Source organism: Suricata suricatta, chromosome 7 (assembly GCF_006229205.1).
Source record: "Suricata suricatta isolate VVHF042 chromosome 7, meerkat_22Aug2017_6uvM2_HiC, whole genome shotgun sequence".
Taxonomy (NCBI): domain Eukaryota; kingdom Metazoa; phylum Chordata; class Mammalia; order Carnivora; family Herpestidae; genus Suricata; species Suricata suricatta.
The window spans coordinates 120,315,041-120,384,412 of NC_043706.1; the positions used below are offsets into that span (position 1 = coordinate 120,315,041).

A 69,372-nucleotide genomic window follows, 5' to 3' on the forward strand; every position below is an offset into this window, starting at 1 on the left:
AGGGATGCTCGTTCGTCATCCAGGAAAGGCAAAATAAAGCTACAAGGAGATAACACTGTACACAACCCAATGGCTGAAGTTGAAATGGCTGGCGATCCCAAAAGGAAGGCAAGGCGGAAGCAGAAGTCTCATGCACTGGTAGTTGAAACAGTCAGTACAATCGTTTCGGAAAATGATTTGGTATTATCTCCTATAGCTGAATGCACCCATGCCATGCAACCCAACAATTTCTCTAAGTTTATACTTAGGAAATGTCACAGCAACATTATTTATAGTAGCCAATAATTGGAAACAATATAAATGTCAGTCCACATTAGAATGGATAAATAAATAATTGTGGTATAGTTATACAATAGATTACTATATGACAGTGAAGATGGACGAACTACTCCTTCAAGCCCTAATGTGGGTGAATCTCACACATACAGTTTGAGCAAAAAGAAAGTAGATACAAAAGCATACTTTAATAAAGTAAACGAAACGAAACACACACACGTGCAAGCTCACACACCACACAGAGGCAAAACGAACCCATGTTGTTATTTATCAGGCAAGCGGTTTTCTCTGGAGAGGAGGGAGGGGAGAGTGATGGACACAGGAAGGGGGGATTTTCTGACATGCTTGGCTGTGTTCTATTTCCTGACCTCGGGGGTGGGTTACAGGAAAGAATTTACATTGTATTAATTCATCATTTTTATAATAAAAAACTTCTAAAGGGAAGTTGAAAAATTAAAGTGAGAAATGAGATTTTAAAAAATGCTTTTAATGTTTATTTATTTTTGAAAGAGAGAGAAAGACAGAGCTCGAGCCGGGGAGGAGCAGAGAGAGAGGGAGATCCAGAATCCCAAGCAGGCTCCAGGCTCTGAGCTGTCAGCACCAGAGCCCCATGCAGGGCTCAAACCCTTGAACCATGAAATCATGACCTGAATCGAAAGTCGAACGTTTAACCCACTCAGCCAGCCAGGTGCCCCAAGAAATGAGATTTTTAAAACACCTTAATATATATTCAGTTATTATAATTTTAATCTCTTCTTTTTGGTGTGCCATACTTCAGCTATTTGTACTTCTCATCTTTGTTGCTTGGAGTCCTTTGGATACAACAACCTGCCTCACATCCTCTTGAACAAAAAAAAGGGAAACTAGTTGATCTGAATAGACCAACCGGATTCAGGGCCCAAACAGGGTTACCTTGATTATATTTCTCCTCATCTCATGACTCTGTTCATTTCCTCTCGACTTTATCCTGCAGACAGGCTATCTCCGCGTGTTCAGCAGAATTCCAGCAGAAGGAACCGATAGATTAGATTCTAGAACTCTTGGTGGTAAATTTAGGCAGGCTGGATTGGAGGGGCTTCAGTGCCCACAGACCCAAAGGTAACATATAAGTAAAAACAGATGGGTTGCCTTTACAAATGCAACTTCCAGACAAGTCAAATAGCCTCCTGCCCCTCTTTCAAGCAGATTATATAGTCCAGAAGCTTCTCAGTGGAAATCCTGGAGCTGCGGCCATCTGAACTAAATACACTTATCAAGTGTTCTGTTGCTTTAGGCCCAGCCCTGAGGCCTGACTGGCTGAGGGCATTCAGACTCTCACTGATGAGCCCTTCCAGACCGCAGGTATCTAGGGCACAGCCCTCCTCCTCTGAGGAAACGAGGTGGGGGGACAAGAGCCCTCTGTCTGTTCTTTGCCATATAATGTTTATTTTTGCACCTTAGAAAAATTTAGTACATACTGCCGAGTTGCCCTTCAAAAGAACTACAAGTGGACAAAAAGAAGACAGGTGACTTAATATTATACCAACAGTTTCTGAGTGTATCTCTTTGTTCTCATCCTTGCTAATATCGGATGTTATGAACATTTAAGTTTTTTGCATTTCTTCTTCTGTGAGCTGCCTATCATTTCTCAGGCCAGTGGTACGCAAATGGGAGACATACAGTGGGAGTAATCATCTCCGGTGGGGCGGACAGCTTCACCACTGGTTTTATTCACGATTGCTGCGCACGGTGGTCGTAAAAAGCAGACTGTCTTGTAGTTGATTTTATTACTGTTTCTAAATTCTGTATTGACAATACCCCTGCGCCTCGTCACCTGCTCCAGGTAGGCTACTCCCCCTGCCTCTCTCACTTTCTTCTGGGTTGTCTTTTCTTATTGCTTTCTGTGATTTCTGTTTGTATCCTGGATATTAATGCTTTGTTGTATTTGTTGGGACTGTTTTCTCCCATTCTGTTCTGGTCTCAAACTTTGTGTATGTTTAGTTGTTTTGTTTCCTTTAACTGCTGAAGATCATTAGTTAACTTGTATGGCAGGCAATTAATTTGTTATAAAAAGCTTTCACTCTCCTTCCTTTGGGTATTGCTTTAAATTACTCCCAGACTGATTTGGAAGACTTCTGGATCCGTTTTCTAATAATGGGCAAGGGAGAAGCCAGATGGTCCAGCTATGACAGCATAGCTACTCAATACTAGATATTTTTGGGAGATGAATTGTATCACCGCAAAAACTCTCCCTGCACAAAGGATGAGTCATGGTCACGACTGATTGTCTGGTAGAATCTGCAGTCTACTCTGGTTTGCTACCGTCTGACTCACCGCTTTAAGCATAAATGGATCGGACACTTTCTCTTTGGTTTTTAATTCAGAGAAACATTCTTAATATTCAGGGGTTTGGTTTCAGCTTGATGATAGTATAGTATATATATACATATATATATATATATACATACGCTATACTATGTTACTATATATAGTATAGTATATATTACTATACTATATATATATATATTGACTATAACTGTGTTTCCAAGGATACCACGTTTGTTAGAAATAGTACTCATGTGAGGAGGTCCTCTCTTGCTTAGAAAGACAAGAATCAAGCTAGCCTGTTTGCTACCACTTCTTGTGTTCTCTGCTCAAGCTGTGACTGGTCTATGTGAAGAAGAGCCCTGAGAATTTCTCAAGACATAGCCATAGCCTTGCCCGAGGATGACAGTCGTGTGTCAGCAGGGGCTGTCACCTTGGGCTTGTAGTGTGTACAGTTATTTCACGAGTAGCTGCCGCTGTACCTGTAGCCTCACCCGCCTGCCTGTTTGCTTAGAGGACAGATCGTCATCCAGAAAAGAACGAGCCCTGTGCACTGTAGGCAAAGAGGATTAGTTGTGCAGACAGTCTACGTCAAGACATGATTCTCTGAAAAACAACCAGCCACGTGACTCAAATCACATCTGTGGTGTTCGGGTGTTGAGTGCCCAGTCTTTTCACACACGTGTCATAAACTCACACACCACTACACACACTTACATAGGCTTGTGTCAATTTATTATGCATGAATACTGTCACATATAATTATAAACACTCACATAGAACTGTATGCATATGACACACTCACATGAAAGTATTTACCAGCACGTAGTACACACGTATGCTCACACATACCCTCACAAGTGTGCACTTATATATATTCACATAAATAATTACACATGTATTTCTCAAAACCCTCCTTAATGGGGCACCTGGGTGGTTCAGTCGGTTGAGAGTCTGACTCTTCGGCTCAGATCGTGATCTTGTGGTTTGTGAGTCTGAGCCCCACATTGGGTTCTGCCCTGGGGATTCTTTTGTCTCTCTCCCTTTCTCTCTGTCCCTCCCCTGCTCTCGAGCTTTCTCTCTCAAAATAAATAAATAAACTTAAAAAAACCAACAACCTCCTTCTCTCCCAGGAACACAACATTTCCATTTGGAGCTCTGGGTACCATTTGTAATGAAAATTCTGCCGGAGTTCACCATCCTGCTTTCTGGTTGCGGAACTCTTGGGGGCAGGGGGAGCCTCGCAGCACCTTCTGCGGCCCCTTCCCTTGGTACTGAGTTCCCAGGAGGCCCAGCCTGCACTCTGGTCCTGAGCAGAGAGTCAAGGTCGGGGTGGTTCTAAGATCCTTCGTTCAGTCTCGTGAGCAGCACCGTCTCAGGTGCTGGCACAGAACCTCACACACAGAAGGTCTTCAGTATTTGAAGAAATCCAAGAACTAGTGACTTCCTTCTTAATACTTCTAATTTTTAAAATTAAAAACAATTTTTTAATTTGGGTAATATCTTGCCTCTTTCCTCTTGCCTGGCTTTTAATAGAAGCGTGCAAGGTGATGTGTAGATCTCTTGGAATAAAACTCTCCCTGGGGAGGGGAAAAGACCTACATAACTTCTTAAGTCTCTGAAGGATTTAATCAGGGATGCCCAAAGCCTCAGACATCATTTAGTGTAAGCCTCCCATTTTTTAGGTGAACTAACTGAGGCCTAGAGATGTCAAGTAATTTCTTATTTACTTAGTCACTCAGTTAGTTGGCAGCAGAACAGAGACTAGGGACTCAATGGTCCCCCACTTTTCACCTTGATGAGACTTGAGTGATTTTATTCCAGGGAATAACTCCTTGATAAGAATGTTAAGAAAACAAGAGCATTGCACATGAATTTCTTTACCCAGAGCATTACAGTAGGGATTATACTGGTTTGGCCAGAGCTTTGCAGTATTCTGAGAAGTCTAGCCTATGCGGTCACATGGGTTTATGCTCCCATCAGACATATTTTTAACCTCATGACTTTGGGCACAACGAAACACATCCTTATTATGCTGTTCCTATAAATGTGAGTACTGACTCTCAAATATTTTTTAGTATATGGGATCTCGGCTGGTTGCATCTGCCTGGCAGGCGGTAGCACAGTCTCGGCTTTGCACTGGTTTTCAACCTTGTCCTACTTAACAGGCACGATGTAGCTGATGTTGGTGACCATCATTTCATTAGAGCAACACAAGCGCTGTCATTCGTTTTGAAGAGTTTAGATTTATTTCAGAACATTGACCTTTATTTGGCCAATGCTCTGATTTATGGAATTATCGTATGTTTCCTGTCACTTCATAAACCAGAGTTTGACCCTTTCTGTTGTTTTCTTAGTTATAGCATTTGTTATCCCCATTGAGCTGGTTATTTATTTATTTATTTATTTATTTATTTATCGAGCTGCCTTAAGTTCACCCTAGGTCCAGGTTTCCTTGGAAACTTGGTATGTATGTGGTGGAACATTTAAGTGCAATGCATGACATAACCTTTCCAAACAACATGTAAGAATGCTGTGTATTTGTATTTGCCTAGTCGTGTTTATTCTACAAAAAGTGTATAAAATTTGAATACATGGTGTAAACGCTCAAATCTGGCAGTTATTAATAGCTATTACTCTCAGTTGAACTACTGTTCCTTTCCCCAGAGACAAACTAACACGTTAAGTGAAAACGATAGATAATATAAGAAATAGATACGGTGAATGGGATAGTGGTTAAGTTAGGGTGGTGGAATTTCTCTTTTCTCTGTTTTCTGCATGTTCCACGATGTAATTTTCTTTTTTTTTTTAAATTGAGAAGAACGCATTTGTTATTTTAAAAGAAAGGCAAACAAGAAGAAAGACAATAAAACAACCGCACTGAGAAACATGTTTGTAAGAACCCCCCAGGCGGAGATTGTAGAGCGAGAGTGTATTAATGTTGTGGTTTTCACCGTCTGTGGGCTCCTCCTTTCACAAAAGGGTCCACCCAGTTGTGTGCCTCTTCCTTTTATTGCTCTTAAGGTTTTATCTCTTTGTTTTTTATTTTTGTAGTAGCTATCAGATCAAAAGTCTCTTTTTCTCCCTTCTTTCCCTCTCTTAACATAACGTCTTCTTTCTTGGCTTCTATTGTGGTTTCATGTTCTTTGACATAAAATGCCACATTGACTGTCAGCACTGAAATAATGAGTTTTATACCCAGGTATGTTTTAATTATGATGAAATAATTGAATGTCATGATATATTGCTTTGTAAAAAATTCATTTTAAAATGGGAATAGACGTTTCTGATCATGGAGGCTCTAAAATCCAGCAGGAGGAAGGACTTGCACTTGGATAGAGCCAACTTGATTGTGTTGTCAGCAATTTATCTTACCTCTGATCTCCTGAAAGAGTGAAACAACTTCAGTGAATAATCCTTGTGTCATGGATCAATGAACCTAGAAGCTTATTTTGCTAGTTAAGTGTTTCTATCAAATATCCTTATTTATACAGGAAATGATTTCTTTTTATAGTTTGTCCTTGTTAGGAAAGATAATAGGAATATTCTTTGAAAATATAGGTGTAAAGGCCCACTGACAGGAACAGCATTAAGTCTAGGACAAATTTTATACATGTGTGTTTATGTGCGTGTGTGCGTGTGTATGTGGGAATATTCACACACATGTACATCAGCAGTTGGGGTTTGTACAACTTCTCTCAGGATAACACACCAAGGAGACTTTGCTTCAAGTATGGAAGGTATGACTTAACAGGATTGAAAAAAACCTTATTATTATCATTTATGAATGCTTCTATTCAAATGGAATGTCCTATGGCTGATCTAATGATAACTTTAAACTTTAGGTTATAAAGTACAGAAATATAAGTGGTTTAAACCTTGTGAGGATTTCCGCATGTACTTTACTTGCATTTTAAATCTTACTTGCCAGTTTATGATGGCAACAAATTTTAGAGACCAGAGTCGTTATTTTTATTTCACATCTTCTTTTAGGAAACTCTTTACATTTTATCTAAGCTCTATCCCCAACATGGTGCTTGAATTCATGACTCTGAGATCAAGAGTTGCATGCTCTGTCGATTGAGCCAGCCAGGTGCCCTAGTTCTTTACATTTTAAACTATTTTTATTTTTCCTGAATACTGGATTTAAGTACTGGTTAGAGGAGAAGGAGCTGAGGATATTTTCCTGAAATGATTTCTCCCCTAGTGATAGCTTAGTCTTATTGGAAAGCAGCTTCAGTTTTGCAACAAACACATAATACTTTATTATCTTAAAAAAAAAGAGTTATTTAAAAAAATGTGTTTCGGGGCGCCTGCATGGCTCATTTGGTTAAGTGTCTGACTTTAGCTCAGGTCACAATCTCCTGGTTCATGAATTCGAGCCCTGTGTCAGGCCCTGTGCTGACAGCTCAGAGCCTGAAGCCTGCTTCGGTTTCTGTGTCTCCCTCTCTCTTTCTGCCCCTCCCTCACTCATGCTTTATCTATCTCATCATAAACTGGCAATTTTTAATAAAAATTTAAAAAATTTTAAATATAAAAAAATGTATCTATACCAGGAAAAAAGGAGCAAAAACAGCCTTAAGGGCAGGGTTTAATCTTTTTTCCATTTTTAGCTAAATAATTCTCTTCTCCAAGCATACTAGGAAATACTTTGTTCAAGAGGCCTCTCCTGGTTCAGAATAGACTGGAAGAGAACAAGTAAAAGGCAGGACACTTGTGTCTCATTGGGTCTTACTAGGGAGATTTCTTGGAGCAGTTAGGAGGACTGGGTAGAGGTAAAATAGGCTGATACCTTCTACATCACCCCACTTACCTCAGAGTATTTCTGAGAACTCACATGGCAGAGGAACCTGTGGAAAGGGTCTCATTGGAGACTGGCACTGAGGAGAGACATTGGCCATGTGATAACTGTCTGCCGGCAGCCGAGGGCTGGGCAAAGGAGCCCGGGTTTTGCTCCCTCATTAGTTCCTGGAAGTCATGTTCTATCTCTGTCCCTTCTTTCCCTCCTCTCTCACCACACACACACACACACACACACACACACACACACACACAAGATATTCAAAGTGTTTGCTATATGTACATTCTATTTAGAAACCAGAAATTTAACTAACAACAGAATAAAACCGTAGTCTTTGTTAGGTATTATTGAAGCATAGAAGTAACAAAAGTAAGCATTTGGGAAGAAAAGAACTTTAATAGATACACAAATTATAGTTATTTAATTTAGAAAGCACAAACAATGCTGGTGTTTCTGGAAAGTAGACTTGGCATCTCTAGAAATAGTTACATGAACTTGATAAAGAACAGAAATTCCTTATTCTTTCAGGTCTTATGAGTTATCGTTATAATTAGTAAGGCCGAATCCTAACGCAAAGGACTATAATAAAACATTCTTTGAATATTAAAATAATCCTTCTAAAGCCTATATTAAGCGTTGCAAATTTTAGGCAAGGTGTTGTATTGAAACTCTGCCCAAGATATACACAGTAGTGAGTAATAGGTTGCTATGAAAGCTTTTTGGATGAAAAAAATGACCTTTGGAGTATTAGAATATTTGATTTGCCGGTTTTGGTTTCTCTTCTGCCCGTTTCTCTTGCTAAACATTCAGACTGAGACTTTACTATGATTATCTAATCTTACTCCTTTCTTGGAAGTTTACCTTCTGTAAATAGTGAGACCTTCCTGGATTGTTATGGTGAGTATTTGGCTCTGAAGTAAATGAATCTCTAAGATTTCCAGTAATGTTGAGTTTGGCTGGATAGTCTGTGGTTATAATATTTCAAACCTTCAAAAATACTTGGAAAAAATAAATAAAAGTACACTGGTTCTCTAATAGTGATATGCTTTTTTTTTCTGATTAGCATTTCGTTATTACCCTCACTGTCTACTTCAAACACATTTTATACAGTTTACAATTCTTGTAGCATATGGTTGCTGCCTACAAGCATTTTGTGTTCCTTGGCAGACAGCCACATTCGACACTGAAGAATGATTTTCTGGATGAATAGTAGGGAATATTGCTTTTATCCATTTTTCTACTTGAATTCAACTTTTAAGGTAGGGCTGGGCTAGATCTTTTTTTTTCTTTTCTTTTCTCCTTCTTCTCCCCCTTCTTCTCTCCTTTCCCCTTCCTTCTCTCCTTTCCTTCCTATTTCTTTGTCCCAGTCTCCCTTTCCCACATTTACGGGATTTACCGGGTTTTGGTAAATCCAGTTGAGAAATTCATGCTATCAGTAGTACGAGAGGTTCTTGTACAGTTATGATAATGTGATACTCACGTAGACAACCCCAGGTGTTGCCAACTTTTGCCATCTGAATCCTCACCAATTTTTCAAGACATTTGTATTTCTGGTTACAAAGAAGTCCTCAAAGCAGAAATATGCTGTTTTGTACACCTGATCACTCATATTGAGACCCTACGTGGACTTCTGTTTTGGAAAAATAATAGCTTTTACTTAGCAGTTATTGAGATGAGGGCTTGGTATAATTTCCTGTAAAGGGTGGGGAGGTTGGAACAAGGTGAAGATGCTTTGAGAATATATTGAGGCAGTGACAGCAAGAAATGCTGGGAAACCCTCTGGAGAGAGCAGAAGATGACAGCGAGGGAACTGAAGACTTGGAAGGGCTCGGTGAACATTTCTTTTCAAGCCTTCTGTAGAACAAGAGCCAAGAGCGTAGCCTCATATCTGTCCCAGGGTGCTCAATCCCTCCACACCCTTGCTCACTCTCCCGCTTCCTACCCTTTCCTTGCAGGTAGCCACGAGTGGTCTGCCCCACCACATGGGGTTGCAAGGCAATGGGCTGAGGTGCGTTGGAGAAGCCACTGGAAGAGATGAGCCGTCTAGGGCTGTGATTGTTCCCCTTCTGAATCTATTGCCTCTTGTGGCACCTTTGTGTCTATTCTGCAGACTTACAGTCTATCCCAACTGCTGTACTATCTTTGGATCAACTGATTGATTTTATTGTCTTACCATTTCATTATTTGTTTTTGCCCAACATTACTGGCCTAAATACTCTTGTTCTGAACCTACTTCTGATTCGTAGAGCATTAATCTACTCTTGTCCCAAGCAAGTAAGAGTTAATTTTTTTGATTACTCTCTAAATACTTTGCATGAGAGAATTCCAAAAAGGGATGAAATGTATGTGTAATATATATGTATTTGTATGTATTATATTTGTGTATATATAATATACACATGCACACATAAGTGCATAAACTCATATATGTATATATTCATACACATGTATATTTTCACACATGAATACATATATACACACATACATCCACATATATTATGTATGATGTTTAAATGGAACCTGGACATCTCTTACTTACTATAGAACATATTAAAATATATAGGGAAATAAATAACACATCACATTTTATGTATTTATATATTGTAGGAGAAATCTTTAAACACCAAATCCTACTGTTGATTAAGAAATTGAAATAAATACCATCTCAGTGGAAAATTCATATGAATTTGCTATTTGTGTGTTTTGTTGCCATTTGGGAAAATTATACTGTCAACCAATGTTAAATAGAAAAGCTCCAAATCAGTTATGAATTGAGAACAAATAGCACAGGCTGAATGTGCTCTGTGTAGCATTTAAAAATGTCTTGATTCTAATGAAGTCTCTTCCCTTAGACATCCCTAGCCCTCCATGCCTCTTTCCAAAGGCAATCTGTCGTGATGAAGATGCGAAGTTGGGAAGAGCAGCCTGAGAAGGCACCACGAGGCTTAGTCTACTCCTTCCAGGTTGGTGTCAGCCACCTGGGGCAGCTGGGGCTCCACCGAGGCCCCTGCTGGTGGCCTCTCTGCTGCTGCTTCTGGTGGGGGTGGCTGCCTACTGGGCCCACAGCCAAGCTCCCTAACTGGAATTAGCTCACCTGCTGTGGGTGGTGGAGCAGGACCATTTGCCTCCCTCACTGGTAGGGAAGTCTCTGCTGGGGGTTGGGGGGCCTGACTGGAAGCTTCTGCCTCTGGCTTTGGGGGCTGTTGATCATCAGCCTGAGCTGCTGTAAGGAGACCCTGGTCTTGGGCCTCTGCTGCCCACCCCGCAGGGGGATTACTGGGCTTAGGGGCTGGCTCTGCTTTATTACCTCCTTCGGCCTCAGCCTGAGGGGTCTGGGGAGACTGGGAAATTTCTGAGAGGCATAAAGGGCCCAGAGGGGATTGTTTGGGCTCCTTGAGGGTCGAGTCACCACCCGCTTGAGGACTGCCGATTTCTGGTTGGATTTCTTTGGACTGGTCGAGAGTCGACTCTGGATGATGGATGACCATGAATGCCGTGGCCAGATTTTTCACAGCATTGTGAATAGCGTTGGCTTCCTCTGCTTCAACCTCCCCACCCACAGAAGCGGCTGACTCCAGCTCTTCGTCGGAGGTGTGCTGACTTTGGTCATCCTTCACAGGCATTTTTGCTTCTCTAATTTTTTTGTAGAGTTCGTTCCTCTCTTCTTGTAAAGCTCGACAGAGGTTCTCCAGCCTCCCAATTTTCATCACGAAGCACTCATATTCTTTAGCTCTCAATGCTTTCTGTGATTTGAAAACACACACACGTAAAACAACAAAGTAAAATTGCTGGATACTCTCCAGAGAGAAGCAAAACCATTTGCCCAGGGATTTATCTGCCAGACTCTGGGGCCTGACCGCAGACTGTGGCTGAATAGACCCCTGGTCATGGGATCACTTCTGTTTTTTGCATTGTGTGTGAGACTGGTAGGATTCTAATCCCTGTATCCTTTTCTTTGGGAAAGAAAGCAAATCGTCTCTCAGCTTCAGTCCAAGGCCTCCAGAATCAGAGTAGATGCATTTTCTGCTTCCAAGACTTACATGTCTTCCAGTGGCAAAATAAATGAGATGGACCAGGACCTGGCTGTCAGCATGTTTTATCCAGTCTATGGATAAACTGCTATATGCTAATCAGCGACTGTTTGACTTATGTCAGTGAATAATAAGCCCATCTCATTGGAATTGGTGGCTATTTGGGATGAATTGTTAGAATAGTAATTATAATGACAGAAACTCCCCTCACACTAATTCATGATGCTGCCTGCTCAAACTGTTCAGTTCTCCAACATTCCTGTAGGAATGTTGGTGTGTTTGTGCATGAAATCGTTCCTAATCATCTTATTCCTTGCCCCCATTTTTGTGCTACTCTGTACCCTTTAAGGCTTTTCCTTTTGCTTGTTGACAAGTCGCAACACTTACAGAGCCTGACATAACATCAGTAGTTAAATGCCTGTTGGAGGAATTAAACAATACATCTCCATATCTGTCTATACAGTAGTGTATACCCTGGGTGCTGGGGTTGGTGGCTTTGCTCAGTATGTGCAGATTAACTCATTAATTTATTCTGCACCTGCTATGTGCCAGGCATTGGGGAAGTTCAAGGACAAGTAAGACACCTGTCTTTCCTTTAAGGAATGCATGTAGGCATGTGACTTAAGGTTCTAAAGCTCTTTGTGAGTCTGGACCCAATTCTGTTTTGCTTTAAAGATTTTTATTACAATTTCATAGATTACATCTCAGAAAAACACCACTCTTTTTCCAAGAAAATAATTTGCACTACTAGGTCATAATTATTTTCAGAATATGAATATTTGGACTAGATGGGAAAATAAGCTAGGAGGTAGCCTTCCTTACCTCTTCGATCATGTCCAACAGAGCTTTGTTACAGTTCTCAAACCGGGCTTTCCACGTGGCTGTGTCCTTCTCTAACTTCTTCATTTTCTTGGTTGTCTACAGATATTAGAGTATTTTAATGTTAATCCTGAAAACTTAATATATCAAAAAATCTATTAGTTCCATATGTGATGCCAAGAAAAGTCCCTTTATCACTAGCTGCTCAAGCAAACAGAAGGAATGAAGACTGAGGGGGAAGAGTCCATATTTATTTCTGAATCATCTAGGTTCGTGGTGAGCAAACTTATTTGCACCAATTTAGGAGAAAGGAGACTACTTAGAGTCACCCTGTTTTGTCATTGCTTGTCCTTTAAAGTAAAAATAGCTTTATTTAGTCCCAAGAATAAGCTTGCAATTTAGATTCTTTACTGAATAGAAACTACAAGTGAGAAAGCTGGTCTGGCCTTTTAGCCATTAAAATGTTGGTACTATCTGGGCACATCTGAGAAGTAGCCACATAGCACTGCAGCTTTCTATTTGCTCAGCCTTTGCATTTTTAAAAACGTTTTAATTTAAATACTAGTTATCATACAATGTAATATTAGTTTCAGGTGTACACTGTAGTGATTCACCACTTCCATACATCACCCAGGGCTCATTACAAGTGTGCTCCTTAGTCCCCATGGTCTGTTTAACCCATATTTAACCCATCTCCCCATTCACCTCCCCTCTGGTAACCATCATTTTGTTCTCTATAGTTGAGTCCGTTCTTGGTTTGCGTCTTTCTCTCTTTTTCCCTTTGCTCATTTGTTTTCTTTCTTAGATTTGACATATGAGTGAAATCATATGGTATTTGTCTTTGACTGACTTATTTCACTTAGCATACAATCCATCCATGTCATCACAAATGGCAAGATTTCATTCTTTTTATGGCTGAGTAATATGGTATTCATTCACACACACACACACACACACACACACACACACACACCACATCTTCTTTCTTCATTCATCAGTCAATGGAAAGTTGGGATGTTTCCATAATTTGGCTGTTGTACATAATGCTGTTATAAACATTGGGATGCATGTATCCCCTTGAATTAGTACTTTTTACTTTTGTATTATTTGGATGAATACCTTGTAGTGAAGTTGCTGGATTATAGGGTACTTCTACTTTTAACTTTTTGAGGAAACTTCATACTGTTTTCTACAGTGGCTACACCAGTTTGCATTCCCACCAACAGTGCAAAAGAGTTCCCTTTTCTCCACATCCTCGTTAACACATGTTTCTTACGTTGTTGATCTTAGCCATTTGGGTGTGAGGTGGTATCTCATTGTAGTTTTGATTTGGATTTCCCAGATAATGAATGATATTGAGCATGTCCTCATGTGTCTGTTGTCCATCTGTACGTCTTCTTTGGAAAAATGTTTGTTCATGTCTTCTGCTCATTTTTAATTGGATTATTCATTTTTTTGTAAGTTCTTTATATATTTTGAATACTAACCCTTTATCAGATATGTCACTTGCAAATATTGTCTCCTGTTCCATAGGTTGCCTTTTAGTTTTGTTGATTGTTTCCTTTGCAGAAGCTTTTTATTTTGGTGTAGTTCCAATAGTTTATTTTTGCTTTTGTTTCCCTTGCCTCGGGAGACATACTTAAGAAGTTGCTACAGCCATGTCAAAAAGTTACTGCCTGTGCTCTCTTCTAGGATTTTTATGGCTTCAGGTCTCACATTTAGGTCTTTAACCCATTTTGAATTTATTTTATTTATTTATTTATTTATTAAAAAAATTTTATGTTTATTTATTTTTGAGACAGAGAGAAACACAGCATGAGTAGGGGAGGGGCAGAGAGGGAGACAGAATCCAAAGCAGGCACCAGGCTCTGAGCTGTCAGCACAGAGCCCGATGTGGGGCTTCAACTCACAAGCTGCGATATCGTGACCTGAGCCAAAGTTGTACGCTTAATCGACTGAGCCACGCAGGCACCCCACTATTAACTCTTCCTTGAGTGTTTGGTAGAATTTGCCTGTGAAGCCATTTGGTTCTGGATTTTTATTTGTTGGGAATTTGTTGATTATGGATTCAATTTATTTGCTGGTTATCAGTCTGTTCAAGTTTTCTATTTCTTCCTGTTTCAGTTTTGGTAACTTATATATTTCTAGGAACTTATCCATTTCTTCTAGGTTGTCCAATTTGTTAGCACATGGTTTTTCATAATATTCTCTTATAATTTCTGTGGTGTTGGTTGCTATTTCCCCTCTCTCATCTGTGATTTTATTTATTTGGATCCTTTCTCTTTTCTTTTTTTTTTTCTTTCTCTTTTCTTTTTATAAGTCTGATTTGAGGTTTCCAAATTTTATTAATTTTTCAAGGAACAGCCGGTTCCTGGTATCATTGATCTGTTCTATTGGTTTTTTTTAGTTTCCATCATTTATTGTATTTCCTACAAATGGACCTTGAGAGCTTGTTTACAGGTTCTAGCAGGGGAATGCAGCTATTCAGACACCCTTGACTGAAAAGAATGGTCTTTCTCTATCTGGACACCCACCTCGCCAGATCAGTTGAATCAACCCTAGTGATCAGTGGAGTGACAGATGTCTCAGCCAGATCACCCTTACGTTTCTAGTCTAATATTTATAATTTTCTTCCTTCTGCTGGTGTTAGGCTTTGTTTGTTGTTCTTCTAGTTTTTTTGAGATATTTTGTGGAGATTTTTCTTGCTTCTTGATGTAGACCTGTATTGCAATATACTTCCCTCTTAGGACCACTTTTGCTGCATGCCAAAGGTTTTGGGCTGTTATATTTTCATTTTAATTTGTTTCCATGTATTTTTAAAATTTATTCTTTGATTTCCTGGTTGAGTCATTATTGTTTTGGTATCAGGTTGTTTAACCTTCATGTATTTGTGGTCTTTTGAGATTTTTTCTTGTGATTGACTTCTAGTTTCATAGCATTGTGGTCAGAAAAGGTGCATGGTATGACTTCAGTCTTTTTGTATTTGTTGAGGCCCGTTTTATGACCTAATATGTGATATCTCTTCAGAATGTTCCAGGTGTACTATAAAAGAAGATGTATCCTGCTGTTTTAGGATGGAATGTTCTGAATGTATCTGTTAAGTCCATATGGTCCAGTGTGTCATTCAAAGCCACTGTTTCCTTGTTTGATTTTTGTTTACATGATCTATCTGTTGATGTAAATGGTGTGTTGAAGTCCCTACTGTTGATGTATTATTATCAATTAGTTCCCTTATGTTTATTATTAATTGTTTTATATATCTGGGTGTTTCTATGTTGGGTGCATAAATATTTATAGTTGTTATATCTTCTGTTTGGATTGTCCCCCTTTATTATTATATAGTGTCCTTTTTTGTCTCTTGTTACAGTCTTTGTTTTAAAGTCTAATTTGTCTGATATAAGTATTGCTACTCTGGCTTTCTCTTGACATCCATTTGCATGAGAAATATTTCTTCATTCCCTCACTTTCAACCTGCAGGTGTTTTTAGGTCTAAAATGAGTCTCTTATAGACAGCATATACATGGGTATTATTTTTGTTTGTTTTTTGTTTTTGTTTTTTATCCATTATGATTCCCTATGTCTTTTGATTGAACCATTTAGTACATTTACACTCAAAGTAATTATTGATAGATATGTATTTATTGCCATTTTATTACTTAATTTGTTGCTGTTTCTGGAGATTTTCTCTGATCATTTCTTGTCTTTCTCTTTTTCATGTTTTGCTTATTTTCTTTAGTGGTATATTTGAATTTTTCTTTGTTATTTCCATATTTATTAGTGATTTTTGATATATGGTTACAATAACCTCTTCTGCAAATAGCAGTCTATATTAAGATGATGTTCATTCAAGGTTGAACTCATTCTTTTTTCCTCTCCTTTCCACATTTTAGGCATATGTTATATTTTATACCATTTATTATGTGAGTTCCTTGACTGATTTTTACATAAATATTTATTTTTATTGCTTTTGTGTTTCCTGCCTTTAAATTGCCACTTTTGGTCTCTCTTTTCCACTCGAAGTGTCCTGTTTAATATTTCTTGCAGGGCTGGTTTAGTGATCATTAACTCCTTTAGTTTTTATTTTTCTGGGAAATTCTTTATCTCTCCTTCTATTCTGAATGATAGCCTTGCTGGATAGAATATTCTTAGGTGCAGACTTTTCTTATTCAGTACTTTGAATATATCATTCCACTCCCTTCTGCCTTGCTAGGTTCCTGTTGGAAGTTACAGACTTCATTTGTCTTGCTGCTTTTAAGATTTTTTCTTTATCACTACATTTCACAACTTTAACGATCATATGTTTTGGTTTTGGCCTGCTTTTGTTGATACTGATGGGAATTCTCTGTGTCTCTTGGATCTGAATGTCTGTTTACTTCCCCAGATTAAGGAGATTTTCAACTATTATTTCTTCAAATAAATTTCCTATCTCCCCCATTTTTTCTCTCTTCTTCCAGGACTTCTATAATATGAGTGTTATTACATTTGATGAAGTCACTGGCTTCCCTACATCTATTCTCGTGTTGCATAATTCTTCTTATTGTCTTTTGTTCAGCCTTATAATTACCCATTACTTTGTCTTCTAGGTCACTAATTTCTTCCTCTTCTTTCCAACCTGCCCGTTACTGCATTTAGCCTGTTTCTGATCTTGTTTATTGTATTCTTTATCACTGATTGATTCTTTTTAAACTCTTTTATCTCTGTGGTAGGGTCTCACTAATATCTTCTATTCTTTTTTCAAGCCCAGTTAGTCTTCTTCTGATTGTTGTTTTAAATTCTCCATCAGACATGAAACTTGTGTTTGTTTCACTTAGATCTCTGTCTGTGGCCTTATCTTATTCTTTCATTTTGGATAAATTCCTCTGTTTTTACATTTTGTCTAAGTCTCTATTTTGTTCCCTGTGTTAGAAAACCTAGTTAGGTCTCTTGCTCCTGAAAGTAATGACTTTATGAAGAAGAGGTCATGTAGTGCTGAGACTCTGGCGCTTCAGGAAGTGTCTCCAGTTGTGTTGTGTGAGCTCTGCTGTTGTGTTTTGACTGCTCTATCCTTCAGGCCAGTCATCTGCAGAGGCTCTCCTTACCTGTTGTAGGCAGTGTTTGGTCCCTGGCATGAATGTGGTAAATTTAAACTAGGTGTGTACTGATCTGCTTGTGAAACAAGACCTGATATCACCTCCAAGATGTAGTGTGGGCAGGGATTTGTGCTGGTCTTCTGGGGGAGGGACCTGCCATGCTGAGACTGAGGCTAGTGTGACTAAGAAAAACAGTTGCACTGGGGCGCTGGGGTCAGGGAGAGGCAGCACGGGGCTTGGTGTAAGCAAGTTAGGCAGCCAGTGTCCATGCTGCACTGCTTCCTGCAGATGGCTCTGTGTATGTGCTGAGAGGCAGGGAAGGGAAATGGTGTTGGCCGGCTCCTTTGTTCCCAGAGAGGTGTCTCCATGAATGTTGCCTCTCAGAGACACCCTCTGAGAAGAGGGAATAATGTCCCTACTGTGTTCCCCAGGCACTCTTCAGAGAGTTGTTTCCACATTGTCTGCCACAGGTTTTTTATCTGCCTTCTCTACAAGAGCAGTACAGTACCCTCCAGGCTGTATCCTATCCAAGCCTGCTGACCTTTAAAACTCCAGGCTTTAAGACCTGCTGGTTGCAAGAACTCCCAAAATTCAGCCCCTCTCATTCTTCAAGACAATAGCTTTGGGAAATGTTCTCCTTGTGCATTCCCCTGTGTGCTCCTCCCTCTCTCTCTCACTCTTGTTCAAGACCACAGCTTGTTCCCCACTGTAGCAGCTGTGATCTGTTTCTCCCCTAAACCATACCTTTGCACTTATTACCATCTTTGATTTGGCCTCTTCTCTTTTTTTAGTTGTGGCATTCATTCTACCAGTCTTCAGGTCAATTTCTGGGATATTTAGGATCATTTGATAGTTATCTAGTTGTGTTTGTGGGACAAGATGAGCCTAGGGTCCTACTCCACTGCCATCTTCCTGCTCCCTCTCAGTCTTCACCTTTGTAGAGTGTGGTGGGAGGCATAGAATGTGATTACACACATTACTCATTTCATCTTTGAAACAGTCCCATAACAAAGGTTCTGTTTTCACCTCCGCTCTATCACGGAGAAAACTGACACTCAGAAAGATGGAAGAATATTCAGGTGAGTTAGCAGAAAAGCATGACTGGAGTTATTTCCTTGTATTTAATGCAACATGTGCAGGGTGTCTGCTGGTCATCAGTAGGGAGTTGGTTGTAGACGAAACAGAAGTGGATAAAATGCAGCTCATCATTTTTGAAACTGAAACTGTTGGATCTCTGCTCTGCTTGTATGATATGAACAACAGCAATGTAATCAGGTTCAGTTTCCCTAACCACATATGGGCACTTGCTGCTTTGTGCAATGGTGCTTGAGGATGGGTACACTTGGAGGCCCAGGGGCTTTATAGAGAAAGTAGGTGAGCCTTGAGTGGTCTTTAACTTTGATCATTTGTTAACCAAGTTTAATAGCTTTAGTTTAAAAGTCATCAACCCCTTTAAGGATTGGATGGGACCATACTCAAAGAAGTACAATATACACATTGGGTTTTTTTTTTTTTTGCTGTTTTTTCATTTTGTTTTGTTTTGTTTGTTTGTTTTTGCTAATTGTGAGTCAACTTTAAAAGTCTATAAATAAACCCCAGATTTAAAACTCCTATTCTAATATTTAAGCCAATCTTAAAACTATGTAATTTTGAAATAAACAAAAACACTTTCTTGCTCTAATATTTATTCCAATCTTAACACTCTATAATGAAGAAGGTTTTTAAAAATGGATAGATCCATTCCAGGGTGAGAAAGTAACTTCTAACAAGAGTTGACCTACTTATGTTTGTTCACTGAATTGTGAAATTTATCATATAGTTTTAATAAAATGGTTTTAAAAGGATGTTTTGTGCACTTATAAAAGGTTAATGCCTATGCCTGTTAAGAAACACAATTCTGATGCTGATTTTGTTTTGGGAAAACACTGGACTAAATAAATTTTGAACATATTTCCAATAATAATATGAAATACCTTATATTTGTAAAAGAGTGGAAGAAAGGTTAAAACCCTTTAAAAATACACTTATATGGGGTGCCTGAGTGGTTCAGTTGGTTAAGCGTCTGACTTCAGGCTCAGGTCATGATCTCCCAGGTAGTGAGTTTGAGCCCCGTGTCAGGCTCTGTGCTGAAAGCTCAGAGCCTGGATCCTGCTTCAGATTCCGTATCCACCTCTCTCTGCCTCTCCCCCACTCAACGTTCTGTGTCTCCTTCTCTCAAAAATGAATAAACATTAAAAAAAATTTTAATACATTAATTTATTTGAACTTTGCAATCTTGGGAATTAGGCAAGAGAAATAATATCTTAATTTTTAGATAAGAAAAATAAAACTTGAGGGAAGTTAAGTGGATTGTCTAGTTTTCCTTGAGAAGTAAAAACACACTCAGAATTTGAATTTCGGCTTCCTTCTTCTCATTCAAGGCTCAGTCAATTACATCATACAACATATATTGTCTTTCAAGGATTGTGTGAAATGGTATTTCCTACTCTAAAATTCTTATCTTGCATATTCGTATGAAAGTTGTTTTTTAACCTTTAGAAATTAGATTTTTAAAAATTTCAGCATAAACAGCATAATGTTAAATTGCTAGCTTTTGTCTTTTTTTCCCCTTTAGCTCTCCATGGACTAGAAAAGGAAACTATTTTTTCTCAGAGTGAAAATATATCCTAGTGTTTATTTGGACTCTTCCTGAGATTAATTCACCAGATAATTACCAATAAAAAATACAGCCCAAATCTTATTTGCATGTATAAATGTTTCCATACTTCATGAAATGCACCAAAGTATCTTAATGTGAGAAAAATGAACTCAAAGGAGAATTGCCTATCAAAGTAGAGAATGTCAGTATTTTGTGGGGGATAAGTACTACTCACTTTATCCATTTCCTGTTTGAAAGTAGCAAACACCTCATTGCTTTTTGTCAGTGTGCTCTGGAACTCTTCAAATCTTCCGGAATAGAGAGTAAGCTGTAAATAAGGGGAAACGTAGATCTATTTTAGAGCTGCTTTCACACGCTTCCGGGACAAAACAACATGCCATTGTTTATTATTTGAGAAGAAAGTTGATTTAAGGGAATTCTCAATACAATGTCAGTAATATGTTCCATTCTTTTATTTACTATGACGTCAACCTAAATCAGTGAGTATGACTGAAATACATCTGTAAAGAAAAATGAAACAATAAAATGTGTCATCAACATTGCATTATATCATAACTTTTCCCGACAAACTTTTATTGAGCACTGAACATACACATTGACTCTATGTGCAAAGCATTTAACTTATGGCTACGGTGTTTGAGAGACTTGTATGCCTGGGGAAAAGATAATCTCAAAGACAACTTGATTGTGAGACAGTGAATAAGACAAAGTGCCGAGTCCGTTAAGGATGGTGCCAGTCAGAGCAGGAGGGGAGCAAGGCAAGTGATCATGTGAGCCATGTTTTTGTGGAGCAGGTGGGCCTTGGACTTGATCTTGAAGGAAGACAGAATGTAGAAACGAGAAAAGAAGTGGCAGAAAAGGTGGACCTGACATGGGTGGCTACAGTCATACCCTTTGTGCCATGCTAAGCAACCGCCATGTACATTTTAGTCATTTTGATTTTGTACGGTTATAAATACAGTGTTATAGCCAATAGCAGTTAAATGTCCCTGTTCACCAAAATCAGTTTGTTATACGAATTTTCTACATATGGGAATAATGAGTCTTGAGTAAGGAATGCCTTTTCTAATATGCACACAATATAAAACATCATATGAGTTAGCATTGGCAAGTGTGTGGTTCACTACAGGAGAACTTTCTACCTCTACATCCTTATACCAAGGAATAAGGTAATTTGAAGTAGGAATAAAGCAGGACCGGGAAGGAGAGTGTGTAAATACTTGATTGCTAGAGACAGCAATACGATAATAAAATCTTGCTTTCAAAAATGATCTTAGAATAGCATGCTACGAGTGGAAATTTACTATGCACAATACGTGTTAGGAAAGCCTCCATTTTCAAATGAGTATTTGCTACGTTGAATGCCTGGAGCAACCCCAACTCCTCAAGTGGTCACCAAATGACTAGCTGGTGATCCCTGTGACACTGTCCTTTTAAAAAAGAAAACCTACTAACTGGAAACCAGTAGATTGGAGGGTTCCCAGTCTTGGGGATGAGAGAGAGAGAGTATGGGAGTCAAACTACCCCTAGAACCCAGAAAAATCTTCTGATCTCAAGTGGCTGCAGTACACAAGCACAATGGGGTGATAACAAAACTTTTCTGTAGGATAGATTTTCCTCTGAGCATCATTTTGAAGTCACATGGTAGTTCCATGCATATGTGACAGAGCTGGGGACAACTCTAGTGGCCTAAAATATTTTCTTGTGATTCCTTGGCACACAGACGAAAGAAGACTAAGTAAAGGGGCATCTGGGGGTTCATGGCCAGGAAGGTGCAGTAGGCTTTTACACACACACACACACACACACACACACACACACATGCACACACACTGCATAAGACAGTCCTTCCTCAGTATGTGCAATGCACTCTTGACATATTCTATTTCATTCTGTTCTTTTTTTTTTTTTTTAAGTAGTGGCTGAATTGATTTCGGACCCTTGAGTAGGTCAAACCCTTAATCTGAGGACAAACTTCTATCGGACTGGCTACCTGTACCACTGCACATAACCTAGTGGTCTGGGATGGGAACAACTCCACTTTCTATCATGAATTATGTTCATTTGCATCCTTGGCTACATATTCTGTTAAGCTTTTTTTCTTACTTTCTCGTTTTTCTTTTCCCCACTTCTCCGGAATTCCTGCAGAGTTAGAGCAGCGGGGCAGACACTACGGCCTCCCGAGCAGGTTCTCCCAAAGCCGCTCGCGCTGCCGGGTGGACAGGTGAAGCAGGAGTGGGCGCATGCGCACTCCATCTTACAGGCCCAACCTTGACAGTATCAGCAAGAACATGTCGGCCCACCTCGGCCAGCTTCTCCCCTTACTTTGGGCAAAATGGTCTTTTGGGCGTATACATTGGGCAGGTTTTGTTGTTTCCTTGTCTCATGTTTTCTTGTGGCACGGGGAAGGCCGGCACACCCAGTGTGCCAGGAAGAGGCGTCTCATTTCATTACCACTTCTGGCCTTTTTCTAGTGGCCTTTTTTTTTTTTTTCTTCCCTCAACTTTTGTTCCTTCTTTCTAATTGAGGTAAATACATATAATATAAGATTTACCATCTCAACTATTTTAAATGTACAGTTCAATGTTGTTAACTATGTGCACACTGTTGTGTGACCAATCTCCAGAACCCTTTCATCCTGCAAAACTGAAAGTCTATACCCACGAAGCAGTAACTCCACATTTCCCCTTCTAGGTACCGTTTTTCATACTCTGCTTTTCTTCCTATCTGACCTGTTTGTTGCAGGTGGCAAAACCTGTGTGGATTATACATTTCTTAGGTAAACAACTCTAAAACTCTTTACTTATAGTAACTAAAAATGTACACTTCTTGTTTACGTTATGGATATTTGTTTGGTATATGTCCCGTCTCCTGATCACTCCGACATGATGTGTGTTTGGTTTCATGTGTCATATTCCTGCTGTTATGTTGGTATTTCAGAGAAGCATGGAAGGGACGTCCAGAGGTCATCCGCAGTACTCCTGCCAGAGGCAGAAATAGAAACAAACTGTTCTAGGGTGAGTCACAACTATGGTGGCAGCAACATTTTCACTGTTATGTGGGTGAGCGACACATACATTCTTTTAATGGAGCATTAAATTTTAATTACAAACATTCATAGCATATAGGAAACAGAAGCATGTCCAGGAATTGTCTTAGCAAACTTGTGACATTTAATTTGGGAACCACTCAGTTATAACAGTTGCAGAATAATGTCCTCTTATCCTATGTGCAAAAGGATTAGGACTCCAGCTTACAGGCTGTGATTCCTGTCCTTAGCAATTTACCAAAACAATGACAAAAACAAACAAACAAGCAAAAAAAGAACAACAATAAAAAAAAGAAAGAAGAAAGAAAAAAGAAAAGAACTCAACAAAGCCAAACCAAATTTACTCAGTGATCATTCCCCTTGGGCAATATTTTTGTGGCTGCATGGCTGTGTTTGTATTGCTGACTTTCCACATCTACCATCTTCATCCTTATTGATCCAATGAACACTCTATTCGTAGTGGCAATTGTATTCCATTGATCATCTCTGACATTTGCTCTGTTGCCATGGTTTGTATAATTGAAAGCCAGGCATCTCTTTGCTAAGTGAGAATCATGCCCCAGATTGGTGAGCTGTTGTCTTATGGCCGAAAGTGACTTCATCTAATAAAACATAATCTGTCCTTGGTATTTCCTTAGCTCAGAATGTAGAAATGGGGACGTAAGCCCCCTCCCTCCTCCCACCCCACTCCTTTAAAGCAGTTGTAAAACCAATGAAAGTGTTCAAGTGCTCTGCAAACTAATCAGTGGTAGATTTTGTTTTTCAAGATTTAAAGGTTTTAAAAATATAATGTTGGTAGTTTTCAAGAGGGATTTTTAAACATTATTATACATAGAGTTTGGGGACCACTATATTTTTCTTGAAGACTAAGTTATTATTGGAGTTTTGAAAAGTGCCTTGAAGACAGGAGACAAAGGAGTGTCCTTGGAGAGAGAGCCACAAACCACAGAAAACAAGGCAATGGAGGAAAAGGTGGGGTGAGCCAGCTTAGGCCACCCTGCTTCAGCTCTGGAAGTTCTCTACATTCAAGAACAAGAGCTGAACAAGGTCTTGAGATAATGTTTTCTTGTGGTTCATAAACTTTTTGTAACCAATGACTCCTTTTGTCTCCCATATCCCTCTATAGATCCTCACCTATGAAGTAATAGTCATGTTAGTGCATCCACTAATTGCTAGCATTCTTAGTAATATTATTGTTATCACTAGGTTGTGAGTTTAATTAGGCAGGGATATTTGATTCTCTTATTGATTACTGTATCTCCAGCACCTAGACCCTTATCTAGCACTGAGTAGGTGCTCAATAAATATTGGTTGAGTTAGTTATGCTTATTATGGGCCAGGCATGCAGCTAAGTGCTTTGCATGCATAACTTGAAGGCAAACTGCATATATTGCATATTCATTAACTCATTTTCCTTTTATAAACTTAACCAAATATGTGAATAATGGCCATATAGCTGCTGAGTGAGAGCTGATATGAAAAAACAACTATATCTTATTTTATTTTATCATTTTTTTTTAATTTTTAGAGAGAGAGTGTGTGAGTAGGGGAGAGGTACAGAGGGAGAGATGGAATCCCAAGCAGGCTCCATGTGCAGTGTGGAGCCTGATGTGGGACTGTCCCACAACTCTGCAATCGTGACCTGAGCTAAAATCAAAAGTTGGGTGCTCAATCAACTGAGCCACCCTGGTGCCCCCAAAACAACTATATTTTAGATAGTAGCTGATGTTATGCTGTTATGTTATGGAAACACTGAAAAGTAATGAGCCTCTCAGAGGTTGGAGAACTCCAGCTTGGGATCACGGATACATTACAATATTCTTATTTTACAGGCAAAGAAATTTAGGCTTAGGGAGTTTAGATGAATTGCACAGGGTCAGACAAATTCTGAGCAGAAGAACCGGAACTCTGACCCTGGTCCCTGGACTCTGTTGGTATCAAGGAACAAATGAGTAACATTGGCAAGTCTAAAACTCCTGGTAGAAGCTTTTTCAAATTTGAGGTATGGCATTGGATCACACCCTTATATTTCATTTCCCAGGTCATTAAAGGCCTAGATTCTGATGCCAGCTCTATAAAGGACTCTCTAGCTCTGTGTCTAATGGTATTAATCTACTCTTCTCAAGTTCATTATCACCATTTAGTGAGAGGAGTAGAGATTGCTTGTCACAGATGATGTGAACAATGAATATCTTCAAATATTGTCTGTTGTACCCCTTAAGGCTCTGTGCTGAGAATAGTACAGAGATAGGGCTAGGAGCCCTACCTTGATTCTCTGGATTCTCTCTGAGACTGAGATCACTCCTTCTTTCCCCTCTGCCTGCCTCTGATTAGATAGCGGCCACTGCCTACCACCTACCCCACAGCCATGATGCGATGGTTCTGGGACTCCCTATGGGATGACCTTGAGTTGGTAACTTTAGAGTTTAGTCTTTTAACCCTGGATCCTGTGATTTTATTAACAGTAAAAAACATTATGGTTCAAATTTCTATATAACAAGTATTTAAAAACAATTTTGATATGTTATTGAGGGAAAACAATTTATCATTGCAGTTGGGACACACATTGGAAACATATGCTACAGGAAGGTGAGCTATGAAAATGTGATCTGCATTTCTGTCTGCAGTGGTGTAGTTTGTGATTTTATTACACACAAATAGATTTATTTGTGAGTTCTTATTTTTCTCCTATGCTTTGTAAAAAAATGAACAAGTATTCATATGAGCAAGGGTTTATTGAACTTGTTCATTCATATAATGAACACATTTTTTGTTTTTGTTTTTGTCTTTGTTTTTACAGTGAACAAGTGCATAGCAGTCAGCACATAAACATTTGCAAGTGAATTCTCCAAATCTGAAATTAGCAGCTGCCTGGCTTGGAAGGCTTCTGATTTCCTCACCTTCTGTAAATTTGCTCTGTGTGACTTTACAGTCTTTTTAGCACTAGAACATTTCTCCCAGCAGGGGAGCTAGCGGCTCTCTCTGGCTCAGCCCAAGGATGCCTAAAGTAGAAGCTGACAGGGAACATTTGCCAGAAGGGGCAGAGCCCCAAGGGCAAGGGAAAGATGGATAGAGTCATCTGTTGCATGAGGCCTCTTATTTCTGAGTCTGACATGTGAATTCTTGTGGTCTTATCAACACACACACATGACATCACAAAGCCAAATCAAAATTGCTCCCTAGTTGTCCATCAGCCCTAGTCATTTATCACGGACAAGGCCAACCTCCGATGGGACAAGAACTTTGGTGTTGACTTTATTTTCCTAATTTCCTTTTATTGTAAATAATATCAGATCGGTAAGACATTTTCAGTATTGAGAGGTCCAGATGGTACATGTGATCAGTTCACATTTTATCCTTACTTTAATAGGATCATGGAGAGGAGAGAGAGGACAAGTTATGAACAGATAGGCAGGAATCTGGACACCAGCTTATTCTGATTGGCCATTTTGGTGCCTTCATTTGCATGTCAACAACCCTTTTGACTGGATGTCCTTGTTGCAGAGCTCTTCTTTTTCTCAGATATAATGCTGTGCTTTTATTTTTACTTTAAAATATGAAGTTAGTCTTCATTCCTAACTCCTGTTCCCCTCGCGCTCGCCACATGTAAGGCATGGTAGAGACTACCTATGGTTCACAGCCTGTGTATGTGGCAACACGGAGAGCACACCCCATGCATGGTTGTCCTTCCCCCCCCCCCCACCACTCAACTTCACCTGAGCCTGAAGGACTGTCTCTTGCTCCTTCAGCACTTTGGCCTGAAGTTTCCACTCTGCTGCCTGGTTCAGCAACTGTGAGAGGAGAGAACACATGGAAAGATGGTCAAATTGCCCTTTATATTCCTCTGTGGTTATAATTTGTGTATGAAACGGAATAACTTGCTAATTAACCCTCTTAAGTAATTTTTTGGGAACTTGGCAAAGTGTCTAAGAAAGCCAAGAAAACAGCTAGTCTAAAAAGTTGGATTCTCAACTCAAAATTTGTGGTTCTAATGGATAAAAAAGAAAAAATAATCATCAACTCAATCACAAATCACACAAAATTTAACCTCCCACCAATTTACGGAACCTTTCCTAGCAGTCCTGTTCAATCATCATTCAGCCTCTGCTTGAACATTTCCAGAATACCCCCTCCGCCCCTGATCATTATTGGACGCAGCTGTTCCTTTATGTTGAACTCAAGGTTATTCTCCTCGACCACAGTTCCCCACGGTAGCATGCACCGGCCTCTCCCAGGGAGCATGTTAAAATGCAGATCCCGCTCAAAGGATGTCAGTTAGGAACTATAGAGTGTGATGAAAGTCTGTAGTTAGAGCAAATACCCAAGGTGGTTTGAGTATTGGGGGTCCATGGATTACATTTTGAGAAACACTGGGTTGGAAACTTGACCTATTATTCCAAGTCTGTATGAGATTTACACAGTAAGTCTCATCCGTCTTTCATGACACAGCCTTTCAAATACAACCGAGGTTCTCATATCCAAGACAATCAAGACGAGGAGCTGACAGGTTAAATTGAAAATGTTGTTCTAGGCATAAACGTGACACACACATATGTAAAACTTGTTATTTTAACTTAAGATGTTTGTTTACTTATCGATTTTGATACAAAGCTATGGTCTTTGTTTTGGGTATGGGTCTTTTTTTTCTTTTTTTTTAAAGCTTATTTATTTACTTATTTTGAGAGAGACAGCAAGAGACAGTGTACGAAGAAGGAAGGGGCAGGGAAAGAGAGAATCTTAAGCAAGCTCCGTGCCAACAGCATGGAGCCCAATGCAGGGCTCAATGTCATGAACTGTGAGATCCTGACCTGAGCCAAAATCCAGAGTTGGACACTTAACCCACTGAGCCACCCCTGGGTATGGGTCTTCTGACTGACATTCAGAGAAGCTTTTGTTGTTGTTTGTATCTTACTTTTTAAACAATAGTACTAGAACCAAAAGACTTAAAAATATTTGTGAATACATTTGATTGGATAATTCTCTAGAGTTTTACCACTTTCTCCAAGTCCTCTATCTCCTATCTAACTTGACAATTGCTTTTGTGCTATTTGCCTTCAAACATTAAGCATTTCAAAGCATTAAGCATCGTTTTCATAGAAAAGTTATTTAGTTTTAAAAAGTTATTCATTTTTGAGAGGCAGAGAGAGAGTGTCAGGGAGGGGCAGAGAGAGAGGGAGACAGAGTCTGAAGCAGTCTCCAGGCTCTGAGCTGTCAGCACAGAGCCTAAGGCCAGGCTCAAACTCAGGAACGGCAAGATCATGACCTGAATAGAGGTCAGATGTTTAACTGACTAAGCTACTCAGGCACCCGGAAAGCAGTTCTTTCTTTTCACACTTACATTTTGTCAGTTTCTACATCATTCTGTTGGTTTTCATAACACAAAATCACGGATAACTGAAAGAAAAGGTTTGGGAGCAAAGAGCTGATTCTTGGTGAGTGCCATCTTACTTAACTTGGGAACCCATGTGTAGACACTGAGTAGCTGTCCAGCCACAAGATTCAACATACTGTCTGTGTTTACAGACAGAATGGTGGATATCACGGGTTAATCTGGTTAGTGAAGTAGGTGGCCATTAGTTTAAGAAGTTTCTACTGTAGGGGCACCTGGGTGGCTCGGTCAATTAAGCATCCAACTTCAGCTTAGGTCATTATCTCACAGTTTGTGAGTTTGAGCCCCATGTTGGGCTCTGTGCTGACAGCTCAGAGCCTGGAGCCTGCTTCAGATTCTGTGTCTCCCACTCCCTCTCTGCCCTTTCCCTGCTTGCGTTCTGTCTCTCTTTCTCTCACAAATAAATAAACATTAAAAAAAAAGAAGTTTTAGTGTTTTTGAGGATAGATTGATTTATATTTTTCTTTTTCCTTATGCCTATTTTATAAAATGTCCATTCTTTTTATAATCAGAACAAACAACAATAAAATTATATTAAAAACTTGGAGGCATCTTTTTTCTTATCCAAGTTTATCTTTTTCTCATGGTTCAAAGTCTCCATTTGTAAGATGGGTTGTACTTGTTCCTCCATGCCTCCCAGAGAGCAGTGAAAGCTCATTGTTATAGAAGTGCCGACGACCCAGCCCACGGGTCTGAGGCCGCTGTGGAGACAGACCTTCAGGGTCCCCTCTGGCCATCTGGGGGTGTGGCACCTGCGTCACTGAGCAGGCTCAGGACCCCAGTGTGGTGGGTTGTTCCCTGACTGAGAGAGAGGAAAGTGGCTGCCTGTTATGCTTGGGATGAAGGAACCATCGGCTGTGACTTGATAATTCATTATTTTCAAAAAGAAGCATCATCGCTGAAACCTGGGTAGGTGGCCAGCTTTGAAGAACTGAGGGGGCTAACATTTTTTGACTCAAATATGCTGTTTTGCTAAACCAGGATAGCAAAATAGGGCAGCATGTTAACTTCTTGCTCAGGCTGGGTCACCTCAAAATTACCCATAGTCTCTTTCAGATGAATCTCTGCCTAGTTATTGCTCTGTCAAGTCTCATGTGTTATATACCAAACGTAATGGTATCCTATAGGAAGCATATTTTGCCAAAAGGATAATTATGCCAACAGTGGTGTATCTGATTTCTTAAATTCTGAACAATAATTAAATGCTTTATTTCTTATTTTGAGAGCTATGTTGTAAAGGATTTAACAATTTTATCTTTTTATTAGGAGCACATGGGCTTCTGATTTGAGATTATCCAATATTCACCAGGTTATGTTCTCCAAAAATCGCCCTTTTGCTGCCGTCTTTGATAACCATAGTTATTATTAAATTACTCTTTGAGTCTGATTTTAGGTAATTGCAAAGTTTATGATCAATTTTAAATGGCCAATTTGAACGGTTAGTCTGTTGTTGTATTTTATTATTTTTTTTAAAATTTTTTTAATGTTTTATTTTTTATTTTTGATACAGAGAGAGACAGAGCATGAGAGGGGAAGGGTCAGAGAGAGAAGGAGACACAGAACCGGAAGCAGGCTCCAGGCTCTGAGCTAGCTGTCAGCACAGAGCCTGACGTGGGGCTCGAGCCCACGAACGTGAGATCTGACCTGAGCCGAAGCCGGAGGCTTAACCGACTGAGCCACCCAGGCGCCCCCTGTTGCATTTTAAATCCCTTTTCCCAGCAGCGGACACACACTTCAACTCATGCCTCTGAAACACACCCCTGCGTGTGATGTATTATTACAGAGCCTGGCTTTGGAGACAGACACATTGGAGACGTGATGCGTTGGCAGTGTGGGACCTTAAACAAGTTGTATATCCTCTTTGAGCCTCAACTCTCTCATCTGGAGGCTGGCCCTGGAGCTGGCTCAGAATGTTTGGGGTTAAGGAGATGCATTAAAAGTCACCCCTCAGTTTCTTAAACCCAAAAGCTCAGGAGTCGTCCTTGACTCTTCCCTTTCCTCACCGCCACCGTCTTCAGTTTAGAGTACTGACCGTTGGTTTTGCACTGCAAACATAACTTCTGTCCAGGCCCAGTTCCCCTTGTCCAGAGCCACATCCGCCACCCACGCTATTATCATGTCTCCTCCAGAGAGCTGCAGTAGACTCCTTGTCCCCTTTTAGCTCACTTTCCACTCAGGAGCCAGATTTACCTCTTCTAGATGCAAGGCAGATCATGTCACTTCCTTAGCTAAAACTACCCAGACTTTCTCAGTATATTTAGAATAAAAATTCAAACGACTTCCCAAGCCTATAAAGCTACACAGTTCGGCCCCTGCTTATGTCTCCAACTTCATTTGGAATCTTCCTCTTACGGGTCCACATGTTCTTGCTACCCTGACTTTTTTCTATATCAAGCTAGTTCCAGCATTAGGGCCAGACACTGCTGCTGAAGACCTCCCCTCTGCCTCCCTCTCACCAGGCAGGGCTCAGCTCAAGCATCCTCCCGTCTGGACGGCTTCCTGGTCATCTGGCCTATAGTAGGCCCCCCTCCTTTGGCCCTTTTTCAATTTTTCCTTATTTCTCTACGAGCACCTGTTATTATCTGAAATTTTACTTCTTTATTCCATTGCTTGCTTGTTGCCTGTCTTTTCTTAGTTAGATCCTGGTCTCCCTGCTGGGACATGGCCTTCTTGGCCCTGTTCACTGCTATACCCCAGTGTCCAAGATGATGCTTAGCACAGGGCACGTGCTTGAAAAAGATTTGTTGAATGGATGCATGACTGTTTTATGTAAAAAACCATGTAAGTACAGTGCCTTCTACTGGCTGGTCAGTGTAGCTCTCTAGGGAAGCCCAGATTCTCTCCATCGGTCTAGTGCTCTGTGACCATGATCAAACCCAACTTTCTCAGGGGTTCCCCGACCCCTAGGCTGACCAGACAAACACATTGACTCAAATAAGTACATATTCCTTCTCGCGTTGGTGTCGCTCCTCCGCTTCCTTCATCATTTCTTGTGCCTGCTCCAGTTTTGCGTCCACCAGCTTCTGCTGCAGTTCTCTGTGCTTAAATATTTTGTCCAGATGCTATGGAAAAATAAATTGCACATATCAAGCTTGACTTATTTTTGGTGCCAATAATGTAAAATAAAAAAAATAGTATTGACACACATGTTCTCCAGGTTTTAGGAATAAAATGGGGGGGGGTGGATAAACACATTGGCATCATCACTTATGGGATTATATAAAAGTCATAAATTGGTTCAGTCCCCAGCATTTTGCATAATGCAAAGGTGGCTGCAAAAGGCAGAGGTGCCAAAGTTCAGTAGTGTTAACTCCAGGAGCTCCCAACATTATTTTTCTAAATTTAGTAACTACTAGATACCAACATTAGTTGTTGTGTAGACAGCAAGATGATGTGTATTGTAAGGACGGGCTACAGCACCATCACTCAGTATTGTGGTGAGATCTATGAATATAAAACCAATTTCAATCCCATTAATATAATTCATCACAGTGAATTCTCTTCCACATTCTTGTCTCATGGGTTATGAGGCGGCTCTGGGATACCAGCATGTGGCCCAGGGTCTGGAACTGAGTGAGGAGCCCCTCACTCTTTTGCCCTGCTGGGCAAGACCAGGCCAAAGGTCACAGATGAATTGATATGCCAATGGGCTACTGCCTCCTCTACATCTTTTGACCTCTCAACTAGCTTAGTGAAGAGAAGCTTCCAATTCTACTTCAGTGCAGAGAATTTCTTAGTCATTAAGACATCCAGTTGGCAAGAGGACCCAGGGATTTCTAGCCTTGGGGTTTATCTAGACTCAATCCCAAGAATGTACAACTGGTCTACCAGTCTATTCTTATCTGGGATCTCTCTGAAGACTATGGCTTGCTGGCTTTCTTGCTGGCTTTCTTGCTTTCTTGCTTGCTTGCTTTCTCCCTTTTGCTTTTGCCTGAACCTCCACTCTGGAGTTGGATTAATCTTAGTGACAAGATAAAATGGTAACATGGCATTTTGGTTTACTGTAAGGGGTTTCTCAATTTACCTAATTGCTGCTTCTGTGTGCTATTGGCTCAGTTTTTTTCTTGATAAAATCTTAGCATGTAGCCTACAGAGCCACTCTGATTATGTTATGTGACATTTAAGGCAGACATTTTAATATTTGGGTTGGGGGAGGAAAATAATACATATAAAAATCTTGAGAGGGCCTCAGAAGTCTTAAAAATACATTAAATATAAAGATATAATTTTGAAATAATAAAAGACCCTCATAGTCTCCCTAATGTAAATTATTGAAAGCAAAACTCTTTTGGCTTTTGTGACAATGGGTAAGTGTGACTATGATTTAACCTCATAGCTTCTGCTTCCCATCCATATAATGGGGAAAGTAAGGTATTATCTAGTGCATAAGGCTGTTGAGACAAGGTAATGGCATACTGTATGTAAAGTACAGTAACTCAGCACCTTCCCTGGCACAAATTGAGCACTGAATAAATAATACCATTAATGTTATAATTATTACATCATTAATCCTATTATTGGCTTGTCGAGCATATAGAATACAAAGCCTTTACATTAGACGACATGGTGAATCTTAAGAAGGGGTATGTGAAATATTTCTTGGCTCCATAGAGAATGTTTTTTAAAATTGAGAAATGCTGTTTCCCAGGATAACTGTACTCATGGCCTACTACTTCCTATTTATTGCCTTCGCTCTGCAATGATTCCAGTTTTGAAGAATTCCCATATGGCTTTCAGCCAGGTAGTTTGCAATACCTCCTGCTTTAATTTTGGCTAGTAAAAGAAATCCAGTCCTAAATATTAATCAATTGAGAGGGCAGGCCTTATTAACCAAGTTCCCCACCCTCACAGCCCAGATCTGGATCTATATATAGTGCTCCTAAGTTGTTTGATGTGGTTCTCACCTCCTCTCTGAGCTCGTACTGATCAATGATGCTTTTCAGTTTCTCTGCAAGCTCTGTGTTCTCCTGACACAGCTTCATATTTCGCTCACTCTGCTGTTCAATCTGGGCCTGGATATCCGTCAGAGTAGTCTGGAAATGACTTGTGATCTCCTTCCTCTTCTCTTCTTCCTCACGTGCCCGCTGAAGGGTCTCTTCCTGTGGATAAAAAGCAAAGTCTTTTGTTATGCTGGTTTACATGCATCTGGGTTTCTAGAACTCAGGGTTAGGTCAGTAAAAGGAGGTTAGTGTGCAGGGCAGGCAGGACATTTTTTTTCTCAGTTCTCTGGAGCTAAACTTGCTCAGCCCCAAAATAAATGTATGAGCAAAGGTTTCAGTTGTAAATACACAGTCACTCAAAGCAGGTGCAGTGAGGGCCTTGAATTTGATAGTTGGTGATGAATAGGCTTATTTTAAAGATGACAGGTCTCCTGCTGAGTGCATAAACTGTAGCGATTCCTAACAAACATGTAGTAATATGGTTTTGATCTCTTGTCTGTGGCCTGGAAAAAAGGCCATTGGGCTTTACTGGTTGATGAGACAGATCCTGTATTTCCTTGGTTTGGTACAGAAAGAAGAATAATAGATCTTAAATTCCTCTATAAAAAATCTATGGCATGTTAACCACATAATTGTATTACCCAAGTTTTGTAAATACAAGTGATCGCAATACAAACTTTTTCTTAGTAAGAAAAACTTTCATCAAAAAGCTTGAAAAGGAAACAAAGATAGCTATAGATCAATTACAGCAATTCAAGAACATAAAAAGAAACCTTAGAAAATTTGCTGGATATTTTATTTCTGAAAGAACAATCAGCCCATGTGTCACATAGGGTAATTGAAATGTTCAATGTAAATTTTGAATCTGAAAGCAATATTAAGTTTCAAATCTTCTTTAACTCTCAAATGAAACATCTAATTTCCCCCTCTTCCTCTTTGTTAACATTCAAGAATTGGAAATTAACTTTTTTATCATTTCTGTTCTCTTTTCTCTTAAATCAAAACCCTCCCTTCATTACTAACTACCAACAATGTGCCCAAATTTCCTTCATGTCTATATTGAGAATTGTTTGCTTTGTGATGATTCCTCTCATTCTTTTAGAATCAAAGGATTTAATCTTGCTCTATCATACCAAAGATAGAGACACTGCTAAAAAGTGATATAGACATTTTAGGACGCCTTTCACTTCTGATTAATTGTTATTATAAAAGCTTGCTTCATGGTTGGCAAGTAAAGTTATACTGCATTTAGTTGCCTCCCATGATCAAATTATGTAATCGGAATTTTAAAAAGAAATAATGGTTGAAATAGAAGTAATTGTGCAAATCTTTATTATGGTAGTTGAATAATGTGATCAAAATAAAAACTGATGCTAAAAATTACGCTCCGGAAATAATTTATCATTAGGTGTCCTTTTTATTCTAAAATATTAACATATTTTCCAATGCTTATAGAATTCTTGATATCTGAATCATACTTAGGTCATGGCATAAACATTGATTGAGTGACAACTTTTTAGGGGTATTATGGGAAATATCTACCTATCTTAATCTGAAGAAATTAATTGAGATATTTCCGTGAACTTTATATGCTAGCACTTACTATATATATTTCATTAAGAATGATTATGGCCATCTGCTCAGAGTCACTGAATATACCTGTGAAAGTGATTATCTACTTACCACTCCAGCTGAGCTTAGAGGTCAACAGGTTCATAGTTGCAGAACTACAGACCATGATCTGATTGCCATTTGTATGTATAACTGTTCTATCCATTAATGAATGAGGAAATAAAAGGACCATCCCATAATAGTCTGAGCTTGTCACTGGCAACCGGCTCCAGAAAGAAGGTGTGGGTGTTAGGATGGTATTAAATACAGTCAAACCATAGAGCACCTGATCCTGGCCCACAAAACAGCACTTTGCATTTTATAGTAGTTTCTCTTGAGAGAAAAATAAATCTAGCAAAATTTTATAAAATTTGATTCTATTGAAAGAATTTGCAATCATTTGGATAATGTCAGAGGTAAAATTTTCTTTATCAAGCACATTATTCAAAATGGAAATGAATAATGCCAAGAAGATTGAGAGGCAAAGTCTGAAATAACTAAGAAGGCAGATTTTGTGAGCATCACTGTGCATCTTAAAACTGGTGCTGTGCCCTGACATATATTTAATAAGTATTTAGTAAGTGTCTATTCAGTGGATTATTAATTTACATACAGACAGGAGTAACTTGGACTAGATAAGTCCTATAGTCCTTTGTTGTGATATTCTGATAACAAATTCTACTTATTCATGTACTAACATCATGTTCCCTGAAACACTTAGCCAACTCTTACTGGACAGTTCTTTTTCAGTGTAGTTTGAAGCTCACATTTATTGTTTTAAATATATGAATATTTTGTTGAAACAAACCCATGTTTCAGAATTTCACTGGTCTTTTTTAAATTATCCTAGATTATGAGCTTTTGTGGGGTTTTTTTTTGACTCACGGAAGAATTGGTTTTAATGAAGAATAGTAATAGTTAAGGGTGGCTCAGTTGGTTAAGTGTCTGACTTTAGCTTAAGTCATGATCCCACAGTTCATGAGCTGAAGCCCCACATTGGGCTTGGTGCGGTCAGTGCAGAGCTTGCTTCAGATCCTCTATCCCCTTCTCTCTCTGCCCCTCCCCTGCTCACCTTTTCTCTCTCTCTTTCAAAAATTAACATTAAAAAAAGAATAGTAGTAGTTAAGTTTTTTGGTGGGGAGAGGCTGGCATGCATTCTTTTTTTTAAATATCTTCCCAAGCTCTCAGCACATGGAGTTGAGATGCAGATATACTTGGGTTGTTTCACTAGTATGGATAAGGAAGCTCATACCACTTTAACCCTTCTACCGATAACAACTAGAAGGTCTGGACAAGAGGCAAGAAACAACTACTCAGAAACACTGGAGAACTGGAGATAGAAGCAGGCAGATGCTAGAGGGAAGCTGACCCCTATAAAAAAGAAATGGTATACGGTAAGTTTCTCAATTTTTTTTTGTAAACAGCTTTTAGCTTGAATGAAGACTATAATTGGCAGCTGCATGGACTGGGTAAAATTCTCATAGAAAACCTACCTACCATTTTTCTGTACTGAGGAATGAAGAGTTATGGGCAACAACAGCCACTGAAAGATGAGAGGAGATTCCCAAAAAAGAGAGAGTCAGAGAGAGAGAGACACAGAGAGAGAGAGACAGAGAGAGAGAGAGACTCCTAAATTCTGTGAATAAATTCTGCCCAAATTTTGGCTGACCCTGAGCCACACATGTGCAGAGCAAACTCAAAGCAGCCTAATTAAGAAAATAGAAATGAACTGAGTTTGAGCTGCTGCCCAAGAGAGAGGATTTGCAATTTGACTCTAGTCAAATTAATTCCCTGCTTAAAAAGAATAACAACAATAACAACAACAAAAGCAATGACATTCAACGGGTATGATAGAATCTATACGCTACATGTCACAACAGCTGCAACACCCAGAAGATAGTCTACAGTGACTTGATATATGAAGAACTAAGAAAATCTGACCCATCCTCATAAGAAAAGATAATCAGAGGAGGCCTATTGCATAATGACCCAGATGTGGAATTAGTAAAGGAGAACTTAAAAACAGGTGTTATAAGTATGCTGAATGATTATAAAGGAAAGTATTATCTTAATGAATGAAAAGATAGGAAATCTAAAAGAGAAAAAAGAAAACCTTTAAGAAAGAACCAAGTGGAAATTCTGCAGTTAAAAGTTAGAAAATATGAAATTCACAAATCACTGGGCAGCTTTATAGCAGACTGGAGATAGCAGAGGAAAGAATCAGTAAATGTGAAGATAGATCAATATAAACGATCTAATCTGAAGCTAGAAGAAAAAGGATTGGTGAAGAACATGAAGAGAGACAAGGGACCAGTGGGACAATAGCAAAAGGTTGAACACACATGAAGTTAGAATCTTAGGAGGAAAGGAGAGAGAATGAGAGAAAAATACTTGAAGAAAAATGGTTGAAACTTTACTAAAATTGGTGAATTATATAAATTACAGATGCAGAGAAGCTTGGCAATCTCAAATAGGATAAATATGAAGAAAACTGCAGCCTGGCATATAAAGCAGTCAAAATTCTGAAAACCAACAATCAGTAGAAAAACCTTGAAAGTAGCCAGAGATAAATGGCATTACTGAATACTGGGGGACAGCAATTCAAATTATTGCTGATTTTCATCAGAAATCATGGGAGGTTCGATTACAGAATACACAACCTATAAAAGGCTGAGAAAAAGAAAGAAAAGAAAAAAAGAGAAATCTTGCCAATCCAGAATTATATATGCAGTAACCACAACCTTCAAAAATAAAAACACAATAAAGACATTTTTAAGATTAAAAAATAAATAAGTAAGAATTAATTGCCAGTACACTTCTGTGATAAGAAATAGTAAAGGAAGGTTTTCAAGCAGCAGGGAATGATAGCAGACAGAAAGTTGAAGCTTCAGAAAGAATAAAAGATGCCAAAAATTGTAAATATATGAGTAAATAAAAACAGTTTTTACATTTAATTTTTATTTTATTTATTTATTATTATTATTTTTAATGTTTATTTATTTATTTAGAGAGAAAGAGAACAGTAGCAAGGAAGGGGCAGAAAGAAAGGGAGAGAGAAGATCCCAAGCAGGCACCATGCTCAGCACTGAGTCCAACATGGACCTTGACCTCACAACCATGAGATCATGACAAAAGGCGAAATCAAGAGTTGGACACTGAATGGACTGAGCCACCCAGGCGTCTTTTGCCTTTAATTTTTAAAGAAATGCATAAGATCATTTAAAGTAAAAATTAAAACATTACCTTTTGAGCTTTTTAAATGTACGTGAATGTAATACAACAATTATAGTTTGAAGGTAAGGGGGTAGTAAATGTACGTATTTAGGCTGCCGTGCTTTTATACCTTATGTTAAATGATAACAGTGTTAACTCCAGGTTGACCGTGGAAAGTTAAGGATGTACAAATAATTATGGAGCAACCACTGAAAATACAAAGAAGTATAACTGAAAATCCAAGAGATGGAGTGCCTGGGTGGCTCAGTCGGTTGAGCGTCTGGCTTCAGTGTAGGTCATGATCTCACGGTTTGTGGGTTCAAGCCCCGCGTTGGGCTCTGTGCTGACACCTAGCTCAGAGCCTGGAGCCTGCTTTGGATTCTGTATCTCCCTCTCTCTCTGACCTTCCCTGCTCACACACACTCTCTCTCTCAAAAAATAAATAAAACATTAGAAATAAAAATAAAAAAAGAAAATCCAAGAGATAAATTAAAATGGAATTTAAAATAAATTCAAATAATCCAAAAGAAAGCAGGAAAAGAACAGAGGATCATAAAACAGAGATAACAAATAGTAAATAAATAATAAATTAGTAAAAGTATATCCAACCACATTCATAATTACATTGTATGTTAATGGACTGGTACTCTAAAAGATAGGTGTTGTAAGAATGAAAATAAACAAGATCCAACTATATACTGTCTATAAGAGGCTCACCTGAAATAGAAAGTCCCAGGTTTGGAAATAAGCATGGAAAGACATGCAAACAATAAGAGAAAACCAGAGTGGCTATAGGAACATCAGATAATGTAGACATCAGGATAATGATTATTACCAAAGGACATCTTATAATGGTAAAACAGTCAATTTATCAAGGAGACGTAACAATCATAAATGTGTATACACATCATATTAATACTTCAAAAAACGTGAAGCAAACATTTACATAATTAAAAGGAGAAGTAGACAATTCCACAATTATACTAGGAGATTTCCTCGGCAGTTGATAGGAAAACTATACAGAAATTCAATAAAGACATAAATGGTCCAGAACTAATTGTTGCTTATGCAACATTATACCTTGGACAACTGATTAGAATTGCCAGGTCTCAGTTTATTCACCAGTAAAATGGAGGTGTTAACCCCTGTTAAGGTTATTGTGAAGATTAGATAAAATGACATATGTAAGGCACTTAGCACAAGTCCTGGCATGATAATGATACTTCATCGTTCACAAATGGAAGCCATTAGTGAGGGTGTGTACCCTGTAGGTACAGGGTCTCCATCTGCTTCTAGCATTCTGTCTTTGAATGCTACCCAAAGAGCCTAAGCTACCCCATTCTGTTCTTTACATATTTTTGTTGGTAAATCTTTCTTTCCACTCTATCTGATTTAATTTTTGTCTCCTTAAAATGCACCACTACCGAAAGCCAGAAGATTTATGTAAACACAGAGTGCTATTTACTTGAATATATATCTTGAGTTGAGAATAATGCTCCCATCCTCAGGCTGCCATTTAACCTGCATTTTCAATTGTCCCTAGTGCAATGACTGAGGAGAGGCCAGGAGCCCTTCCCCTACAACTTGTGATTTGAGAGTTCATCACACTGGCCTTCCATTTTCCAGATATCAAAAAACAGTCTGGAATATGGAGATCCATTATTCTCTTCCAGTTTCCTTCCCAACTCTGTTGAGCAAACTCAGCAGTAATCTTAATCTCTCTGCTTCTTAAAAGTATCTCTTTTAAACGCATGTGATAATAACTATCCCACAGGAATATTGGTGTCTAATTAATTATTGTTTGTCAGAAGCTTTAAGGTCTTCAGCTGGAAAGGAAATTGTGGACACATGCGGTCTTATCTTGTAGAGTCCTGCATCTTGCTTTGTTGAATGGAACTAGTGTCTGTTTGTAATCAAATTAGGCACACTGCTGGAGGCTTATGCTGTAATTAATGAAACCCATGCAGCCTGAATGAAGTGATCAGTCTATTATTTTTAGATTGAATAATTAAGTCTGAAGAGCTTCAGTGGTTTTCCAAGTAGCTTCTTTTTTCAGCTGACTACTGACATTCTGGCTCTCAATCTTGCTTTATCGAGTCAGTTTTGTGTCCATTTTTCTTAAGTCATGTAGATTTTGTCATAACACAAAAATGCAGATTTTTACAATTTTGTATTGTAAAGTGTAGAACTAAGTTCTGCCTTAAAAAAATAAGGACTCAAGGTAAGAAAAAGGAAAGGGGGGGATGACACACATTTTACTGAGAACCTATTCTGTGTCAGGTCCTAGGTCACACCTTTCAGTATATGACCTCAGTTAATTTTTCCCCCTCCACCAGTGAAGTTGGTATGATCCCTGTTTTAGGGCTGAGGAAACAGGCTTGAGGAGGTAAAATAATTTACTGGAAGCCAGAAACTTGCAGTCTTTCCATGAGTAGCAGAAGCCTGTGTCTGTGTAGCACGCAAGCAAGTGTGCTATTCAGAGAGGTGGTAGTACATACCTTCAGTGTCTTGTTGTGTCTCTGCAACTCCCGGCATAGACTCTCCAGTTTGCTTCGGGCGAGGATGGCTCTGCTGTGTTCCCCTTGCAACTGGTCCTTTTCCTTTTGCATCTGTACCTGTTTCTTTTGTAGGAGCTTTAACTTCTTTTGCTCGGTGCGATGTTCATCCAGCTAGACGTGAGGGGTACAAACGTGGAAAAAAATGGCAGGAATCACTTTTGAGTTATTAGAATGAAGCAAAAGAGGAGATACCTAAAGATCCCTCTGTGGTTGTTTAAAACACTTTTTGCTATCATCACCACCCCTCTGCAGTCAAATAAACGTCACAAACGAGACTTTGCAAGACTTGTAGAGACCATATCAATGATCTCTTCTTTTTGGTGATCTAGAAATAGTTTTCTTTCTCTTGAGTCTATCCAATGATTCGATTTGATATAAAAAGGCATATCTTGGACTTCATAAGCTGCCACAATCCATGATAATGCCTTGTTTTGGGGCAATGGTCAATAGTGTATTCTCAGAATTCTTTCTTGAAACAAGCTTATAGCAACAATTTTTTTTCCCCAAAAGGGTAAAATGGCCTCCTGGTAAATGGAAGGTGAGGTGTGGGGGTTGTGAAAAAGGGAGAGAAGAGAAAGTACCTGTTGACTACCTACCATTGGCAATTTCCCACCAGTTTCAGAAGTAGCCACTACACTAGTTCAACAGCGTGAATGGCAAGTTTCTGTAACATGCCCTGTCCTCCTACCACCCCACCCTCCATGCTTATGGCCATTAAAACATGACACTGGCCTTTGCCAACCACAGCTGGAGTCTCTTCTCACCCTCCTTCAACAGCTATCACAAAATATTAGGGATGGCATGGAGAACAATACCCATGTTCCACTGCATTTTCCATCTTGGGATGCTAAAGTTCTGGGATAGAGTTGTAAGATAAAATTTAGGACCCAGTGAAATTTGAATTTCAAATAAATAAGAAATCAAATTTTAGTAAAAGTGTATCTAAAGTACTGCACAGGGCACTTTTATATAACTGGGTGTTCTGGATTCTTGTTTGCCAAACTTGGCAACATTTTAATGGAATTCTGGTTCTGGTGGGGGAAGTTTGGGAATCAATCAATGGAAGCCCCCAGAGCCTAGCATACTCCAGACATGTTGGTCTCAGACTGACAATCAGTGAGACTGTAGTAAAGGGCAGCCTTTTGCCTAGAGCCCTTCCTTTGCTAGGCTCAGTTCCCTGCGTGTCTGAATGGTGCTTAATCCAAGTAGGTGCTTGTCCTGGTTAGGACCTTGTGGGTTCAACAGGAGGAAAAGCCCTGGGGAGCCCACTGAGGCCTTGGACTCCAGATGTTCCTAGAACCTTGAAGAGCCTGATACAAGTGACTCCACACATGACATGAGCCCTCATATGTACCTCAGTTTCCCTGTCTTGAAAAAGCATTTATTCTTTCTGAACTAGCTGAACAGAACTGTTGTACTTTTTTCAGTTCACATCTTATTTTACTGCCTCCCTCCCTCCCTCCTGCCACACTAAAATGACCATTGCCAGATCAAGCTGGGGATAGTCACACATAATATTCTAACTTCACATTTATGGGCAATGTTTATTTATTAGGGAGAGTTAATTAGCATCGGGAAAAACTAGACCCGTATTACTATAAACGTTGATTGAAATTGATATCCTTCTTGAGGTTCAATGGGAAAATCATTGGTATTTTATTACATGTTTCTCATGATAACCTTCTATTAGGAGGATAGATGAGGTCTTTTCATTTTGCACCATGGTTACATTTGTGCTTATATTTTCATTTTTGATGACCTATTATCTCTTTCTGAAATTTATATTCAGATAAATATATTTATTATTGTTATTGCCATTATGATTCAGTCTTTATCTTTTGAAGATTAAATTCTATGCCAGAGTTTTTCAACCTTAGCACTTAGACATACTGGGCCACATAATTTCTTGTTGTGGGGACATCTTGGACATCGTAGGCTGTCTAGCAGCATCCTTGCCTCTGACCTATTGGTGCTATTGGTAGCACCCCTGAGTTGTGTCATCCAGAAAGATATTGGCCCATGGTAAGCAAAGCTGCCTTTGATGGGGGAACACTGCCCCATATGGATTTATCTGAGCATCAGGAGGAAGATACCCTACATGTGTTTCACAAGTTGGAAAAGATGACTTTGCTTATCAACCATGTCATGTAGCTCAAGGTCATACACATTTGACATTTAGCTGGGTCTATCTTGCTTTGCTCTAAATAAAAATGCTTAAATTACTGACAGTTTTTAAAAGAGTGTAGCTAATTATATTCAAGTGCTTCAGACTTGTGAATGCATATACGGTTTCTTAATGAATGAAAGCATACGTATTGCGTGGGAGTCAACCTCAGTCAAATACTTACTGGCTTAGTGATTTAACAATGCGCTTAGACACAGCTGTTCTGTACAATCGTAACAGGCCAAATGGATTTTTATCTGCTAATTTTCTCATCTTCTTTTTTTATTATTAAGTTAAAAAAGTAAGATGAATGCCAATTGCCAAATCAGAATCGTGTTAGTGATTTGTTGTAACTGCATTAAAACTGAGGAAACTTAGAAAAAATATTTCTTCTAGGTCACTTCTTAATTTAGACAGGAGGTATCTTTATTAATAAGTTTATCCTTATTCACTAATGAAAACAATAGTTGATAATATTGCAGGATTCAGAGGCCTGTAGATTCTGTAGAGAGGCAGTTTGATTCACAGCTTTGAACTTGATGGTTTAGTCTATGTTAACACTGACACATCAGACACCTTCTATATTAATACCCAAGTCAGTGAGCAATGAAATAGGTTTTAGTCTCCAGGTAAAAGATTGAAATTATTCATAATTTTTCCTTGCTGAAAAGGAAATGTAATGGGTTTGGGGCCAATTTTCTCCTGTTCATTTTTTCTAGAATGATCTTTGGGTTTTAAAGTTTATATTGTGTCCTCTTATAGGACACAATGTAAATGCCAAAGTAAGGCTTGAATTGAGTAGGCTCTCTGGAAACAGAAACTTCGTGAGGTGATTCTTAACTAGGAGGGTGAATTGGTGAAGGGCGATCTCATGGTGAACAGCTCTGGCCCAGGAAGAAAAAATCTTGGGCCGATGGGAGAAGTGGTGTGCTGCTGTGGGCTACAGCACAACACATGGCTTCTTGTGAGAGGCTAGAAGGCGGCTCAATCCAGCCAAGTACAGAGCATGAGCACGCACTAAAACTAAACATGAATGGCCTTGGTAGGAGGAGGTAAATTGAAGGGACAAGGGAGAAAACGATGTGGAAAATATTGAAAAAAGCAAGGATAGACAGGTCAGAATGGGGCCTTACTTTTGGGAAAAATATTTTTGAAACCTTACTTATTTTATGGCATTGAAATTGTTCATAGAAGGCTAATAGCTAATGTTAAGCAAGTTGTGATAAAAATAAGTTGATACACTGATACTTGCTTTACAAATTTCTACCATTCTTTTGGAAAGTAACATGACCGTTAAAAAAAACCCAACAGCAAACAAAAGGCATTCATACTATTTGATTTAATAATCCCAATTCTGGAACTTTTTCCAAAGATCATAACATGAAGGAGAAGGAACAGATGTAATGCCTGACAGTGTTCACTGCAGCAAGATTTGGTAAAGCAAACAGTGGAAGGAAACTAATGTCCTCAAATTAGAGAACCAGTAGATAATGGCCCCTTAATGGAAAATGACATAGCTTGTTACAAAATATAAAGACTCTAAACTACATGGGAAAATGTTTTTCCTATGAGACAAAAAGAAAAAAACAATCAGATACCAAATTTTATGTACCTTATGATAGCAATTATTATAAAAAGTATCTCTGCCTATGCAGCAAAACGGGGAAGGAAGATGGATAAATCAAAGTTTGTGTTTTAGGTTATGATATTAGAGATATTTCTGCTTGTGTATTTTTATATCATCACAATGTGCAGTTTGTGCAATTAAAAAACAGTTAAAAACTATTGGCAGAGATAAACAACCAGCCAGTCCCTCAGGACCCCAGAATTCCCCCAGGTCTACCACAGGACAGTTTGGCACAGAGGGTGCACCGAGGGGAAAGGAAGACAGGGAAGGACAGGAATCACAGGAGGAAAGTTCAAGTGAAAAAGAAAGACATGGGCACCTGGGTGGCCCAGTCGGTTAAGCGTCTGGCTTCAGCTCAGGTCATGATCTCATGGTTCGTGGGTTCAAGCCCCGCGTTGGGCTCTGTGCTGACAGCTCAGAGCCTGAGCCTGCTTCAGATTCGGTGTCTCCCTCTCTCTCTGACCCTCCCCTGCTCGCACTGTTTCTCTCTGTCTCTCAAAAATAAATAAAAGACATTAAAAAATTTAAAAAAAATAAAACAAAACACACAAAATAACAAAAATAAGAAAGGAGAACTATGTCCAGGGCCTCAGAGAGGCCCACGCCTTCAACCTGCCGCCTGGAGGAATTGTTTTCCAGTGTGCGGACTTAGTTTCATTCTCCTGTCATGGCTTATCCAAAAGGAATAGTGAAAACTTTTTTTTTTTTTTTTTTTTAAGGAAAGCAAGCAGACATGAAGGAGAAGCACGTTGGCTAACGCCCATGTGTGAGATGATGTCACATCCCAGCTGCGGGTTGCATGGGGCGGGGGGAGGGGTTTATGCATGGGGAGTAGTGCTTCACGGAACCGCCTCCTTTTCCCAGCTGACCCCATTGTAGGGGTCCTGGCGGGGAGGCCGTGCACTTCACCGATGCTCTGATGTCTGGAGTGGCTTCCCTGCCTCCCAGTGGCCCTCACGTATCCAGAGGGAGCCCGCATGGGGAGCGCTTAGAACCAGGCGCAACGCAAGCCACATCAGACACGCTGCCGCAGTGGGGGCGGGGCAGAGAGAAGAATGTAGATCAAAGAGAATGAATGAATGGATGAATGAGTAAGTGCCTACACAAATCGTTTTCATGAGCAATGAGAATGTGTCACAAACTGAGGGTAACTCATTCCTCTGCCTTCCTGAGGGGGCCCCTCAAAACACCTCGGAACAGGAAGTGAACAAAAAGTTTGCCCTTATGTGGAATATATTTGTGTTATTTACAAAGCCCAAAGAACTCCAAAGTATCCACAATTTTCCATTATCTATAATTCTGTCTTCTATCCCCCAAATTATACATATAATTGAAGGCACAGTAGACTCCAACTCTATCCTCTTTCTTTTTTTCTTTTATTTTTTAATGTTTATTTGTTTTTGAGACAGAGAGATAGAGCATGAGGAGGGACAGAGAGAGAGGTAACAGAATCCGAAGCAGGCTCCCGGCTCTGCACAGAGCCTGACGCTGGGCTTGAGCCCAGGAGCCGTGAGATCATGACCTGAGTCAAAGTCAGATGCTTAGCCGACTGAGCCACCCAGATGCTATCCTCTTTCTTTATTTTGCTGTTTTTCCTGTTTTTCTGTTTCTTTTCTTTTTTCTTTTTTTTTTTTAAATAATTCTGCTTTTCTGGATTCTTTTTCTGATGTACATGAGGTAACCAGCTATGGTCTACAATGAGGTACCTGAAAAACGAACGGCCTCCTTTTCTCAGCTCTAACCAGAGCCTGGGTCTTTCTGACAAAAAGAGCTAATCAGCGAGCTTACCAATTCGGCATACTTCTTGAATAAAAAGTCCAATTTTTCTTCGGGTGTTTGCAGCTTGTTCAGATTTTGCATCAGCAGGTTGGCTTCTTTGCCTTGAAAGAAAACAAAAAGCCATAAAGACATTTAAGAAAAATAAGGGTTTTAAATATTTTGAAAATATTGAAAACACTGATCTTATGTAAGAACAAATCACCCGTTTCCCTGCACTGATTAATTTTTAGAAAGAAGCCAAACCACCAATCCGAATTTCTGACTACCACCGGCACTGAGACATGCAGTTTTAGAATTCTAGCCTGAAGCAGAAATCTGACAGTTCAGTCCGTCACTTCTTGTTTGTTTTGGTTTTGTTCTTTCACTCCCTCTTTTCCCTCTTTTTAGGGGGAGGCAGTTCTCTTGTTTCAGTGCAGGAACGCTTTCCATGAGGTTCGGAGGGAATGTTCTGATCATATTTCCTACAAAGCAGAGAATAAGAATAAGATCAACCTTGAAGGAAACTCGAGCCAAGACCAGCACAGGACCTTCCCCGCAGGCCTCTTTGTGTCTCTGTGATAATGGGAGCCGACTTCCTGGGCCTCGCTTTCTCCCACCCACGCCTTCATCTTTGTTGGCCGTCTCCTTTTCTGGTCCCGTGGGAGTTCATGCTACGTTGTAAGACGCATCTGTTCATGATTATTTGCCGGTGAATCTCAGCTTCTCTCCTCTCCTCTTTGTTCTTCCTTTGGCCTCTTCAGCGCCATCTCCCACTTGCCTTTCCGTGGGCCTGGAAATCTGGTTTTCAAGTCGCCATTGGGCTGAGCGTCGGTGGGGAGGAGTGGGACCCTGAGGCCTGCATGTACCACTGATTGTATCTTTTCAAACAGTCTGGTCAAGGTGGAACATGACAAGTCTGTCTAGTTACAACGGGAAGGTCAAGCTGCACAGTAGAGGTCATGTTTCCTGATGTAAATCTATGTAAGAATAATTACAGCTTTGACTACCTTTCCCCAAGAACAGGCATTTCCCTTTTGCTAGAATATCTGCTTTTATCCTGGTGAGACAGATGCATCATGGGATCAGGCTTGCCAGATGCAATGCAGGACGTGGGACATGATTGTACGAAAGAATTTTGCATTGTTTACCGAAATTCAAATTTCCCTTGGCATCCTGTGTTTTTATTTGCTAAATCTTGTAACTCTAAAGGCATCAAAGAATTTTAGATCTAGAAGGACTTTAAAGAGCATCCAGACCACCAGTTAAATTTTATAGATTAAAGATCTAAGGCCCAGAGAAGCCCAAAGTTACATAATTAGCACTGGCAGAGCATATAGGCTTGAATCCAAGGTTTGTCTATTTGCTCTAAATCACTCCATTCCCATGTGGAATTTTGATGCCAGGAAACCCAGAGAAATAAAAAGAAACATTTTCTTCAAAAACATGACCTCATTCCTAACAGCTGGTTTTGTCCATCTTTGCCCAGTGAGTCAGTTCAGATTAGAGATGTGGCCTAAGACAGGGGAGAAGGTGGGTGTGAGAGGGGCCCCGCCAGCTCTCCAATTATGGCCTGTGGCGTTTTGTGCTGCGTTTACAGGGATCGTCAGTGCCGTCCTGCCCCCACTGCGCCTGTGCGTTGTTATTTCCTTAGTAGTAGGAAATGACGTGCATTGTTCAGGACATCCCTTTACCCTTGCTTTCAGTCTGTGGAAGAGGCCCACACGAAGCCTCTGTGGTCTCTTAGAGGGAAGAGGTTGCTGAGGGTCAGATTTGGCCCAGGACGCAGCACGTCTGTTCTGTGGCAAGTGTGCGTAAATGTTGGTGACAATGGAACAAAGCCAAGCCAAGCCATGCACACTAGTGCCATGCAAATTCAGCGACACTGTCCTGAAGACAACTTTGTGCTGGACCAGAGGACAGACGGGCCTTCCTGTCCCCTGGGACATTTACTGTATGCCTAGGATTACCTCTCAGTATGAGTACCAACATGTAACACCATTACGTGTCTCCCTGGGGGGAGATGGAAACATTTGAGTGAGTCCAATGGGTCTCTTTTTGTCTTCACATTAAGTATCTTCTTTCTTTTTTATTTTCTTTAACTGTGGGAAGAGGTTTTTTGTTTTGTTTTGGTTCAGTCACATGGAGGTTTCTTCTGTTCTAATATTCTGTTATTTTGTGAGAAGGTTAACGTTCATGGGGTGCCTGGACGGCTCAGTGGGTTAAATGCCTGAATTCAGCTCAGGTCATGATCTCATCATTCATGAGTTCGAGCCCAGCACCAGGCTCTCTGCTGTCTCAGCACAGAGCCTGCTTCAGAGCCTGTTTCTCTCTCTCTCTCTCTCTCTCTCTCTCTCTCTCTCTGTATTCCTCCACTGTGTATGCTCTCTCTCACAAATAAACACTTAGAAGGTTAACATTCATGAGCATGAATCTATCGTTTGAAATTTATTTCTCCTTTTAACAACAAAACAATCCAGGAAATGGAGACAAGCATGTGCAGAATTAATAAACTTAGGACATTAGAGAGCATAGTTTCTAAATTTCCATTAATTTTGCTGAATTAGAATGCTGTGTGGGGTTACCGTGGAGAAGAGGAATAGACACAGAGATTGTTCATCTTCTAATAAAGGCTGTAATTACACTTCCACAGAAATGGGGTTATTTGGTGATAGTGTCAGACACAAGAGACAAACTGACTTTTTTCAGGGACATTTTACTGGGAGAGAATGACTGCCTTTTCTCCAGTGTGTCATTTCAGAGTACTGTGACTGTGAGATTAGTCATCAAGAAAGCAAGGAACAGGCCTGAAGTCCCCGTTCGAGCTGGGGAAGGCATATGAAGGGCATATGGCCACGCCTCCCCAAAATATGCATTTCATACCCAGTCCACAGGAAGGCAGGACCACCTGAGCAACAAGAGCAGGAGGGCCACGCATGGTAGAGCCCAGCGGCACAGTTGTAGACAGAGGGAGTATTGTAATATGAAGGCATGATTCCTACATCAAAGAAATTAAAACACATAAATTAAGATAATGAAGTCAGTTATATAAATATGGCCTGGGATTTTTCTTAAACTTTTAGCATAGTGATACCTATTTATACTAAATTTATGCAGATTTTTTGTTTATATATTTATTTTCAGAGAGACAGAGGCAGTGTGAGTGGGGGAGGGTTAGAGAGAGAGAGAATCCCAAGCAGTCTCTGTGCTGCCAGCACAGAGCTTGATGTGGGGCCTGAACTCTGAACTGGGAGATCATGATGTGAGCCGAAATCAAGAATCAGATGCTTAACTAACTGAGCCATTCAGGGACCCACTAAATTTATGCATATTTGATGAGTGTCTAAAACCTTGCTTTTTCTCTTCCAAAATTATCTTTTAGGAATTTGAGGCTAAAATTTCGTCTTGAGTACGTGCATGTACCTTTATCCCCCCTTTCTGATTTCCATGTGTCATGGCAGAAGCTTAAAGCTGGAAAAGATCAGGAATATTCTGTTTCAGTGTTAGACCTAGAATCATATTTCTTTTTTTTAATGTTTATTTATTTTTGAGAGAGACAGACAGACAGACAAAGGGTAAATGTGGGAGGGGCAGAGAGAGAGGGAGACACAGAATCTGAAGCAGGCTCCAGGCTCTGAGCTGTCAGCACAGAGCCCAATGTGGGGCTCAAACTCATGGGCCACAAGATCATGACTTGAGCCAAAGTCAGATACTTAAGCGACTGAGCCACCCGGGTGCTCCCCCCCCGCCCCGATTCATATTTTAATGTTAATTTTGTCTTCTAACACAATTTAAAAATATGTATTATATGCTACAAATAATTCCTGGGCATCTATAAATATCTTGTAAGAAAAGTAGATTTGCATATGTAGATAAAAAGGATAGTGTGGCTAAATTCACACTGCACGAAGGACAAGGTCTAGAACTTGAGTTTTAGAACTCATCCTGCCAGTGATAAGGTGAGTAACCTTTTTTACAGAGTCTTAAACTCTCTGGGCCTAAATTTCACTGTCTGTAAAATTAGTAAGTTGACTAAATGGGTTCTGAGTTTAGCATTTAGGATTTGTTGATTCCATGACTGGAGTAATTTTAACCATTTTTAGCTTGATTTAGATAACAAAAATAACAATGTTTGGATGGTATATTTGTCTTCCCAAAATATTTTGGTCCACTTTTAAAATTTATCAAGACTCTTTTATCCTTCATTGTCTCCTCTCATAGTCTGGTTTTGTTTGTTGTGCTTGGTTTTAATGACCTATCAGTTTTGAAAATACTACCTGCCCTGTATTTTCTGGCTACATTGATTTTATCTGGTGAACATTTGATATCTCTTGTGTTTTAGTCACCTTGCTGTATGTATTTGGAACTCTGGCCTCTCACTCAGTTGGGGAGTGGAACAGGACCTCTTTTTTTATTTTTTAAGTTAATTTATTTTCAGAGCGAGCGACAGTAAGCAACCATGAGTGGAGGAGGGGCAGAGAAAGAGGGAGAGAAAGAATCCCAAGCTGACAGTGCAGAGCTCAGTGCAGAGCTCCCATGACCTAAACCGAAATCAAGAGTCAGAGGCTTAACTGACTGAGCCACCAGAAGCCCCTGGACCTGGACTTCTTATTGGATCAGTTGATGATATGTTTAAATTATTAGCAATTTCTTCACTATAACTATAAAGAAAACTTTCTTTAAAAAAAAAAAAAAACCACCCAGGGCGCCTGGGGGGCTGGGTCAGTTGAGCATCTGACTTCGGCTCAGGTCATGTGTTGACAGTTCAGAGCCTGGAGCTTATCTTCAGATTCTGTTTCTCCCTCCCTCTCTGCCCCTCCCCTGCTCATGCTGTCTCTCTCTCTCTTTCTCTCTCTCTCAAAAATAAATAAAAACATTAAAAAAATTTAAAAGGAAAAACCTTTGAGTCTAATAATAAGGGGATTATTCCAGGGAAAACAAAATAAAGCAAAACCTTATAGTGAAAAATAAAAATACCAGGAAGAGCAGGAAGAAATGAATACATCTATTCCTAATTCTGATCAGGAGAGAGTACTAATCATTTTGCTCACGTCATATTTTTCTATCCTTTTCTACCTACTTGTCTAAGCCCCCCTTTCCTATTGAGACCTGGCCTGAGATCTAGCTCCCCTGTGAATCTACTCATGAACCTTTCAATCTTTGCTGATTCCTCTTTCCCTTGAATTCCTCTGGTCTCCTACCATCTCTTCCAAAAAATATTTAGCATCTGTATCAAGGCAAAAGTTGATTCCCCTTTCACAGTGAAACTAGAAATCAAGCTAAAATAGATGAAACAAATCTTCTGAGAAAATGCCCCTTTTAAGGAAAAGTAAGTAAATGGCTTTCTAAAGAGATTTCAGACTCTGTTGTCCTAGTCAAGGTCCTCAGACCTGTAACTAAAGATGAAACATATTAACTGAGCTATAGTAAGTGCTCCTCAACCAGGACACTATTTAGTTTTTATGTATCTTTGGTCCTGCAATATTAGTGACTTCAGTTCTGCCCCCTTGCTTTCTTTATGACTAATCTCACAATCACATCAACTAGTTGAGTAACCTCTTTTGCAGACTCTTAAACTCTCTAAGCTTCAATTTCCCTGTCTATAAAATTAGTGGGTCGACCAGATGTGTTCTGAGCTCAGACTGAACCTGTGGATCAACTTTGTTTCCCTCCCAGGCTTATGCTTCAAACCTATGATTTTCTACTCAATCAGTTATCCACCTAAATATCAGAATGTACATTACATTTTATCGTTGTTTTGTGCTTTTTACCATGTGGTGCTTGTGCAGCCCACGTACTGTTGGCAGAGAAGTGATTAATAAGACACATGTGAGTCTGGAGGATGGGGTGGGGGTGGTAAGGGGGAGACGTTAGATGCTGACAGGACGTGTCATAGTGCTGTCTAATGTACCTGTTTTTGTTTCTTTCAGTTCAAATGCCAAGGATAAAGTGATTCTACTAACTAAAGAGATTTAAAAATGTTTCCCAACTGCTTTGGTATATAGTGTGTTGATTGTGAGGAGATATGCCGTCTCTAAGGAAAAACAAGTCCTGGGTACTTGGGTTGTAGAAATATTTCCCATATACTCAAAGTGTTTGTGAAAGAAGGGTCTCTTTGGTCCAATAAGTCTAGGAAATGTTGTAAACTGTGCCCATCACTATTGGAGATTTTCATTGTTGTATATATTAAAGGTCAGAAAATTCTGGCAGTAAGGAAAGTTTAACTTTGTCTGAAATCTCAAATATCCCAAAGTATATACTATGGAAAAATTTGGGTTAGGGAGTTAGAACATTTCAGCATCTCAAAAATACCAATAAAGCGAATATTACCTGCTAAACATGTGATAATTAAAGACTCATTTTTGATTAAGCACCTAAACAAAGTCTAAGGATATATTTTCAGGTACTGGATAAATGATTTACCAAAATTCTATAAAGGTCCAAATTAGATTTGAACGGAGACCATAGCCAGTACTTCAGTTTTTTTCTCTCCAAAAAGGCAGAGGAAGCACTTTCTGAAGCATCAGAGAATCATTGTTTCCACAATCTGTATCAAAATTACTCAGAGTGCTTTGGTTACAGTCCATTCCTACAAATTCTGAATTACTGGGCTCAGGAACAGCATTTTTAAAAATAAATTCTGTATTTAACTCTAATGCACAGTGAAGTTTAAAAACCACTGATGTAGACGATAGTACAGTGCCATTTAATTGATAAACAGCTAAGAAGCCTGCTAAAGCTACTTGAAGATGGCTGAAATAATGCTTAAAATGGTGGTTATGGGACACTTGGGGGGCTCAGTCGGTTGAGCATCAGACTCTGGATTTGGGCTCAGGTCATGATCTCACAGTTCATGAGATGGACTCCCACAATGGGCCATGTGCCAACAGTACGGAGCCTGTTTGGGATTCTCTGTCTCTGTCTCTCTGGCTCTCTCCCCCCAGCCCTTTCCCCACTTTCATTCTCTCTTACTCTCTTTCTCTGTCTCTCTAAATAAATAAACTTAAAAAAATAAATAAATTGGTGGTTATGTATTTCAATTAGCCTAAAATTTTTTTTTTTTTTTTTTAGTCATAATGTAGCTGCAGCACTGGTGGTTAGAAGAATGTGCTGATGGCTTTCAGGGGACAGGGCCACAGGGTCAGTGTTTGTACACGTGTAGTTACAGTGGACACGCTGCTTCACAAACATTAGTTCTGATCACATATTCAGCTGAAATCTGGTAACTTGTAGTTAGAGGCAAAATTAGAATTGTGGAATTTTTTCTTGAAAATTTTTTTGATTATTTGGTAATTAAGTGGCTAATATGGATTTTGAAATAACTCATGGAAGACAGAGAAGAAACTGCCATTGGTCACCTTTAACTTTACCCCTATTTTCTTCCTACCCTCTCAATACAACACAGACACATTCCTCCGCAGCAGAAGTTGTTAGAGTGACAAAGCAGAAGAACTTTCCTGGTTAGGAACACTTGCAATCATTCACCTCTGCAATGTGACTTTGTATTGTCATATGGGGAGTTAAACAGCAACTAATTCAAAGGGACTCTTCTGAGATGTCTTGGATCGATAAGGAATGACAGTGTTTGAATACAGAACAACTTTATTCTCTTTCCCAACAATCCAAAACACTCGAGTGATTCCAATCCTGCACTTTGGAACTGGGTAGATATTTTAAAGTATTATTTGGATTATTTTAGTCTTTATGCTGGGTGAGTCAGGTGTGGCCTTTAAGTGTGTCTTTTAGCTCTTCTTGAAATCGTTGCCACCAGTGGGTTTTAAGCTGCATAATGATGTTCGTGCTAGCATAGACATATTTTGGGTTGGAGTCTGAACCCATTACTGACCCCAGTGCCCATGACATTTTCCTCTGCCATACTGTCTTCCAGAAATGAATAAGGTGTGATAGCTTCTTCACCTTCCTTGGGAGGCAGGTATATAAACAAATGATTGCTTCAGAAAATTTAATCGAGACCTAAGGAAGGTGATGCTAACTCTACCTGGGCATGTCAGGGAATGTACCACATAAGAGTTGATGTTTGTAGTGTCACAGTGAAGTTCACCAAGGCAGGCAGGCAGAGGGGCTGTGCTATGTACACTAACATGCTTTCACTAGTAACTAAAACATTAACTCTTTCTTTTTTTTTTTCATAGCCATTTCTGGTCTAAAATCCCAGATAATCTCCCAACAATTTTCCTGTGCCTGTTCTGAAAACTTACCATATTAACAATTAATTACATGTCTTTTTTTCTCTCCATACCAACAGCTCCTTTAAAAAAATTTTTTTTAATGTTTTATTTATTTTTGATACAGAGAGAGACAGAGCATGAGAGGGGGAGGGGCAGAGAGAGAAGGAGACACAGAACAGAAAGCAGGCTCCAGGCTCTGAGCTAGCTGTCAGCACAGAGCCTGACGCGGGGCTCGAGCCCACGAACGTGAGATCTGACCTGAGCCGAAGCCAGAGGCTTGACTGACTGAGCCACCCAGGCGCCCCACCAACAGCTCCTTAACCAAAGGACCATAATGACTTATTTATCTTTGTCTACCTAGCACAGTACCTCATAAAGACTAGGCATTTGTAAATATTTGCTGAATCAATAATTTCATGAGTAAAATATTTTCGGCAATTTTTGACATTCTATAATTGATGGATTTCTAAAGAGTTTTGTTAAATAAAAAATATTTCCTATAGTAGTAGAACATACTAAGTGGTCTAAACGATGATCGCTTTATATACAAACCATCTCTATACTTATATTTTGTTTCAGTCCAGAGTCCACTAGCTTTGCTTTAAACAATTTCCCTTTCATTCATTTACTCACCCATTCACCCTTGTAACAAATATTTACTGAGCACCTAGCATGTGTCATCTACTATCTTAAATGCTAGGCATCCAATGACATCTGAATATACACACAACCCCTGTTCCTGATCTACAAAAGCTAATAAGGAAGACATGCATTAGCCACATCATGACAGAAAGTAAATGCACACTCTCAATTGCTGCTAAATGCTAGGAAAGAAAGATACATGGCACAATACAAATAGAAGACAAGAAGACCCTATGTAGGGCTGGGCTAAGAAAAAGCCATTTAGGTCGTGAATTAAATATGAAGTTAAGTGCCCGAAGGGTTGAATGGGTAGGGATTTGTAGGTAGAGAGAATAGGATGTGTTGCGGGCATTATGGAAGATGGAGCACATGGTATGTTCAAAAAAAGGAAAGAGAAGATCAGAATGATTAGCAGTTAGGCAGTTCTCATAGTGGTGGTGCTAGGGGCATCGGGTTCAGAAAAGAGATGTTGTGGGATTAAGTGATGGGAGATAAAGCTGTGGACACTGGTCAGGATTAGACCATTAGGGCCTGAAAGACTATGTTAAGAATGTTGGTCTTTGTCCTAAGAGCAGTGGGAAACCATTGGAGAGACAGGGTAGGTGAGTAACATGTTGAAAAGTTTACTTTAGCTCTTTTGAGGGGAAGTGGTAAACACAATTATAGCAAGGAGAGTTTAAGGAGACCCTGAAGGAAGCTGTTATAGCAATCCAAAAATAAGATGTGGCTTTTAGTAAAGGTTGGAGGAAGTGTCCATTTTTAGGGATACTTCAAGGAAAGGTCATGCGTGCGTTACAACATAACTACTTGCCTAATCCTTTTAGGATTTTCTTTTCCAATTTTTGCTCTTTATTGCTGACAGGCTCTTTGGTGGTGGCTGTCTCTCCAGAAGGTATGGCCTCTCTCTCAGTCTCTTCAGTGGCTTCGTCACAGTCCCCGTCCTCATTGTTGGGTGGTTCTGTGCTCTCAGGCTCCTCCTTTGCTTTGGTGGGACCCTCTTTTTCAGTAGCCGACCCATAGGTATTGATGATGTCTTCCAGTTGTCGATTCAGCTCCTCGGAGATATCATTAGACTGCACACCCGCCTTCCCCTCTGGTGCTTGGAGTAGGGCTGAGCAATCCTTAGCATCTTGCTTCTCCAGACCATTTTGACTGGGTAATGAACTGTCCCCTGGAGGTGTTAATTGGGGTTCCCCGGAGAGCTGCACAGAGTGATTCATCTCCATACTGGGAGTAGTATCTAGTGGTAAGCAAGCACAGTCAGGTTTTATGTAGTTAATACAGTTACACGTAAAATGTAAGGATATTCCCAAAAAGGCATCTAGTGATTACTGTTTCTAACATCGAATGAACATACCTTTACAAACCATTGATATTTCATTTAGTTAGGGAGAAAGAGTAGGGAGCCATTTTTCCAAAGTGGGTCATATTACTAGCATATTTTTGGTTGTGGTCTTTAAATTCCAGTAGAAATCCCTATTACTGACATTAAGGGAGTTATTCAAGATCTTGTTTTCAGGTTATATCTGTCATATTGCTTTAGCCAATTTGTGTTACCCCTCTCTTACATTCTTCTTCTTCTTCTTCTTCTTTGTTTTTTTACTTTTTAAAATGTTTTTATTTATTTTTGAGAGAGAGAGACAGTGTGAGCAGGGGAGGTTCAGAAAGAGAGAGAGACACAGAATCCGAAGACAGGCTCCAGGCTCTGAGCTGTCAGCACAGAGCCCGAGCGGGGCTTGAACCCATGAACCGTGAGATCATGATCTGAGCCAAGGTCAGACATTTAACTGACTGAACCACCCAGGCGCCCCTCTCTTACATTATTCTATGTAAGACTCATAATCATTGGAAGTACATGGATGTCTATATTTAAAATATTTAAAGTGGTGTTGTTTTCAAAGTTAAAACATTTAATACAAGAGCCACTAAACTTATTAAAATCATTCATAACAACTGTAGTCCTAAACTCTATTTTAATCCATAAATGAAGTTGATAAATATGAGTACATTGATGTAAATGAATAATTATATTGCATATAGGAAATACTTTCTGGCATTTCTGGTATTTTCTTTTTCCCAGATGAGCAACACATAATTATCCATCAGGAAAACACTTTCTGAGGTTCAAACTAGCTTCATTTTTGGAATAAAATGGAGCATGAAGGAGGGTATAAGTTAACCAACAGATCAATGTAGAACCATGGTGATGGTCATAAGAACAATTTCTTGAATTTCTATAACACTTTGTTGTTCCAGTGTAAAAACTGACTTTCTTTTAGGAAAAACAAATTACAAATCTTTTCTTTCAGTCAAGAAATTCTAGGATAACTTCATAATTTTTAAGAAATAGCAACATTCCCAATGTTATTGGGAAATAATCCACATATAATAGGGGCTCTTTGGAAATAGGGGTGAAGTACAAGCTGAGTCCAGAGTTTCAGGATTTCTGGATATCCCATTTCTAGGGTGCAACAGAGTTTGCATTGTGGTGCATTTTATTTGTAAATGGTATGCAATGGCAATGCTGCTAATTCTCAGCATAGAAATACGACACACTCCTCATAATGCATAGGTTCTGCTGTGGGGGTGGGAGGCAAGCAAATACAAAAACAAACTGTTCCGTACCCCACACAGCTTCCTCCTCTTGTTCACAGAGGAGGGGAGGTCAAGTGCTTGAATAACAACAGGAATGAAAAAGTCAGCCTACAGTCATTGTTACCCACTTATGGCCCTCATCAAGTACTCATTAATTTCAAAGGAAATACTTTGTTTTCTTACCCACTTTAATTCACCGACTTTATTATCAAATGATGCAGTAAACAGCCTTACTGTTGTTTCCATCACTGGCATTTTTTGTATCCTGACCCCTACTTGCCTGGCACACTCATCTATATATAAATTTTGCCTCCCCAAAACTCCAAGAAAGACACATAGCACCTGCTGTCCGGCCAGAAGTTATTTTAAGCTCTTCTAAAAGTAGCCACGGCATTTGGCTCTTCTTTGAAAACCAAGGGAAGAGAATCCTTTTTAAATCAAAACTAAAAGCAGTAAACATTTACTGGCTTAAATACATATGAGGGTTTTAACCTGTTAGGGAGGCTTCTTAGGATGAAAGAAAATCTAAAGTAAACCCAACTTCAAAGCGGTGAATTTAAAACTGACTCTTCACAGGAATTTTAGTACAGTTGGTCTAAATGCAAAAGTTTGGTTGTATTTGATTTATTCCTCATTCCTCAGAGGCCACGAGTCATTGATGTTCCTAATGTTAATTCCTCGGATATCCTTTAAACTCATATCCCACATTTACTTTGAGACAGAATGACTGAGTCGTTATAAACCACAAGACAGCTCAATTCCTAAAAGTAGCTTTGGGATAAATCAACCAGAGGGGAAAAAATAAAGACAATGAACTCTGCTGCTCTTAAATTGTCCCTTTCACTATTAATTACTTGACAGCAAGAAATTATGTCTACATTTAATTTTTTTAATAAACCTTATTGCCTCATTTTCTTTTTTTCTTTTTTGCTCCTCTAAGAATTTTTTACTTGTATTGGTAGTCCTGTCAATTATCACACACATCCCTTTCTGAGCAACACATTTCAATGCTAAAGAAAACAATGGAAAGTTCTTCCACAGTTCACTGGCAATCTCAAAGTTGCAAGTTTTGAACACCACAAACCTCACCCTCCAGCCTCTCACAGGGCTTGGGGGAGCGTTTGCCGCACTTACCAGAAGGCAAGGAGCTAAGCAGAAAGAGAAGGAGAGGCAAAAGGCAGCAAAAAGCTAGTGAGGGAGCCCGACAGCAGGAGACAGGCAGGCAGGCGGCTGTGTTCTTACAAGGGAGAGAGAAAGCACACACACACACACACACACACACACACACACACACACCCCACAGGCACGGCAGGAGAGCAGGGAGGGGGTGGGGAGGGAAAAGGACAGCCTGTGACACAGCAAGAGAGAAATACACCCAAGTTTCAGTAGCCGGCTCCTGGGCAAACATCTTGGGGAAAGAGAAGCAGCTGGTATATCCTATCAGAGACTTCATGTTCTATCCTTAAAAAACAAAATTTAACTCTCGCTATATGCCCCTCTGTTAGTGCATTTTTTCACCATTGTTCTCTGGGGCAGAGGTCAGTTTTTCTTATTTCTTGATTTATTTCCAGTGTGGTCTATGATTCATCTTTTTTTTTTTCCTTCTTATGCTAGTCTAATTAGTGTCAGATTTCTTATGGGAATCATGGTGGGGGAGGGAAAAACAATGGCATAACAAAAAGGAGGTGGTGGAACTCCTTAAATCTTGATGTCATTGTTTGGTTTGTAAAATTTGAAATACAAATGGAGGTGGTGTCTCGGTGCTGGGTTCAGTGATGCCTTCCCATACATGGTAATCGGCGTGGCCTCAGAGCCCACATCTTACTTCACTGCTTTCACATCTGTCTCAGATTAGCCCTTGGGGTGGCAGTCACTTTGTCTTTTTGAGCTGCAGCCTTTTCCACCGCTGCTTTTCCGAGTTTTTCCACCCTTCTCAGGTCTTCACCTTGCTCCTTAACCCTCCTCAGAGAAAGAACCTTCTGCCTCTTTCTCTTAACTTATATTTGTACCCTTTTCTTTCTGTTTCTGAAGAACATGTTCCCACACTTTTCCAAGGCAGTTTCCTCCCTTGGAGGTTCTGTTCTAGGACTAGGTAGGCATAATGACACACATTTTGGTATGCAGATAGTGCCACCAGAATGATGTCCACATCCTAATTCGAGATGCTGTGAATTCGTTACTTTACACCGTGAAAGAGACTGCAGATGTGATTAAATGAAGGATCTTGAGATGGGGTGGGGGAATTATCTGGATAATCACAATGTAATCACAAGGGTCCTTATTAAAAAAAAAAAAGAAGAAGGAAGCATCAGGGTCAGTGTCAGAAAGGACTCCAGATGAGGTCATAGTGATGTGGGTCCACAAACTGAGAGATTTGGGAAGCTTCTAGAAGCTGGGGAAGGCATAAGAAATGGATTGTTCTCTAGATCCTCCAGAAGGAATGCAATTCCATTGACACCTGATTTTATAGTAAAATTCATTGTGGAGTCCTGACCTCCAGAATTATAAAATAATAGATTTAAAATAATAAATTTTTGTTGTTTTAACACTACCAGATTCATGGTCAATTGTTACAGCAGTAAAGGAAAAGTAAGATATTCTTCCCCCAAACAGTTTCTTATCCCTTTCTCTGCCTTCAAGGGAGGAGGGATAAGCTATTTACAGATGAGTGTTCCTAACAAATAGGGGTCAGGATAAAGAAAATTCCAATAATGAAGACAGTAAGCTGTTAACTGCATCATTTGATAATAAGTTTGGTGAATTAAAATGGGTGAGAGAAAAAAAAAGTACTTCTTTCTAAATTAATGTGTGCTTGATGAGGACCAACAAATGGGCCATCTACCATACTGGATTGCATTAAACTGACCCTGTTACATCTCTCAGTGAGTATAAACAGTAAGTCACTGCTTCTCAAGTTTAAGTAATGTACATATTTTTTAACAGAATAATTTAATACTGAAATTAATTTAAAGGAAAAAAGAACTCACAGTGATTGAACTAAGTTATTGTGTTACCATTGTACCAGTATGTACGGACATAAAAATAGGTATAAACATCTGCTGCTTATAATTATTATATGGCACAAATTAAAAAAAACATGTTATTTAAAGAACTCTATGAGATGAATAAGTATAATTCAAATTAAAATATTACTTTTATGGGGCAGATAATATTTTGCTGAACCCAAATTGGTATTTGCAACATAAATATGATACCGCCTGCCGGTCCTATTGAGTTCATGACACTCTTCTACAATGTGTCTGAAGAAATGACTCAATTTCTTAACACTTGGTCATTCAAGTTATTACGTAAGTTTCATTGACTTTACCTGCCATAATTTCAGTTGGATTTCCTTTGATTCTAATGTATCATTTATAGCTTGTTCTCAGTTTCTTTTTCTTTTGAAAGATTTACTTTATTTTTAGAAAGAGAGAGAGAGAGAGCACATGAGCAGGGGAGAGGGGCAGAGTGAGAGAGAGAGAGAAGATAAGAATCTTAAGCAAGCTCCACTCAGCCCAGGGCCTCATGCAGGGCTCAATCCCATGTCCCTGGGATCATAACCTCAGCCAAAATCAAGAGTTGGATGTTTAACCAACTGAGCCACCCAGGTACCCCTCATTTTCTTGCAATTATGAAAGCAGTGCTACTTATATACCCTCACTCTAGCCATAATCCTAATCTTAACCTTAAAGCTGGCCCTAACCCTAATCCTAACCCTAGATCTGAGAAAAAAATAAAAAAGAATGGAATATTACCCAGCCATAGAAAAGAATGAAATCTACCTATTTGCAATGAGATGGATAGAGCTAGAGAGTATTATGCTGAGGTAAATAACTTAGAGAAAGATAAATACTGTATGATTTCACTCATATGTGGAATTTAAGAAACAAAACACATGGGCACCAGGAGTAAAAAAAAAAGAGAGAGAGAAAGCAGCAAACCAAGAAACAGCCTCTTAACTATGGAGAATAAACTGATGGTTATCAAAGGAGAGGTGGGCAGTGGGGGGACTGAGTCACATAGGCGATGAGGGTTAAAGAGTGCATTTGTTGTGATGAGCAAGGGTGTTGTATGGAAGTTTTAAATGACAACATCGTACACCTGAAATGAATGTTTCACTGTATTGTTAACAAAATGGAATTAAAATTAAAACTTTTAATAAAAGTAGGGCTACTTGGAGCTAAGTTGATTAGATGTATACATAATAGAATAGTAATGGCACCAAGATGACAATTATTCGAATAATCCAGAATAGGCTTATAGATTTTCAATTATTATTGGAATGAATACAAACACACAAACTTGTAGCTCTCTAGAATCCATCAGTGGCCTGGTAGAGGCCCAAAGAACTGGGAAGGTAAAGAAAACAAATTAATAGAACTCAGTGTTTTGTTATAAAATAAACCTTTGAGCTATTGTAAGGAATACTATTTTTTTGAATACAACATTTTAATTTTTATGCAAATATTACAAAAAATAGGAAGTCACTGATGCTAAGAAGTCTACCACAAGAAAAAATAATTTTTGTCCTCTTCCTCACCCTGTTCCTCCAACCTTGTCATATTCCCCAGGGGTAATAATATTAAACTATTTCAGATATTTCTCCAGTGGTTTACTTTCTCATTTAAAAATAAGATGCCTATATTGCTGTCTGTCAATTCATCAGTTTTTGACATTATGTATTGTCTTCCCATAATAGATAAAAGATTTTAGCCATATCTCCTTTTCCATTTTCTTCATTAAATTACAACTCAATTTTTAATTCATATTCTATATTTTCATTATTGAAATAATGTTCACTGCTAAATTGGGTAAAGCTCTGATTAGATATAATTCTATTCTTTTGTAACTTTTTGTTTTTCCTGGAGTTAATGATTACTTTTTATTTGTTTAGTATTGAGACTATTCTGTTTTCTCAAACTACACAAAAGTTCTCTAAAATGCCTTGCTATGCAATTTTCCACAAGATATAACCTATCAGATAATTTATACATTCTAGTATTTTCTCGGAGATATCACCCCCATATACAAATATCCCCAGAGCCTTGACTTCCTCCTATAGTCTGGTTTGGTAACTTTATCGGCCTGCTGCACAGCTGTGGTCCTAACACTTCCCCTGATATCATCCTGGGAATTCCCTTTACCTCTCTTTTATTTCCTGATTCCCATTCTTCCTCTTTCTTGGTGTACTTCCTCATTTAGTGAAACATGTTGTCTTTTGGCTTTCTGAGAAAACATTTATGGGGGACTTTGTATGTCTCAAATGCCTTTTATGCTACCTTACACTTACCTGATTGCTTGACTGAATGTAAACTTTTTTACAGAATGTAAAATTTTTTTGATAAAACTTTTTTACATATCTATTAAATTTTTAAAGACATTCCCTTGTCTTTTAGGTTTCAATTTTTTTCTTAAAAGTGTAAGATCATTTTTATTCTTGATCTCTTATAAAATCTTTTTTTCTTTGTCCCACCCCACCCCCATTTGTGGAACTTTTAGAATCTTCTCTTTATCCTTTATATTCTGAAGTTTCACAATGATAACATTTGATGTGCATTTCCCCCCCATTTATTGCATTGGATGCTTAATAGTTTTTTTCCCATAATATTTTATTGTTAAATTGTTTTCCATACAACACCCAGTGCTCTTCCCCTTAAGTGCCCTCCACCATCACCACCACCTCTTCCCCCCCCTTCCCCCTCAACCCTCAGTTCATTCTCAGCATTCAATAGTCTCTCAAGTTTTGCATCCCTCTCTCTCCCCAACTCTCTCTCCCTCCTCCGCTCCCCTTGGTTCTCCATTAGGTCTCTCTTGTTTTCCTGCTAGACCTATGAATGCAAACATATGGTTTCTGTCCTTCTCTGCCTGGCTTACTTCGCTCAGCATGACACCCTCAAGGTCCATCCACTTTTCTACAAAAGGCCATATGTCATTCCCTCTCATTGCCATGTAGTACTCCATCGTGAATATATACCACATCTTCTTGATCCATTCGTCAGGTGATGGACATGCTTAATAGTTTTTAAATCTAGAGACGTATGGCTTTAACTCTCTTCTACCTATATCATTGTTGCTCACCCTCTTCCTCCTCTGGGACTCATATCTTTGGGTGCAGTCTTTCTGGTTAATCTTCCCCAGAGAACATTCCTCAGGTATTCTGAAAGGATGGAGAGAGGTTACTTTACTTTGTGAAGTGAGATTGAGGACCCTTGGGTCTGGCTGTTCATTTTCCTAATTAAAAACAAGAACCAAAACCCAACTAAACATAAAAACTGCTCTACTAATCTTTTCAATAGTATCTCTAATTGCTGGATATTAACCTCAAATTCTTTAGTCTTTTCAAAATATACCAAGAAAAGGGGCACCTGGGTGGCTTGGTCAGTTGAGTCAGCTCAGGTTATGATCTCATAAGTTTGAACCCTGCATAGGGCTCTGTGCTGATGGCTCAGAGCCTAGATTCTGTGTCTCCCTCTCTCTGCCTCTCCTGCTTGCTCTCTCTCTCTCAAAAATAAATAAAACATTAAAAAATTTTTAAACACAATAAAACAAGATCTACAAAAAAAGTGATGTTGCTTCTAACTTTCCCACTGCATTTTCCTCATCCTGCTAACCTGTTTCTCTCAAGCACCCTTTTTCTGTTGGATTATTTATCATTCTGTGTTTTGTTCTAGTCCTCATACATTATGGTTTGAGGTTTACAGATTTAATTCTGGTTTCATAGATGTTACAGTTTCTATTTCTTGTTCTTGTTTGCTATAGAATTTTAGAGGAAAAAGAGATTAGAAAAAGTTTTACAATGCCATCTTGGAATCAGGACGATTTGTTTAACCATTTCAGTGATCTATCAATGAAATGAACTATCACCCCAAATCAGAAGATCCAGTACCAGAAATATCTCATAAAGTCTTGGCTTTTCTTTCTTTTAGAGATGCTAAAGAAGAAATTTCTACCTGGGGTGGGGGAGACTTAGATTAAACCACGTAATACATCTTTCAAATATGAGTTTATTATTTCTATACTTTTTTACTGTGTATTTAAAGAAAGCAGAAATAATATAACAGTTAAGAACATAGGGCTGAAAATCAGGGAGCTTGTATATAAATTCCAGATCTGTCTTTTACTTAGACTATATTTTAACTTCCTCAGTTTCCTTCTCTGTAAAATGAGGAGAACCTATTTTATATTACTATTATAAGATGAACACAGCAAATGCGGTCTGTATAATGAATACATAATCTATGTTAACTATTTCCAATAATGATATGTTTAAGTGAAGCCTGTGAAATGGAAATTAATATTTTCTACACTATTAGTATTTTGGAATTGTTACTGTCTAGAAGCATTTACATATTATAATCTATTGTATTATCTTTTGGTCATGATATATAGTTGACTTAGGTTAGATTGGCTTGCAGTAAAGAGCAAATCTTTGTAAATTCTGTTCCTACTCATCAGACATCATCTCTGTGTTTCTGGAAAAGGAGAAATGTATATTGTAGTCAGGCAGAAATTACTTTCAGTTAGTCTAAATACAAAACTATGCAACAGGTCACAAATTGTCAATTCTTATGGTGATGCCTCTTCAATTTGCACTAGCTGTGTACAGTTGGTCTTCAGAAGTGAAATTATGGTTTGTTTACTATGAAAAGAATTTGGTGTTATTACTTCTTTTTCTTTTTAATTTTTTTAAGTTTATTTATTTATGAGAGATATAGACAGCATGAGTGGGGGAGGGGCAGAGAGCAGGAGACACAGAATCCAAGTAGGCTCCAGGCTCTGAGCTGTCAGCACAGAGCCCAACGCAGGGCTCAAAACCATAAACCATGAGATCATGACCTGAGTCGAAGTCCAGTGCTCAACTGACTGAGCCACCTAGATATCCCTGGTTTTATTACTTCTAAGAAAGAATTAGGCAAACAAAGATTGTCTCTAGAAAGGGCAATGTGAACTAGCTTTCATGAATAAAATAAATCATTTGAAACTTGCATAAATATTGGGTGCTACACTTGTACTTGGAAAGAGTTCCACTTCTTGAGTGACCTTATTTGATGAGATTAAATTTTATTCATGATAACAATTTAATCATGAATTTCTTCTTACAATAATAATGCAGATAAATTTTAGAGTAAACTTCTTACATGGATTCTCTGTTTAATATGAATTAGGATTTTGCTGCATGGATTCTATGAGAGAGAGTTGGTTTGTGTCAATATTTTGTCCAAGAAAGACAGAATAAAGTCTTGTATAACACTGGATATCTCATATTTGAAGAGCCTCTTCCTACTTCATTGCCAAATGTCATACAGATCTGGGAACATGGGACCGTGTGTTGCCTTGTTCATCTACAGGGTGTCCAGTGAGGGTAGAGCTGCCAAAGGCTGCAGCAATGACATTCTCCTGAAACAGCCTTCACTGTTCCAACCTTAGTGCCAGCAAGTGGGCTCGAAGGCCACATGGTTGAAGCATGGAGACATTTCTCCCCTTAGTCCTATATAAGACATGTGTCATCAGTGGTTTGCCCAGCAGAATTCTAAGATGCTTTTTGGGTGGGGGGGTGGGAGTCTGCTTGCTGCTGCAAACCAGCAGGAAAATCTTGCTCACATTTGAATATTCATAACATGATTCTGGTGGCAGAAGCTTCTGGACCCCAGGGGCACTGTTACCTTCATGTTCCACATTCTCTGGCTCATGTTCCCTACAGGAAATGTGGGATATGCATCCCATTTGAAAGAATTATGATCACAAGATACCAAAATTAATGGCAACAAGAAGGCAGTGATGCAGGTTGAAAATACCAGTTGCTGATGGTCCCAACTTTGAGGTTGCCAAGCCCCCATGGTTTTGGACTGTCAGGTATATCCCATCCCCTAACCCTTCTCTCCTCATTCTTCCCTTTTTTGGGATTTGATGGCTTTTGCAGCATCTGCAAAATGTTGGCAAGGAAAGGGACCTCACAGATTATCTTATTATCTCCCTTAGACTCAGAGGTTTTGTCCAAAGCTATCCTGACCTGTCCTGAGGTAGATGACATTTCGAAGAAAAATAAATCAGCCCTTCTTAATAAGCTAGCACCACTTGTCACTATTTAAATAAAGGAATAAAGTCTCCCAAAATGAGAGATCCATTGTGTTTTACCACAAAAGCAATCATGCCTCCTTTCGAAGATTTGACAAAGGCATTTCCTTCAAAATCCTTTTTTGAGGTTTGGTAACTAATGACTACAAGGTTTATCTTTCTCTTCTCTGTTTAGTATCAAAGGTTCTTTTGATTTTTCTTCATGAGGGTCATGAGTTCTTCTTTCCCATACCTGAGTGTCATGAGACCCCTCTTCCACTGCTGATCACAGAGCAATTCTCAGAAAGAGTCTAAGGTTGAACTTGTGTTTAAGGAAGACTATCATTTTGATGTGTTAAAAAATAGGGGTGTGGTGGTTATCTAGCTATAGGGTGGTGGGTTCTCTTTTCCTTCCTTTTTGCAAGGCAGTTCTTAGCTTAGAGTCTGAACCTATTTTTTTAAGTTTATTTATTTATTTTGAGAGAGAGAGAGAGAGAGAAGAACAGAGAGAGGGAGAAAGAGAATCCCAAGCAGGCTCCAAGTTGTCAACACAGAGCCTGATACAGGGCTCCATCCCACAAACTGTGAGATCATGATCTGAGCTGAAACCAAGAGTCAGACACTTAACTGACAAAGGCACCCAGGTGCACTGTGGATCTATTTTTAAATTCTAAGTGTGTTATTTTCCTCTGCAGTAGTTTGATGTGGATATGATTGGATCTGGAACAACACAGACCCTGAGAATGGCAGAGATGGTCAGTGGGATAGGACGGGGTGAGCAAATGCTTAGAGACCTGACACCTTACTTTTTAAATCCTCCTTGCTATGTCTCCTCCTTACTTCCCTTTTGTGGCATGGCATGCTTAAGCATTGTTGTTTTAAAGATGGACCATTAACTGAGTTTGTCTATCTGCCTATCTCATCTTTCAGAGCATTTCTGGCTCTTAATAATCTCTTATGTGACTGGTTGTTCCTAGACTAATTAGTTTACCATGTGTGCTCCTTAGTTCAATTTCAAGGACTGCAGAGGAAGCATCTCACATCTTCCATTCACCTTTAAACCATTTTATGGACCCATTCTATATCCTTTTGGAGTTGAATTGATCAGTAGTGGTCCAGTATTATATTTGGATCCTGTCAGAGCTGGCTTGCTACCTAACTCCAAGAGTCATTAGTGAATGGAAATAAAGGTCTCCCCCACCCAGCTTTGTACATCCTGGTGGTCCTAGGTTCACTATGGCCAGATGGAATCGTGGTATCTGGGAAGGCCAAATGCCTACACGCCTTTCTCACAAGTACCCAAGAGAGGTTGCAAAAGTATTAAGAACATAAAGGAAAAATTCAGGGGAATCTTCTCAGGTTTCTGTTATAGTGCCACCAAATGCAAAAGATAATAGTTTTAAGCACTTTATCGGGAAAAATGTACAGTATTATTAAAAAGTGGTGCTACCTGGCTGCTGAGATTGTGAGTGCCTCAGCAAACTTCTGCAACCTCTGCTGTCACTCTGAGCCCCGCCTCTGCCTTCCCGTGACACCCCTGCAAACCACCCTACAGCCCTCTTGCAAGGGTGCCAGCAAGTTTTCTCCAGGTTGTCTAGAAATAAAAGTAAGCTCCTGAGGCATGATCACTGTACCCCATAGATTAGAAGAGGACAGCCTCAAAAGCTAACAGGTTTGAGTTCTCACCAAAGGAAGGTCTGTCTTGGGTGTCCCACACTGAATGGGACAAGGGGCTCTCTCTCACCAGAAGAAATCTGTTCACAGGAACCAACACTTGAATGAACACTGCCTGAACCTTACTTTCAGAGTCATTGGATGGAGATAAAGATCAACTAACTTTCTCCAGAGTGCGTATTTCAATATGTATCATCATAAACGACTCCATAATTAACAAAAAGGATTGTTTCTTTCTCAAAACAATGACAACAACAACCAGAAGGCAAAACAAAATAGGAAACTAATGTAAGTTTTCAAAATTCAAAATTTAAAATCCAGAGATCTTAGAATCTAAAGAATGAGTATATTTTGGGAGGAGACAACAACAAGTAAACAATTTAAGAAAACATACACTTGGGTGACCTGGGTGACTCAGTGGGGTGAGCACCTGACTCTTGATTTCAGGTCAGGTCATGATCTCATGGGTTGATGAGATTGAGCCCTGAACCCGGGTTGGCTCTATGTGGACAGTGGAGAGCCTGCTTGCGATTCTCTGTCTTTCTCCCTCTCTGCCCCTCCCCTGCTCATGTTCCTTCTCTCTCAAACATAAAATAAATAAACATTTAAAAAACATTACACTTAATTGAAATGATGAAGCTTTATTGGTCAAAAGTGTATATGAACAATTTGCATTTGAATATTCTGTTTGACTGGTGTTATCTGTGAATGTATGTAGATAAAGTTAAATATTATATGAATTAAGCTGCTTTAAATGAATACGTTTTTTATTTCATTTTATTTTTTAAAATAGTTTATTGTCAAATTGGTTTACGTACAACACCCAGTGCTCGTCCCTATAAGTGCCCTCCACCATCACCACCACCTCTTTTCCCCCCTTCCTCTTCCCCTTCAACTCTCAGTTCATTTTCAGCATTCAATAGTCTCTCAAGTTTTGCGTCTCTCTCTCTCTC

General features: G+C 39.3%; 1 protein-coding gene across 3 annotated transcripts; it reads right to left on the reverse strand.

Moving 5' to 3' along the window:
- Nucleotides 1-9,813: 9,813 nt before the first annotated feature.
- TXLNB (taxilin beta) lies at nucleotides 9,814-58,939 on the reverse strand. Of its 3 annotated transcripts, none has more exons than XM_029945510.1 (10): nucleotides 58,826-58,939; nucleotides 55,908-56,336; nucleotides 46,299-46,390; nucleotides 40,660-40,830; nucleotides 33,302-33,496; nucleotides 31,340-31,459; nucleotides 26,725-26,799; nucleotides 20,174-20,266; nucleotides 12,235-12,330; nucleotides 9,814-11,124 (listed from the first exon to the last, which is right to left on the reverse strand). In XM_029945510.1, exons 2-10 carry the CDS (start codon nucleotides 56,320-56,322, stop codon nucleotides 10,327-10,329), a joined length of 2,055 nt encoding a protein of 684 aa, XP_029801370.1. In that variant the 5' UTR covers nucleotides 56,323-56,336; nucleotides 58,826-58,939; the 3' UTR covers nucleotides 9,814-10,326. The 3 variants fall into 3 exon arrangements, with proteins under 3 accessions (XP_029801370.1, XP_029801371.1, XP_029801372.1); XM_029945511.1 differs by lacking the exon at nucleotides 58,826-58,939 and adding an exon at nucleotides 57,875-57,932; XM_029945512.1 differs by lacking the exon at nucleotides 55,908-56,336.
- Between the last annotated feature and the right edge of the window lie 10,433 nt (nucleotides 58,940-69,372).

What these genes read in the sequence shown, in the direction of transcription:
- TXLNB (XM_029945510.1), bottom strand. Translation starts at nt 56,322, where the DNA reads ATGGAGATGAATCACTCTGTGCAGCTCTCCGGGGAACCCCAATTAACA. An exon ending in GAAAATCCTAAAAGGATTAG is followed by an intron (nt 46,391 to 55,907) that starts GCAAGTAGTTAT and finishes TTTTCTTTCAAG; the next exon opens with GCAAAGAAGCCAACCTGCTG. An exon ending in AGACAGTCCTTCAGGCTCAG is followed by an intron (nt 20,267 to 26,724) that starts GTGAAGTTGAGT and finishes CCTTATTTACAG; the next exon opens with CTTACTCTCTATTCCGGAAG.